This window comes from Tachypleus tridentatus, unplaced genomic scaffold (genome assembly GCF_004210375.1).
Source record: "Tachypleus tridentatus isolate NWPU-2018 unplaced genomic scaffold, ASM421037v1 Hic_cluster_1, whole genome shotgun sequence".
NCBI lineage: Eukaryota > Metazoa > Arthropoda > Merostomata > Xiphosura > Limulidae > Tachypleus > Tachypleus tridentatus.
Window position 1 is genome coordinate 16,208,777 of NW_027467777.1, and position 52,764 is coordinate 16,261,540.

The 52,764-nt window shown below is 33.3% G+C and overlaps 4 protein-coding genes across 7 annotated transcripts; 2 read left to right on the forward strand and 2 right to left on the reverse strand.

Annotated features, from left to right (window-relative positions):
* The first annotated feature begins 1,041 nt into the window (after nt 1–1,041).
* LOC143241806 (kinase suppressor of Ras 2-like) lies at nt 1,042–8,590 on the forward strand. The gene is made up of 4 exons (XM_076485065.1): nt 1,042–1,332; nt 1,644–1,781; nt 6,362–6,491; nt 6,884–8,590. The coding sequence occupies exons 1-4, from the start codon at nt 1,202–1,204 to the stop codon at nt 7,034–7,036; spliced, it is 552 nt and encodes a 183-aa protein (XP_076341180.1). The 5' UTR covers nt 1,042–1,201; the 3' UTR covers nt 7,037–8,590.
* A 41-nt stretch (nt 8,591–8,631) lies between these two features.
* Nucleotides 8,632–12,026, reverse strand: LOC143241805 (RUS family member 1-like). Its single transcript, XM_076485064.1, has 5 exons — nt 11,760–12,026; nt 10,479–10,561; nt 9,575–9,690; nt 9,108–9,159; nt 8,632–8,894 (listed from the first exon to the last, which is right to left on the reverse strand). The coding sequence occupies exons 1-5, from the start codon at nt 11,927–11,929 to the stop codon at nt 8,740–8,742; spliced, it is 576 nt and encodes a 191-aa protein (XP_076341179.1). The 5' UTR covers nt 11,930–12,026; the 3' UTR covers nt 8,632–8,739.
* A 9,382-nt stretch (nt 12,027–21,408) lies between these two features.
* On the forward strand, nt 21,409–48,723 carry LOC143241679 (kinase suppressor of Ras 2-like). Of its 3 annotated transcripts, none has more exons than XM_076484906.1 (15): nt 21,412–22,044; nt 22,982–23,042; nt 23,402–23,482; nt 25,885–25,982; nt 28,422–28,673; nt 29,185–29,312; nt 29,861–29,974; nt 30,509–30,594; nt 30,988–31,075; nt 33,847–33,935; nt 35,448–35,544; nt 41,324–41,457; nt 41,768–41,905; nt 46,498–46,627; nt 47,020–48,723. In XM_076484906.1, exons 1-15 carry the CDS (start codon nt 21,807–21,809, stop codon nt 47,170–47,172), a joined length of 1,887 nt encoding a protein of 628 aa, XP_076341021.1. In that variant the 5' UTR covers nt 21,412–21,806; the 3' UTR covers nt 47,173–48,723. The 3 variants fall into 3 exon arrangements, with proteins under 3 accessions (XP_076341023.1, XP_076341021.1, XP_076341022.1); XM_076484907.1 differs by having other exon boundaries at nt 21,530–22,044; nt 29,876–29,974; XM_076484908.1 differs by lacking the exon at nt 28,422–28,673 and having other exon boundaries at nt 21,409–22,044.
* Nucleotides 48,724–48,764: 41 nt separating this feature from the next.
* Nucleotides 48,765–50,627, reverse strand: LOC143241680 (uncharacterized). 2 transcript variants are annotated; one of them, XR_013022256.1, is made up of 4 exons: nt 50,613–50,627; nt 49,710–49,825; nt 49,241–49,292; nt 48,765–49,027 (listed from the first exon to the last, which is right to left on the reverse strand). XR_013022256.1 is itself a non-coding variant. In XM_076484909.1 (3 exons), exons 1-3 carry the CDS (start codon nt 49,929–49,931, stop codon nt 48,873–48,875), a joined length of 429 nt encoding a protein of 142 aa, XP_076341024.1. In that variant the 5' UTR covers nt 49,932–50,403; the 3' UTR covers nt 48,765–48,872. The 2 variants fall into 2 exon arrangements, 1 of the variants encoding a protein (XP_076341024.1); XM_076484909.1 differs by lacking the exon at nt 50,613–50,627 and having other exon boundaries at nt 49,710–50,403.
* Nucleotides 50,628–52,764: the final 2,137 nt, after the last annotated feature.

Below are 52,764 nucleotides of genomic sequence, written 5' to 3' on the forward strand. Positions count from 1 at the left end.
ACAGCAACAGGAGGGTTTTATAACCTCAAGACACTTGAGAAACATCCTGAACTCTCTCCACTAATACTCTGTAGGTTTGTTTTTTAATAACGAATTCTGTGAACACTTTAGTAGCATAGTAATGAGAACTAAAATGAGGCTCAATTTTGCAAACCTTTTTTTTGTTGGATGTGTCGAAGGACACATGTTTACACAGTATAATGGTCCCCTACTTCTATTTACTAAAACATATATGGATGACAATGTTATAATCTTCACAGGCACCTATTGCAAGCTAAAACATTAATTACATAATTTAATTCCATCCTTTGTTGTCTTACCGCATTATGATATTTCTGATTCATCACTACCATTCGTGGGTATTCTTTTTCTGTATCTTCTGATAAAATAACAATCGGTGATTATTTTAAACCTACAGACACCCAAAACTATTTGCACTTTAATTCTAAGCACCCATACATATAAGAAAGAATATCCCAAAATCCAAGCTCGTTAGGCTACGTAAACTGTGTAGCGAACCTTATGATTCTTTGTGCAATCAACAGAACACTAATAATTTTTTTCTTGATCATAACTACTCCAAAAGCTTGAGACACTGAATCGTGACCACAAATTCTTCACCTGTCACACAAATAACTCTTAAACTCTTCTATACCAGGCTACTTGTTACATTGTCATGCAACCTTTGATTTAGAACGTTTTCATTTACACACTTATTGTGCACTTTGTGATACCTGAAGAAGGCCATTCCCAAAACGTTTTATTAAAAATATATATACATATCCAGCTAATTTCTTGGCAGTTTGACCTACAACATTTTCCCATTTTATCTTTCAACAACCACTAGGCATAGTTTCCAACACATATTCCTTTGTCATTTTGATGTTAGTTGATGGGAAGATTGTTAATATGTTTTATAATAAGTAATGCAGATGTTAGTAGAAGGTATGATTAATATATTGTGTTATAGTGTATCATACTGATGTTACTTGAAAAAAAAGATTAATATATTACTTCATAAAAGTCATGCTGTTGTTATTTGAAAGGAAGATTGTTAATATATTGTTTTTGATAATAAGTCATGCTGCTATTGTTTCAAGGTCAGAGATGGATAGTTTTTATTTAAATTTTATGCTTTTTAAGCACATGTTATTTTAGAGGACAAAGATTTATTTTATCCATGGGCATTTTTACCTAGGGTATGGGATATCTTCATGCCAGAGAAATACTTCACAAGGATCTGAAGACCAAAAACATATTTTATGAAAATGGAAAGGTTGTTATTACAGACTTTGGTCTGTTCTCTGTTACCAAGTTGTGCCAAGGTAACCGGTAGGTGTTATTAACAGATTACCTTTTGTACTTATGTTGATTGGAACTTGCTAATTGGTTTAAAGCTTTTCACTTTAGTTCTGAAGTGCATAACCTACAAAATGTTAAATAAATCTATGAAAAAATTTATTACAAAAAATGAAGTTTTGAGAACTGTGTGTATGTTTTTGATGTATATAGATTTAATAAATATATCAAGTTGTTAAAAAAAATTTTGTAACTCACAGAAATCTTTATTAGTTGTAAGTAATAATTTTTTTATGTATGTGTTTTCTAACATTAAAGTAAGCAGCACTTATTAAAACTTTCAGGAAGGGTGATTGGTTGACAATTCCAAAAGGTTGGCTGTGTTATTTAGCTCCTGAAGTTATTCGTAGTCTAAAAGCAGGTAATCAACCAGATGATACTGACTTACCTTTTTCTACTGCTTCTGATGTCTATGCATTTGGGTGAGAAACCTTTCTTCAATTTTTTGATATCTTTTTATTTTTAAACTTGGACTGTGTCTGTATTTTATCATTAGAGATACATGTTATTTTACTTAACGGTTGGAGAGCTGGTATCATACCTTATTTCATATGTTTTGGAGATTTAAGCCACTTTTAAGTAAAGCTGTAACATAGGTAGGAAATGGAATGGCATATCTCTGTAGTTTAATAAATTGCTGAGATCTTTCTCAGCCTTTGATATTAGGATTTGGTTTTAAGACAAGAAGCTGTGATGTTCAAGATATCTCAAACTCTCAGGATGAAAGGCACATCTGTATATTGTCAGTGCTACCAGTAGATGTTGCAATGATAGCTATTCTTCAAAACTTTGAAGTGCAGAATTTATTGGGTGTCAAGGTAGCAAAAGAACAGCTCTGACTATTGCTAGTTTCTATTCTAGATTTGTGTGACTGACAGAAGATTGAAGAAATGTGATTCACAACCACACTGCCTTACGAGTTGTTACTTAACATTGGGATGTTTATAATATTAAACGTTTCTCCCATTAGTTTTCATTTTTCTCTCCAAATCCAGTTTAAACAAACAAAAATTTAATAAGGATCTCAGATTTTAGAAATTTGTAGTCATATTAAATGGTATTTATGATATAGGTAAACTTTTAACTCTTTGAACCCTGAATGGTGGAAAACCAGTCTAAGGAGAGGCTTATACATCTGAAAGGCAGGTTTTCTGGCTCAACTAGTATTATGTAGTGGGTCAGTAAAGCAACCAGTGCTAAATTATCTGATGGCAAGTTACCTGTTCAGCCTCATGTTCCTGATGATTTTCAGTTGACTTGATCAACTCACATTACTTCATTTTCAGCTACAGATGCTGAATTCTAACCACTGGTAAATGTAGATTCAAAATAACGTCCCAAATTCAATTTGAAGCAAGAGTTTGCTGCTTGATTTTTTTTATTGTTTTGGGATGAATCTGTATGAAACCTAATCTCACAGGAAACAAATCATCAAGCTGAACATGTAAAAGAAGAAAAACTTAACAACTACCATGCTAAATCTTTTGACCTGCTCCTGAACTAAAAGCTTTCTTCAGGTGTCAACTTGCCATAGAAATTCTGATTACAAAGACAGGTACAAGATGTACTGGAAGAAGAAGGATAGCTGGATTACATCTACACCTAAATTTGGTTAGGTTTTCTCTCAAGATCGATTGAGCTACCTGGTCAGTGTTGCACTGTGTAAAGAAAAGAGATCCAAATGTTTAGAAGTCAGACAAAATGTACAAGAGCAGATCAATTTTGATGTTATTGTGGATAACTTTCAATGATACTGTATGAAAGACTGTGAACTGTTACGGGATGAAGGAATGATACCCACAAAAAAAAAGAGCTGAACATAAAGCAATATATCAAAGAAAAACCAATCAAGTGGGGGGCCTAAAAACATTTTTTTTATGCAAGAGCAAAAGTGGATACATTGAATAAGGAAATTTGTACAGGGAAAGTTGATGTGGATTGGCCATTCAAGACAGCTTGGTGGCTTAGTTGTGCAAACCATTTGAAGGACAGCCAATGCATATTTACTGATCAACTTTACACTTCTGTAAATGTTGCAGATTACATGCTAGAGAAACAAAGTACACAATTGTGCAATACAGCTTTGACCAACAGGAAGAAATTTCCCACGGAACTTGTCAAAAGGAAAATGGACTGTGGTTCTCATTTATTGTTGTACAGTGGTAATACAGCTGCTGTTGTGTGATGTGACAAGAAAAGTTTATTTTTTGGCAACAAAGTATACCAGTGATGCTAATGTAACAGTATTGAGCTATGCTGGCAAGAAACATAAACAAATGCCAGTGCCATGCTCAGCTCTATATGGCTGGCACTGACAAAAATGACCAGATGATGAAGCTGTAAAGATGCAGACATCTTTACAAGTGGCCAAGATGACTTATTGGTGAAATTCTTTGTTTGATGTGCCTACAATTTTTATGTAATACAAAACTACTACAAACCACACAAAGAAACTGGAAAGCATGTTCATATCTTCTGCATGTTTGTCAACAAACTGTGTCACAAATTACTGGAAACACACCATCTTGCACAGGTCCATATGTCACATCTGGCTCAGATGATACACGATTGCTGAATGAATCAAATGTTCCAGTACACCTACCTCAGTGACTACAAGGAGCAACTTCAAACAACAGATGTGTATGATAGAACACCTAATTTTTATAGGCCTCCAAAGGCCTATAAAGTTTTACTTTATCCTAGTCCAGAAAGTAATGCATCAGATTTCTACTTGTCTTCAGTATCAAGTTACCTATAATTTGTGTGATAGGTGTTGTCGATTTCTTTTCATGGACAGAACCAGTAATCCACATTTAATGGAAAGTGTTTAATAGAGTTCCAAAGTGACAAGATCTGAACTTCTTTCATGTAGAAATAAAAACTTTGGCTAAAGCATGCATTTCACTGTTGATTCTCTGGCTCGTTTTCATTTTTCAGAGATATTTTATTATTTTTGTTGGATACAAGTCAGAAAAGGTCAAGGCCTTTGTTGGGTGTGTTCCAGGAAGATTTTTCCCAAGGTCATAAACTTATTATGATCTTTTGTGCTTAAGATTTTTTTTAATCAGAGTCTTGAACTCATCTTCACCAGTAGATTGTAATATTCCTTCCCATAATTACTTTTGATTTTTAACTTAAGCAAGCATTTAGAGAACTGTCTAGATGAGTAATTATGTACTTTTTTGTTATCTTACTTCCACCAAGGTAAATGAACAATATAAAATACTCATAAAGGCCTGAAGTTTGAATTTTTCTTAGTATTTGGGAACATTTCTTTGCTGTAAACCTGTAACTGCTTACTAAAACATACAAGAATTGTAAATTCCACTCTGCAAATGGAGGTAATTACTTCTGCAAACCTGTAAGTTGTCACTCCAAGAAATAATGTTGACTTTTTCTAGTGGTGAAACATAAATCTTGGAAGTTACTGTTCATGTATCATGATGTTATAGCAGTGGTTTGTGGTAATGTAAAATATTAATCAACAAATTTCAAGAGATGCATCTCAGAACAGCTGGTATCGGTATTAACACTTTTACTAATAAAGCAGAAAATAACATTTCGACTTTCTCAGGTCATGTTCAGGTTAACAAAGAGAGAGTTTGCAAATGACTGTTGCTGGACACGTCTTATGGGTGAGAGTATAAACGGGTATGGATGGGACTGTAGGGGCATTGCAATTAGATGTTAGGTTACTGATTAGTATAGTTATAAAGGTGCTGCTTTATATTGGTTTTAGTTGTTGTACAAGTAGGACTTCTTTGATTTTGTATTTTTTTTTTCTACTTAATATCTGTGTTTGGTGGTAGTGAATTCTATAAGGGTTGCTAATTGATTGCTGTGGATGTGTATCAATGGGTTGGGGTTTTGGATATAAAGTATAAAGGTGCGTTGATGATACAATTGCTGGATTCACGTCAACAAAACACACGTAGTTTTTCAACTGCATTAACTCTATATACCCCAACATTAAGTTCACCTGTGAATAGGAAAAAAACTATCCAACAGCATTTCTCAAGCTCACAAGAACCAATACACAATTCAAAACAGAAATCCAGAGAAAATCACTGATACTGGTTTGTACATTCCCTGGGACTTGGCACATGAAACAAAACAAAACTGAACATATCAATAAACCAAATACACAGTCACAAAACCATGCTTAACCGATGAAATTAACAAAATAAAACAACACTTCATCAACATCAACAAATTTCCTCCAAACACCATTCAATAAAATTATCGTGCACACCTAGTCTAATCAACAACAAACAAATGAAAATAAATCCCAAGATATAACAAACTACAAAACCTTAGACTGCTTCATACCATATGTACCCAACATCAGCAAAAAAATAACCATTTGGAAAAATACAACATTCCAGTAAATACCAAATTTATTCAAAAACCAAGTACAAAACTGAAATCCATGCTATGTAAAAACTAAACTGACAAATGCAACAAAACATTATTTACAAAATACAATGCAACAACTGTCAAGAGTTGTATATTGGAGAAACAAGCAGAAAAATGGAAACCAGATTCAAAGAACATGTTTTTGAACACTACAAATCAAATACACAACATATAACCATAGAAAACACCTGAATACTAAGTAGGGAAACAAATGCAAAATCAAAGAAGCCCTATTTATACGGCAACTAAAACCAAAATTAAACTAATATAAGGAACACCTTTATACCTATACTAATTAATAACCTAACATCTAACTGCAACGCCCCCTACAATCATGTACCCGTTTATATTCTCGTTCCTAAGACGTGCCTGGCAAAAATCAGTTGCAAACTCTCCCTTTGTTAACTTGAAGATGACCTAGGAAGGTTGAAATGTTGTTCTCTGCTGTATTAGTAAAAGTGTTAATACCCATAGCAGCCGTCAACTGAGATACAGTTTTACTTCAAGTGGGTTTCTTATCATTATGAAAGATTAAGAGAAATTATAATGTTAGATTCATATAGTTAATGACCTCATCTTTCCCTAGTACTGTATGGTATGAACTTCTATATGGAGAGTGGCCTTTTCATGGACAGCCACCAGAGGGCATTATCTGGCAAGTAGGAAAGGGAATGAAGCAGCCTCTTACCAACATTCAGGCCTCTCAAGATGTGAAGGTATGGAAACTGTCTTCAGACAAATAATTATAAATAATCATTAAACTTTGATTACTGTTTAATGATTTATCACTGTAATAAATGTTGCTGCTATGGTTGATTTGAATCTTCTTTGCAGAAAGTACAGAACATCAACTTTTTCTTATTTTATTGTGTGATTCATATGACCTGATGTTTTAAACACTTTCTGTATTATTTTACTAAAGATTGAGAGTATCTAGCTGCACATCACCTAAGATAAATTACAGTTTAGCTTCAACAGCTAACTCGGTGCACCATGGGTTCTCTATGTATATATCCATGGCCTTTAATTTTTTTTTCCCTTTGTAAAAAGCACAGTTAACAAAGATAAAGTTTGTTAAAGTAAAATAAAAAGTATATTTTTCTTTTAGGATATTTTAATGGCCTGCTGGGCATACAAACCAGTAGAGCGACCACACTTTGGAAACATCCAGTCAACACTCCTCAAGCTTCCAAAGAAACGATTAGCAAGGAGTCCCTCCCATCCTATTCACCTTTCACGTTCAGCAGAATCAGTCTTGTAGTGAAGAGAATTCCAAGCTGTTCTGTAAATATTGTTCGTCAGGATCTGTGCATTCATCAGTTTTAAACACCATATTAATTTCAAGAGAAGTTTCAGGAACAGTGGGGCATATGAAACTTATTTCCAGGCCTTTTGTTGGAATGTGGCTTAAGAGGAAATGCTCCTTTCACTTGGGACAGTTAGCTGCCTTTTTTAGTAGACTTACAATACCAAACTAATTTTCTTTATTTATTAAAATACAACAAAATGTATGTACAACACTGCTTAAGGAGAAACTCCAACAGTTTTTAGGTATTTTTCACGCTGATGATATTTTTTCTTGTAAGGTTGGTTTTAAGAAGGTGTAGCATTTCCTCTAAGCTTGTGCCCCTAGGTGTCCACTTCTTTTATAGAATAAAAGTGAATTTTTTTTTTTTCAAAGTCTTATGTAATACCCTACTGGTGCTACATCACAGAAATTACTTCTTATGACACAAGAAAAGGCGTTATACATTAAAAAAAACTGTTAGTATAAACATTACCTAATTGAATGTAACAATATATTACCACTGGAAAAGGTACCAGCTTTGTTATGTTGATTGTTTTATGTTATTACAGATTAATTTATTACTATTCATACATCTGTGTGGTGGAGTAGGTTGTTAGCTTTTCCCACTTTTGGTAGACTAGGACAGAGAGGGTGTTATATGGCCCTTGTCTCGTTACCAAGTTTAACATATGCCACCTAGTGCTTTATGATCCAAAGATGCTACAGTTAAAATCATCACATCTACCTTTGCTTGTTGTCTGTTTCAATGTATGCTTTTTTTACATTTAGGTGTTACACGTTTTTTGAAACATGCTCGAACATTAGAGATAACTTCTACTTCCTGCTTTAGCCTCTCCTCATATTTATGCCATACACAAAAGGTAGATTCTTTGTTATCAAGTGTACAAATTATATGTGTATTGTATATACATGTATAAAATCTAGACTTAATGTTTTGTATTAATTTCAATTTAATGTCTTCTGTCACATTATGTAAAATAAGGTCCAATAGGCCACAAGAAAAGTTAGGCTTAGACTGTACAGGCCCTAGGTATGGAAAACTTGTAGTATTCAGTTTATTTTCAAGCCAGTCACACATCACTGTAAATATAGAAGGGCAGTATTTATCTGCCTCAGAACATTCTCCAGCTGGTGCTTCACTGTAAGTGTGGGAGTAGAATCAGTTGTGATTTGGTAAAAGTCACGTCTAAGCTGGAAAGACGGCAGTTAATGAATCTTTCACTTTAAAAGGACAATCTTTTGCAGTAGGATAAAGAAAACTGAATGATGTTTTGTCTTACTTTCGATGTGATCTGTGAAAACATTTATGCATATTTCTACTAGTTAGTTGAATATCCTCAGCTAACACTTAGTTCTACTTAAAGGTTAGTGTATCATCCACCTCACTTTCTACTTCACTCTTGCTGTGTATAAAGGTTCACAGAACTGTGTATGTGATCCATCACCTGTATTTATGTGCAAACTTTAGCCTAAGAGTGTAAATACAAATAAATAATTATAATATGATGTTTGTTTTGTAATAATTTTCTGAAAGAAAGATACCAACATTGTTCATGAAATTAGACCTGGCAGAATTTATGATGTGCTGACATTTTAGTCTTGCCTAATAAAGCACTTATTTTACAGGCATATGGGGACATAGAAGTTCCACTTAGTTAATTGCTCCAAACAAATCTCCACTCATCAGTTCCTAGCTGAATTCTCTGAGTAATCCACCCAATGCCCACAAGTCCAGAAATAAATCTTCCAAAATGTAACTTGGTAAAGTCTCTGGAAAGTTTCAAGGTCTGTTCGAGATTCTTCTTTAAACCTATAGAAATAATGCATGATTATTGAGGATATCTGAAGTTTAGGTACACACTCCAGAACTTTATAAGTTTCACGTTTTTGCATTAGTGGTGTTATACGTGTAAAAGACGTCTTTACAAATACTAACTTAAACATGAAATAAATAATATTTTTAAATTTCCAAAAAATCTATGATAAGGACTTTCAGATGTATAACTAGTGGAAAATTACATACCCTGTTTCAACTGATTTTGAAGATATGCAAGATCGTGAATCCCACTAACGTTCTGTAAAAAAAATAGAAAACGTTGTAAGTGTCAAAATATTCTAGTGCAACCACATTATAGTCTTTTTACACCATCTTTCTTTATTCATTGATTAAAATCTCTCTTCCAAATACTAGTAGTAGATGTATGCAACCAATCCAATCTGTGTTTAAAATCCATCAGTTAACAACATAGGCTCTTGTAAGAAGAAAAGTTTCTTTTCACTCAGCCTGGACATGCTCGCCTTTGAGTTTTCTTATACTGTTTCATGCACTTGCCAGTTTTTTTCTCTTTAAATTACTCATTTCAATAAGATTAACTATTAGCATTTGAAATAACTTTCATAGCAGTAATTTAAGATTCACTTTCTTGGCATTCACCTAAAAATGTTATAGTAACAAAACCTACACCGAACGGTTAAAGGTACCAAACCCACCTCGCATACCAAGTTGTTGACATTCAACAGAAGCCACTGTAGTACACAGGCTTGGAAGAGAGCTTCCAGTTGATCCTGATTATTGGACAGTTCGTGCAGGAAAATGTGTATCTCAACTGAAAAATGAGGTAATTAAATCCTGAGTGAGAAAAGGTAGTTGAGAAATATGACTTTGTGAGTGTGTCTTTAACATAGTAATTTTATGGGCAACATAAATCATCACACAGTTACAAATCAGTGATAAGTACCCACAGACACTATACAGGGTGATTATATCTTAAAACCTGCTTGCACACATTTCATGACACTTTCATGTCTTAAATGCAACTTTTGTTTGTGAGGTACTATGTTAAAAAATTTCATGAATAAAAGGAAAAGATAATTACTACATTTTAGATTGAATTCATATAAGTGAAGGTCAGTTTGAATTTAGGATATGCATGACCTATTTTGCAGCTGCTGGAATATATACTTTAGCAATAAATCACTTAAAAATTGAGAAGTATGGTATGTCAAAACTTTGACCTACATACACTGTAAATTTGAAGGTGGACGACTTTTTTGATCTCTACAGGCACATAACTAGCTACAAAACATTGTGTTTTGTTCCTACATAAGAATATTTATAACTTTTATTTTAAATTTTAGTTCTTCCTACTCTTTCTTTTTTAAGGAAAAAGTTAAAATACGAAATGATTTAAAAGTACTGTTAATGCAAACTAATGGTTAAATATTTAAGTTGTTACAATACATACCAACAATAAATGTTTCAACCTGTAGTATAAAGCTTTTCTTGAGTTTACAGGTAGATAATGAAACACATACCAGATGTAAATTTGAAAAATTACAAGAGAAAGAACCCCACATTAGAACCTTCACTAAATATACTAGGATCTGATGTTACCTTTACCATACCTTCCTTCTTTCAAGGTCAACAAGTAAGAAGCAGTCTGATAAATTTTCTTTAATAGAATCAGTTCTTGAGGGCTTTATTCAAAGTATAAAAAAACAAGTTAATCACCAAAGTTATGGAGTAATTTAATAGTAATATACTTTTATATCAACATAGAAGTGGTGTTAAATTACAAGTTTTTTCTTATATTTCCTAATTAACAGTAAACAGCATGATAATTTCCTTTAAATCCTTAATGACATGCTTTTAAACATAAAATGAATAAAATTATTGTCCTCTGTTTAATATGCTACATATAACATATTATTCCAGTAAATTTTAAGGATAATACACCCAAACTACAGTGTCTATTGATGGTTCAGTTGAACCTTGATTAAGAGGCATAACAACATTAATGGCCAACATTTTCAGTGCCTTTCTTTTTTCCTATTATTTGTAACCAAAACAAGTCTTACAATAACAAGCACCTCGCTATTCTGCATTAAAGGAGGTGTCTTGGTTCACGTATAAACACTCACTTTATTGAGTAGTTAGTTATCTTTATATGAACTGTATGGTACACCAATAAAGTTCAAGCATCCCAGCAGGATGAACAATATTTAAATACTTGTGATGTTTATTGGTTGAGCTCTGAACCATCTACTGTAATAAACCTTGTCACTCTGGGGGATTCTCATTGTAAACACCACAGGAATACATAAGCTACTAAATTCTACGTCATGTTCACAGAGCAGGGGTCAATTCAGCTTATTTCTTTCCAAAGGCTTTGTTGCTCTTGAGAGTGTCGTATTATGTAAACAGTCTAATGGGTGGTATGTTGCTTTATTTTCAGCAGATTTCTATTTCAGTCATTGACAGTATAATAAACGTGAAATGTTTAGCACTTCAAACTCTGAAGTTCTTTGAAGCTTTGTGACCAATAATAAACAAAAAAGGTCATAGCTAATCCATTCCCTGAGACAACCTCTTGACAATGTTGAACTTGTACAACCGTATCGTGCATGCAGCAAACAGAATGGGGGGAAAGAGCTTAAAATTCGTAAATTTAGTATGGTCATTATAGTATCTAGCTTTGTATGGCCTACTTTTGATATTAAGAGCATTTGAATGTCAATGGAAAGGTGCCCTGTACTTTAGTATAGAAACTTCTGAAGGTAACATATCTTACTACTGTAACATTCTTAATATAATAACTTCCAAAGGTAATACACCTCACTACAATGACTTTTCAAAATATATATCTCACTACAGCAACATTTTAAGATAACGTACCTCAGTACAGCATCTTTCAGAGATGAACCAAGGAATATTTTGACTTTTTCTGGCCATACTTGGAGCCACACACTTTCACAGCTGTTAGCTCTTGGTACAGACAACAACAATCCTGTTTTCAAGTAATGTGATACAATGATCTGGTAACGAGCAACATTGAATGTTTCCATAACAACAGCAGTAACAGCAGCATAATTGGCATAGAGGTGGATAGTAGTAAAAAGTAGAAATAATGTCCAAATTAGGCTGTATTAAAATAAAAATAGATACCATAACCATGGAGTTCTTATGTTTTGTGTACCTTCTTCAAAAAACAAAAGTATTTCTTAATTCATTTCATGAGCTCTTCTTAAAGTATTAGGTTCTCTAAATTCCTCTAAAAATACTGGCATGCATATAAGGTTTGTACACAAATGTTGTAAATTCACTTCTCTCGCATACAAAAATATTTTAATTTTCAGGATAAACTTGCATTTGAAGTGAGAACTACATTAGATGGAGAATCTCTTCTAATGTTTCCTCCTTTAATGTGATTATAAAACATTTTCCATTTTATATTCTGTGTTCTTATTCCACAGTGTGGAAAAATTTACTTTCTTCAAATTAATTAAATTCCTTTAAGTTCCACAGTTTGTCAGAACACTTGTAAATTATAACATTCAATATTTATTGCACTATTTTCAATAACACTGAAATAAATTCATTACTTATCATAAATTAAAGTCATGTTCTATTCTTAGAGGAATAAAGTCTAAACAAGTTTATTCTATAAACTGTAGCATTATATCAAAACAATGTTTCAAACTCATAGTCATAAAGTAAGGGCTAAAATAGTGATCTTTTTAACAGAATACTGTTTTGAATAGTGCATTAAGAAACTTCAGCAAAAACTCTCTTTTTGCATTTGACTCCTTTCTCAATTCCAGATTACTTGGTTTGTTTTTGGTCTCTAGTACATTACTCTTCCACATACCTTGGATATCAATACATTCAGACAGGATTGGATCCTGTTTATAACTTTTAGTGTTTCACATTCTGTCAGTCATTTTCCCAAGGTAATTTTGATTATCCATGCTACTCTGTGTTAGGTCTTTTTTATTGTTCTGTCCTAGCTCCCCTTGGTGTGGATTCCTGTATGTGGTGAGGGTACCTCCTAGGGGAGGTTCTGTTCTTTCAGTTTGCCTCTTCTGGTATCTAAACATCCACCCTTATGTTTGCCATGTGTGGCAGCCCGTGAAGGGGAGGAGAGGATCCTGGTGGTTGAGGGGTTCAACTCTAACATACCACTTTGGTCTTGAATTCCTGTAGACTGACAGCCTTGGAGTGGGCCCCCTTGGGTCAATCAGCTAGTTCACTTGGGCTAGGGTCAACCATGTACCAGTGTTGAATGTTCTCAACAGGTGTTGTGGACATTGTATCTGATACTAGTGTTTGGGTATAGTGCTCACGAAACCCTGGCGTTGCTGTATTGTCTTTGTTTGACATTGTAGTGCATCCCCTTGTAGGTCTCCATGGTGGGTGGGGCCAGTGGGCACCAAAATATTCCTTTTTTTTATTATGAATCCTCCAAATAAAAACTTGAATAAAATAATGGAAAAACAATCTATAGGTAAACAACCTTGTCTTCAAGATTCAGAGCAGCAATCTTCAACATCTGTAACACTTGTTGTACCTCATTTTCTTATCATACATTCTCTTTCAGACAGACCTTTAGGGCAAATGTCTCCCTTTTTCATTCAGTAAAGAAGCTTTAATCTGGTGACATATTGGTGGAAACATCCACATCTCAACACAGGGAACTCCTCTTGTATTCAAAGGCGATTAGGGATATAACTATTGAGATTACACCTCATGCTACTTTGAATTTATCACAAGGAATTATTGTTGAGAGGGATGTGAAGAACATCCCCGAGTTGGAGAAATTTTTGCTGGTTTCTCCACCCAAGGAGTTTCTGCAGTAAGGCATATCTCCACTTGCAAATTATGATGCCAATCAAAATCCTCCTTCTGATCTTTACATCACCACGTTTATCTGCCACCATCAAGGCAGGTTATCTTAATTGCAGGGTACGGCCATACATTCCAAATTCTCTCAGATGTTTCCAGTGTCAGTAGTTTGGTCACTCAAAGATGTCATGTTGTGGTTCCTTGATGTGTGCTCGTTGAGGTGGCAAGGACCATGATGCCTATGAGTGTGAAACAGACCTTCATTGTGTCAACTGCTATGGTTCTCACCCATCCTACTTTCTTTCTTGCCCTAAATGATTGGAAGAAAAAGAGGTGCAGTGTTTGAAAACGATTCTTAACATTACTTATCCTGAGGCTTGAAAGTTGCTGTCTATCACTTCATCTCAAACTACTACAGTGGGAGTGCAGATGGATCTTTCTGTACCTCCAGAAGAATCATTCTCAAAACAAATGAAAAGTTTTTTGACCTCCATGGTTAAAAAAGTTGATGAATTAACTTCAATACCCATCTATGTTCCTTACATACATTCTAACAAATTCAAAGATCCACTTCCTGTGGTTCCAGGCACAGGCATTTCCTCGAATACATCTTCTCCCACCCCAAGATGCAAAACGATCATTTATTCATGTTCTCAGTCACTGGAATCCTCTTCCAGTAGCATAGACCTGTCCAATCGACGCAGAGCAGGATCCATGGAGGTTGATAGATCTCTCTCGAATAAAGACAGTAAAGAAAAAAGACGTGTTCATAAAAAGAAGGATTCTCCACCCAGTTCGCCTACATATAAATAAAAATGGCCATCTTTATACAATGGAATTGTGGAGATTTATGTTCTAATCTGGATAACATCAAAACACTAATTGCTTCCTACCATCCTGTATATCTTTCCTTACAGGCAACATTTCCGAAGCCTACCGATACAATCACCTTTCAGCAGTTTTCTTTGTTCAGAAATTACAGGCTGTGTGATGGACTAGTGCATGGGAGGGTAGCACTGTTGGTTGATTAGCATGTGCCGATCTTGTCTTTGCCACTCGACACACCCTTTGAGGCAATAGCCATACGTGTTTCTGTGGGTCGTACCATCACTCTTTGTTCTCTATACTTGGAGAGACCTATGACAAGTCAGACTTTGATGCTTTCATTGAACAGTTGTCATCTCCCATTTTGATCCTGGGGGACTTCAGTGGACATCATCTCCTCTGGGGGAATGGTGATATTGAGAGGAGGAGTTGCTCTGTAGAGCATGTGCTCTCTGATCACAACATTTCTGTTTTCAGTACTGGTTCTTCTACTTATTTTCATGTACCTAGTCAGTTCTTTACTACTATTGATCTCTCAATTTGCTCCCCTTCACTATTCTCCCATTTTTCATGGAGGGTTGACAATAATCCACGAAACAGTGATAATTTTCCTATAATTTTGAGAGAGACTGGCCATGGTTGATGCCACCTGACCCGCATTCCCTGGTGGAAGCTGGATCATGCAAACTGGCCCTCTTTCACTGCTCTTGCAGAACTTGATCCTGCCATTGTCTGTAAGCCATCAGTGGATGACTGTGTGGCAGCAGTGACTGACTCTATTATACAGGCACCTGCTCAGTGTATTCCTGAAACCATGACACATTTTCCATGTTGTCCCACACTCTCGCATTGCATTGCTTTTCAGCAGGCCTGTGCACATGCTCAGTGGGTAAGTTGTCAAAGCCAGAAGGAACCTTGGATTAAGTTCACAAACAGCATATCTTCTATCACCAGTTCCAAAGTCATATGGGACTAGAATTGAAAGGTCAGTGAGCAATATTATTTTGTCCCCCCTCTTGATCTTGCTCTCTGATAGCTGGGAAGTAGCTGATACCTGGAGCATTGCTGATACTGTAGGTGAAAGATTTTGCTGGGTATCTAGCATTTCTGCTTCTTCCTCCACTTTCTTAGCCATCAAGACTTGGGAAGAGCATTCACCTCTTTCCTTTTGAGCTGATTATTTCTATGACCATAATCGTCCCTTTACACTGGTGGAACTTAAACTGGTCCTTCTTGGTCTGGCAATACATTGGTCAGACCTGATGATGTACACTATGAAATGCTGTGCCATCTATCTCCTGCTTTTCTTGCTATTCTTTTGATTGTTTTTAATGTTTTTCCTGATGCCTAGCACCAGGCTATTATCCTACATTTCTCTAAGCCTGGGAAGGATCTCAAGATTCCTTGAAACTATTGTCCATTTGCTTAGACGAACTGTCTCTGTAAGACCTTAGAGAGGATGGTTAATGCTTGTCTTGTTTGGTTCCTCAAATGAAACAACTTTCTATAGCCCACCTAGTGTTGGTTCCAATGACAGAGCTTTACCATGGACTACCTAATTTGACTTGAAATGTCAATCAGAGAAGCCTTTTTCAAATGACATCTTGTATCAGTATTCTTTGATATTGAGAAGGCTTATGATACAACATGGAGGTATGCCATTTTGCAAGACCTCCATGTATACGAGTTTGCCCATTTTTATTAAAAAATTGTTTAATTGACAGGTGATTCCAAGCTTGTGTGTGTTTGACGCTTTCTCATTCTTTTCTACAGGAACTTGGAGTCCCTCTGGGCTGTGTTTTGAGTGTCACACTTTTCAGTATAAAGATTAATGCTGTCACTGAACATCTTCCTCTTACTGTTGCAAATGGGCTCTATTTTGACAACTTTTAGATCTCGTGTTCGTCATTGAACATGAGGTATGTTGAGCTGCAGCTACAGACTACCCTCAATTATTTACTGAAGTGGACCACAGCATACGGCTTTAACTACTCTCTCTGAAACAGTTTGCATGCACTTTTGCTGCGAACGGGGTATTCATCCTGATCATGAACTCTGTATTGGTGAAGTTCTGCTGCCTGTGGTCCCTGAGACAAAGTTTTTTGGGGCTTATCTTTGACCGTAAGCTGACGTTTATCCCACACATCAAGCAGCTATGGGTCAAATGTACAAGAGCATTGAACATCCTCCATGTCCTCTCTTCCACCACTTGGGGAGAGGATCGATGTTCTGTGCTAAAGATATATTCTGCTCTTGTTCAATCAAAATTCAACTATGAATTACTGGTCTGTGGCTCTGCCAGGACTTCGGCCTTAAAGATGCTGGACCCCATTCAACATCAAGGACTTTGGCTCTGCACTGTGGCTTTCTGCACTTCACCAGTTCAGAGCTTATACACAGAGTCTCATGAACCTTCTTTGCACCTCTGCCATTTCCAATTGTCTTTACTGTATGCTTCAAAACTTCGTTCCTTACCAAAGCATCCCACCTAGGGTTGTTTTTTCCTACTTCAGTGGGTTATACTTTTTCAGAATTTCAGAACAGATGATCTGCCATTGCTTCTTTTGGCCTTTGTATCCATGTGCAGTTGGATGAATTGGGTCTGTCCTTGGATAACATTGCTGTATCCACTGGTCAGCCCACCCACCATGGCTTTTTGCAGTCTCCAAATGTGACCTGTTTTTTAAGTTATCTGAGAAAAGCACACATTCCTGATTGGAAATACTGTCTGCTATTTGCTGAACATCTTTTGACTTATCCTTTCATTTATATTTATACAGATGTTTTGAAATCGGGTAACTATGTGGGCTCTGCCATGGCTTGTTGTGGTTCAGTGGTTGTGCACAAAATCCCCTCTCCAGCTTTTGTGCTTGCTACTGAATTGTATGCCATTTATCTTGCTCTGGATCACATAGAAGCTAAGCAGTACTCAAATTGCACTATTTGTACTGACTTGCTTAGTTCTCTACTGGCCTTGGAACCACTTCCGTGAGTTCGCAAGAGATATTCAAACCCAACTGGTCCATTTCTCTTTAACATCTACTTCTATCCAGTATTTCTGGATAGAGGACAACGTTGGTATTTATGGGAATGAGCTCGCAAACACTGCAGCTACATCTATCTGCTCTGGCACTATCACAGCTGTGCCTGTTCCATACATGGATTATGGTCCTGTATTCTAGGCTTGGACCTGTGCGGTTGGTAGTCAACTTGGTGTGTGAGCAACGTGAAAACAAGCTTTTCCAAATTAGACCCTCTATTGGACTTGCTTCCGTAAGGATTGGAAAGAGGAAGTTGTTTTAACTAGACTACGCATTGGTCACACTTTCTTAACTCATTGTTTTTTTTTTTGTGGGACTGATGCACTAATGTGTTGTCTATGTAACACTCAGATCACAATAAGCCACATTTTACTGTCTTGCTGTCATTGCCATTCTCAAAGATGGCACCATTTTAAACATGTTCTGTCCCAGTGTTTATCCGTAATGTTAGATAGTGTCATTGGCAATGGTGACACCTTCTACTTTTGAAGTGTTTTTAGTTTTTTAAATTAATCTTTTTAATGCTATTTAACTTTTTTAATTTATACATTTGACCTTTTTTAATGTGACTCCCTTTTAAGAATCAAAGTACATCTAGTTTTATTTGATATTAGAAAATGGTCATAACACCAAATAACTTGAAACCAGGACTGTAAAAGCCAACTTCATGTGACTGACAGTGGTTGTTAAATTTACCTGTTAGTCTTCCTGGCGAGTTATGATGATTACAATTATGCTAGAGAAAGTTCTTTACAATTTGTATTACTGTAGTTTTCACTCACTGCTGTAGACTAGATGAAAATTTGGTTTTAATGATATTTATATTTTTAATTCAAAAATTAAACTTTTTTTTGTTTTACCTTAATTTCCTTTTGTGAATTTTACTAATTTTAACTTTTTACCAGATGTTTGGCACAGATAGTCTAGGTTTGCTTTGTGTCAAAACACCAAACCAACCAACTTGTCCTAGCCAGCACAGATCTGGTTTTCATGGCTGTTTTGGCTTTGTTATTTTTGTTCTGGATTGATTTTACTAATCTATACTTTGGAGTCTCAAATTTAATATTTTTGTCATTTGGTTTCTTGCCATCTTACATCTTTATTCTTGATTGGATTTAGAAAACATTCTTTGTCATGTACATGCTCTGGGTTGCTTCAATGCTTTCAAGGGTACTTGCTATAGACCTTATTTTCTGCAGTTTTATTTCTTTGCATCATTCCTCTGTTCATGATTTGTTTTGCCCACCCTTAACTGTTGTGTTTTAATTTTGATTCAATTGGCATTTATTCCTTTGTTTTCTTCTTATAATAAATTCCTGGTATTTTCACTCCTCCTGCATCTCAACTAGGTTATCCATTGGAGGTATTTTGTTGAGCACTTGGACTACACCTAATATGTTCATCTCCCATTATCTGCTTTGGGTAGCTGTTTCTTCATTTTCAGGGTACTGTCTTTTATCTATCAACATCCTTCTCTCTTCAGGGAGACCATTTGACTTGGAATTTGAGGGTTGTGGGTTCAATCTACTTCACACCAAAAATGCTCACCCTTTCAGCTGTAGGAGCATTACAGTGTTATGGTCAACCTTACTGTTCATTGGTAAAAGAGTAGCCCACTGTGTAGCTTTGTGTGAAATTCAAAACAAACCGAAGCCAAACAAATATTGGGGGAAACTGTATCTGGGTAAGTTTTCTTTTTTTTGTTTATATATACTGTTTTTCATGAGCCTGTCACATAATTTGACCAGGATCCTGCTTTAGCAAGTGGTGGCTGTCCAGGTATGCTTTAAATCACTTAGAATTGTACTAAAATCCACATTGTTAATTTTTACTTTCATAATTTCATTGACTGCAGATGCACATTGTTCATTACAATTACATAAACTAGAGATGAGGTGTTCCATAAGATTACTCATGGGTTATTTCTCATAATATTTATGCCTTATAAATATGCCTGTTCCAGACTGTACTAACCCATGGTCTTCATGGATAAAGCAGACAATAATTTCTTCTTATCACTGCCATTCATTACATTAAATAAATTATCACTGCATTTTCCCTCCATGTTTCTTAAAGTGTAGTCAGAGATTCCTTACCACTCTCCAGTGTGAAGCTGCTGGGGTGTTGGACCATGAATGCATTCTCCTGAATGAGAGATGTACAATATAAACAATAAAGACTATTCAATGAGATTAGGGTGGTGGTGTTCTGTTGGTGTAGATGAAGAGATGTCCTCCAGATGAATGTTCCATCTTTTAATGGGTTTGTTCAAGGGGATGTTATAGACTTGGAGTGTACCATCATAATGATTGGGTTCTGTCATCCTACCCCAGCCTGGAAGTTGGTTACTAGCAGTTGCATTTTGGATTTAGAGCTGCATCAATCAACAAAATGTACTCACACATGTAGTGTGATGGTATGAATGCAGTCTACCCTTTCAGTTGAGACTCTATCCTATTTCACTATGGATGTCAGTTCCCAGCAGTTGAATTTTATATTTAGAGCTGAACCAATTAACATAAGTCTTCACATGTGTTTATGGTGTTTCTGATCTATCATTTAATTTGCCTCAGGTGCACTATTTTAGTGTTGTGGATCATGGTGGGTGCACTTGATGGTTACTCCACTTCTTGTGCTACCTCTCATTGTCTTTATGCTGATAATGTTACTGCATTTCAGGTGGTTCTGGCCTGTTTAATATGAATGGGATATGTATGTATGTACATTTCACTTTGCTAATGTGTTCTGTTCATAATTTACACTTTATTTAATACTTAAATAATCAGACAATTTGTAAGTTGTACTACCATCCTTCCCTCAAGTGAGCAGCTCAAAGTTAGTGAGAGAGAGCGTCAATAGCTTTGCAGTATCTATGATGGTATGAGCATATTTAATGGCAATGGAAATTTAAGCTGAAACTTAAATCACAAAGCATCCTCACACCTACCCTTATGTAGCTTTGTGCTTAACAACAAACAAATATAATGATAGTGTTTTGATTGCTTGGATAGTTGGAATAGTGAAAAAAAATGGTGAATTATCTGAGACTGATTTTAGTCAGTTCATTACTTTAATGATGGTTGATTTAATTGCTATTTCAACAAATCAGTTTTTAGACATTTTTAAAGTAGTAATGATTAGAACCAATAATATTGATTAGTTTATTATTTAAATGACATTAATTGATTAAGCATTTATAGTTTTTGATACACTAATCAATATCATTATGTTGCTCATCTCTACTCATATTTACAGTAATGGTGTTAGTGTTTTGTAGATTGTTATTACATTGTGTATGTGTGTTTGTCATCACAATTATTTTGATGGCTAGAAGTTGTAAAAATAACCTAGAAGTTAGTGTACTTGGATTGTGAATCTTAGGAAAATCTTAGAATTTTCAATCTGTTATTGCAAAAATGGTGCAGTATAAAAGTGACAGTGAAATCTCAGTATTTGATCAGACAGTAGTAAGCCAACAGTTATCTGTGAGTACTTCTGATTAGTTGTCTTCCCTCTGTCCTGTCAATTAAAAAATTACGGGTAGTTATAAATGGAATGCTCTTGTGTAGTTTAGCTGAAATGTTCTTAAAAACAAATTGAGAAAAAATAGGCTGGAATTAACCTGTTATCATTTTCACCCATACATTTATACTGTTTTCAATAATGAAAAAAAAACCCTTCCTTGAATGATAAAGAGTTAAAGGAATACTTCTTTGTTGTGTTGTGAAAGTAAAAGTCATTAAAATGTACATAGTCTACAAGTATCTGAAAAATAGTTTTATAATGTGTGCAGGTAAGGACCAGTTTATGGTTCAGGTTTAGAATTGTAAGCATTAAAATGTTTAGTTACTGTATAGTGTAATCTAGCTGCAGTAACAACACTCAATTATTTGTTTGTGATGTTATTGCTAATTCTTTATGTGTGATATTGTGTTGTAACAATATGATTCTTGTGTGTGTGTGCATTTGTTTGCTTTTATATCACAGAGAACATTTACATCCATACTAGGAGAGTCAAAAAATGAAGTAGTCTTTGTTAAGTGAATATGTATCTGAAAATTAGAAATTATTATTGACATTCACTTGACATAGAAAGCTGTTGTGGGTGTTTAAAGCATCAAAACTAGTAGTTTTCAAGCATGTATATATAGTCAGTTCACAGTAACTGCATGTTCTCTTCCTGTTATTACCTTTATGTGTATTCCACCCCACCTCACCTTGCTTGTTGGCGTGCATGATTGTCTACCCCAGTCGGTTATTAGCCGAGAAGAGACCTAACAATCACCTGTGGATTGGTCGTAGCTGTGAAAACCTCTCCCGGCGGCGGCTTCTAACAGAGCCTGGGCTGGAATCCTCCAGTCTGTTTGGGCATGGTTCTCCTCTGCTCTCCTCACCTAGTCGGTCTCCCCCATTTGTAAGTCCTGATCAACAAGGAGGAGACAGCTGTTTTGTGGATGAGGCTCCTCTTCAGAGTAAGTTTAGTTTTTACTGTTATATAGCTTTAAGCTGTACTATTCTTTATAATACTAACAAATTGAAAAATGAATTTATGCTTTGTGTAGTAAAGAATGTTCTAATAAACAATTATTTGTTGATAGTAAGGGCACCAAAATAATCTGTTGGCTAAATCCACCAGTCAGTAACCTGTCTTATTATAACCAACCCTCCACTGTTTTCAGTTTTATCTAAAAATGTCACATAGTGTAATTAACCTAATCCTTGAACCTACATCAGTGAGCCTACACTGTATATTTAAGAAACATATTTGAATTTGCACTATGTATTTAGCCTTTATCTTTTTGCCCACACAGCATATTTAGCCTAAGTCTTTAAACATATGTGGTATATTTACCCTACATCCTTGAGTCTACATGGTGTATTTAATTTATATCCTAACATCCACATGGTATATTTAGCCTGCATCCATAAGTGTACATAGTATATGCAGTTTATATCCTTGAGACTTCATGGTATATTTAATCTATAACCAGCATAAACATGATATTCAAGTGATGAACAGTTATTTTAAGTCATAACCAATATGAATATTAGAGTGGAAAATTGTTTTAATCTCATGGTGTAACTAGCACAAATATGGTATTAAAGTGAGGAACAGTTTCATCTCATAATATAACCATTATAAATATGGTATTACAGTGGAGAACAGTTTTTATATTCATGACACAACCAGTATAATTATAGTGTTAGTGATGAACAGTTTCATCTTAAGACACAACCAGTATAATTATGGTGTTACATTGAGGAACAGTTTCATTTTAAGTCATGACCAGTATAAATATGGTATTAGAGTGAATGACAGTTATCACCTCATGACATAATTGATTTTTGAAGGAGGTTTAACTTCTATCTCTCCATTGAAGCTGTTTATTGTAATCTTTTTGTTTATAGCTCCTGTTCCTACTCCAAGATCACCACTAAAACAAGGAATGATTCACCAGATTCATCATAGGTGTGTTACAGCTTTTGTTGAAAGAAAGTTTTTCAGTGAAGCTTTTTATATTTTCTGTATTTGGCATACTTTAGAATGTGAAATACAAATTTTGTATTAAAAAAAGAACAACCAACAAACAAAAAGCAACTTTTACCTTTAGAATGTTTTGTGAAATGTGTGTATATAGTTTCAGAAGCATAATGTGACTTATTTATAAATCCAATTTAAATGTTTCAAACTTGATTTCAAGGAGATAATTTTTTATAGTTATTTATCTGCAGCAGGGTTTTTAGAATTTCTTTTCATTTTTTTTTTTTTTTATCCACCATGAATATGATTTAGATCACACATGACTGATCGTGCTTGTGTATTTCTAGATTCATCCAAGGAATAAAGTTTACAACATGTGATTTCTGTGAGAAACCTATGATGTGGGGCTACAAGTGTTCAGATTGCAAGTAAGACACTTTTTCTGGTGCTACATTATTAGGTAGTGTTTTTTTTACCAAGAAATAGGCTCTGTACGTGGTGAAAGGAACTCATTTACTTGCAGCCTACGTTCACTTTTACAAAAATTAATAAGAGCCCCTACAAATTTTATGATAGTTTATGAAGAAAAGTTATGTTCATGTCATTCTTTAATGCTGTGGTTGGGTGTGGTTCAGTGAATAACCATGTTTAGACTGGAATTCAAGGGGTTTAGGTCCTGTTGCCTCAGAAAAGTGTTCTGCACTTTGGAAGTGATGGTGCATTGTCAAATCCCATTAGTCAGTTGGACTGTTATAACTTAGGAGTAGCTGTTGGGTGCTGTTGATTAATTGCTTTCCCTGTAGTAGTCCATCAGTTTAAAATCAGTAACATTTACAGTCATGTGAAAAAATTAGGACACCCTATGAAAGCCTGTGTATGTTTGTTACAATTATGGATAAATGGATATTTAATCACAATTGTAACAATACTGAGAAATTAAAGTAACATAACTAAACAATTAAAACTGAAGAAAAGACTTTTCAAGATCTTCTGTGAAATGTAATTCCACAAAAATGCATATTCTAACTGAGGAAAATGCTAGGACACCCCCCACATTTATACCCACTTAAAATGGCTCAACTCACACACAGGTGTATCACACCAGGTGCACATGATAAGAAGATCATTATTCAGCATTTTGAATGAGGCTTGCCCTATTTAAATCTCAGACATTTAGTTTGGTGTGCTTCTGACTATTGAAGTGAGAGTGAGCACCATGGTGAGAGCAAAAGAGCTGTCTGAGGTCTTCAGAAAGAAAATTGTAGCAGCTTATGAGTCTGGTAAGGGATTTAGAAAGATCCCAAAAGATTTTGAAATCAGCCATTCCACTGTCCGGAAAATAGTCAACTGCCAACATGCCCAGGTCTGGTCATCCAAGCAAGTTCACTCCGAGAGCAGACCGCAAGATGCTAAAAGAGGTCTCCAAAAAACCTTAAAATGTCATCATGGGACCTACAGCAGGCTCTGGCTACTGTTGATGTGAAAGTGCATGCCTCTACAATCAGAAAGAGACTGCACATGTGTAACTTGCATGGGAGGTTTGCAAGGAGGAAACCTTTGCTCTCTAAGAGAAACATCAAGGCCAAAGTTTGCCAGAGAGAATATAGACAAAGACCAGGACTTCTGGAATAATGTTCTTTGAACAGATGAGTCCAAAAATGAATTATCTGGACACCAGAACAGAGAACATGTTTGGCATAAATCAAATACAGCATTCCAGGAAAAGAACCTCATACCATCTGTGAAGCATGGAGGTGGAAGTGTCATGGTTTGGGGCTGCTTTGCAGCAGCAGGACCTGGACAGCTCACAATCATAGAATCCACCATGAATTCTACTGTGTATCAGAGGGTGCTTGAGGAACATGCGAGTCCATCTGTAAAAAAAAGTAAAGCAAGCGGAACTGGACCCTGCAACACGACAATGACCCAAAACATACCAGTAAATCCACCAAGGACTGGCTGAAAACTAAGAAATGGAGAGTCCTGGAATGGCAGAGTCAAAGCCCAGATCTTAATCCCATTGAGATGCTGTGGAGTGACTTGAAACAGGCTGTACATGCAAGAAACCCCTCAAACATCTCACAGCTGACAGAATTCTGCATTGAGTAGTGGGGTAAACTTTCTTCAGACTGATATCAGAGACTGGTAGATGGCTACAAGAAGAGTCTCACTGCAGTTATTTCAGCCAAAGGGGGTAATACTAGCTATTAGGGGGTAGGGTGTCCTAACGTTTTGCTCAGTTAGAATATGCATTTTTGTAGAATTACATTTACAGAAGATCTTGAAAAGTCTTTCCTTCAGTTTTAATTGTTTAGTTATATTCCTATAATCTCTCAGTATTGTTGAAATTGAGATTAAATATCTATATATCCAAAAATGTTACAAAAATACACAGGCTTTCATTAGGTGTCCTAATTTTTTCACATGACTGTATATGCATGTAGCCCTTTTGTAGCTTTTCTTGTATATTCTAAAACAAATTCTAAATGAACAATACCTCACATAATCTGATTATTAATATTAATTAAAATGTTTCTCATGTTTAACATACTTATTTTTATTATTTTTCATTTATTTATTATATGCATGTCTAGTTGTATTAGAGAAATATCTTGCAGCATTAGCTAAATATATAATGTAGAACTGACATTTTAAGCTGGATGAATCTTGTGAAATATTAATGTAGTTGGGTCAAATATATTTTGTTTTTATCAGTATCCCTTATCACATGCATTGTAGAAGAAAAGCTGTGTTATAATTTGGTTTATGTTCCAGATATTTTTGTCACAAGAACTGTATAGAAAGTCTTATGACTTGATTTATATTTCAGGTATTATTGTCACAAAGATTGTAAAGAAAAGGTGCCTCCTTCCTGTGGCTTACCAAATGAGTATGTTAGATATTTTGCTGAAACTTTTAAAAATGAAGGTGAGATTTTTCTTGCACAGTAATGTTAATATTTATGTTTAGGAGTATTCTTAAGGTGAGATTTACAGTTTGTGTAATGTTCTAAATAAAATAGAAAATCATCTAAGGTACTTACTGTTTAGGGTATTTAGTTCAACACACAGTATTTTTGTTAACTTTGCTAGACCTTCAGTATCTTCATTTTTCTTCAACAATGAAGAGTATGTTCCCTATTTTCTCCATTATTGCCATTCATTATTTAAAGTATAACATTGTAATTTTAATTTTCTTTTAAAAATAGATCATTTTATTTGATTTATAATATTTCTCTCATTTTCATTCCTAGTTTTACTGTACTAAATTACTGAACAGTTTTTGTTAGAGATTAAGAAGTTTTATAGTAAGGGCATGAAGTAACATAACTCTTATAAAAAAGAAAACATAATATCTTTGAGTATTAATGCTTTTTTAAGCTTTTCACAAAATTATTCACTTAAGAAACATTTCGCAAGTACATGGGTAACTTAGGACTCAAATTAGGTAATCTGTTGTTTAGCCAATGACCCTCATGGGTTAGTTGCACCTATTGTTGTTAAGTCACTTTATAATTTCAGAAATGATTATTGATATTCAGAAAAACTATAAACATTGATCTAATATATTTAAGGAAAAAAAAACAATTAATAAAAAGCATAAAACTTGAACATAAAAAGTACAAACAGTAAATGCTGAAACAGTAGTTCTCAACAGAGGTTTAAAATTCAATTTTTAGTAAAATAAGAAGACTGTTTTCTCAAAAATTCTTATTAGCCATGTAATTATATCTACTGATGGTATGCAACTCGTGAATTAATTGGTAAACATAATTATTATTAAACACTGATTATTTATATGTTCATGACCAATACATTTGTAAGTAATAATTCATTTGACCTCATCTATTACCATATTAAACAATGTTTGATGTATTAAACGTGACCTTTGTGAAGAAAGTAGTTAAACATATGCAAATACTGTATTTGCTGTGTGGCTGGTCAGATGTACTTTTCTTAATAGTTCCAAAAGTAACTTATGAACATTTGCTAGTGTTAAAAAATAATATTCAAGCACAGACATTGAATTTGATTGTAGCTGATGAGTTCAACATGGTTTACAAGGACCTTAAATTTGATGAGAACCTTCTGGAAATTCATTAAAAGGATATCAAACAATTCAAAAGTTATTAAATTTTCCACAAAAATTATTTTTGTTGTCTATTTGTTTATTTTTTACACCAAAATGTTTAATGAAAGCAAACCCTGCTGGGATAAATTAGTGTAATGACACCAATTGTTGTCCGTAATACTTTGGATTTTGTCATTGTATCAAGAATGTGAAATATGCATGAACTCTGCTATTAAAAGAGAATTAGTATATGATTTTATTTATCATATGAAGTTATAGATGGTAAACATACAAAAAAGTCATGGAACCATTCATTGAAAAATTGAAAGAAGTTCTTGAAAATATTTCAAGTAGTCTGTTTGAACTATGGCACATATAATAGAAAGATATCCTCTTGTTGAGTTTCTCTGTGCTTACATCTGACATGGTCTGAAACATATTTTAAACCTAAGTCATAACTAACTGTTAAATATTTACTGGAATACATAATTCATTAAAATTGAGGGAAGCTGGGTGAAACTTGACTTCTCTTAATGAGTTTTAAAAAACAGTTTGAAAGCTTTATAAACAAATCAGAATAGTATACAAGAAATGTGTGTTTAGATTTAGAAGAAAAGATTAAAACCTAGGACTAAATATTTATATCTTTTACATTACTTTACACTTAGGTTTTGATCTTCTGAAGTACCTATGCAACAAAAAACATTTGAAATTTTCTACCTTCACATAACCTTGTAATTTTTGAATAAAAATAGACAAGGATTGTTTTAAGTGGAATGAAGTTAAAAGAATGAATTTTTTAGTTGCTGCATTGGCAAACAAATAAAATACTTTTGCTAAACTTGCTGACTTCATAGAATAATTTTGCAAAGCTTGCTGACTTTATGCTGTTTCTACCCTGTGTTTTGTACATTGGTGATGATTTGTTCATGTTTCTATGAAGGTATTTAAATATATTGGGCTTCAGAATTAAAAATTATTCTTTATATCACAATACAATTTAAAGCACTTTCTTTCAGTTTAGATTAATGTTACATTAAATGTAAAATAAATTAATATTTAAAACCACAGAAGTTTCTTTTTCTTGAATCTGTACTTGTGTGAAACCTGTGTAAGTACCTTTAAGTTTTTGATGATATACTTGAAAAGTCATCAAATGAAGAAGAGGAATGACAATGAATCTTTAAGTATCCTTTCAAAATAAAAAAACTGGGTAGATGGAGTTTTTAAAAACATAAAAGAATCTCCTGGGCCTTGGGTGCTGTTTTACTCTATTCTGCCCATGGGTTTTTGCAGGGAATTATTCACCAATTCTAAACCAGGCCAATTTTCCTGGTGCACCTAATTTTACAAAGAGTGATAGCGGGCGGAAGAAGAAACGGTCTAGGCTGCACCCAAGTATCAACATTCCAGCATTTTCAGGCCCAGACTCCTCGTCAAACACATCATCCTGCAACTCGTCCACACCTTCTTCTCCTGCACTAATAATCACCTCAGCTCAGCAAACCCCACCTTCTGCATCAAGATTAGAGCAATTTCAGTTTCCAGGTACCTCAGCCCTGTCAAAGATTGTGTCTGCTTAATGTTTGTAGCTGTATATCTTTTGTTTCCCATGTGAATGTCACTTTCTTGCTTTGTGGCTCAAGTGGTATAAAAATCTAAAAGTATTACATATGTTCTTCTTAAGTAGGTACAATACTACTGGTAGACAATATATATGTAACATGTACCTCACTCACCATTAGATATACTATTCTCCATGTTAATACATGATGTAAATACTGGTAAACAACAGATGTCTAGTGTTTGTCTGACTCACCATCAGACATTTTATTTTCCATATTAGTACATGATGTGTATACTGGTAAAAAATAGATATATAGTATGTTAAATTTCATTGTGAATAGATAAATTAGCTGGAAGTTTTCTTTTATGATTCATGACATTCTGTGACTTTTTTTCCATCTGTCACCACTTTTTAGCATTTGTTTTGTGACATTATTTGACTTGTCTAAAGAATTATTTAACAATTATTTATTTTACACGTATTGATTTTCAGATCTAAATAATGTTCCACAATCTGAAAAGGATGTTACCATTGAACCCAAACCTATTGTGGAAGTTGTAGAAACACAGAAGTCAAATGACAGTGATAAAACAGTGTCGGGAACATCAGGCTCAGGAAGTGTAAGTCAGTAATAGTAGTAGAAACACACAAGTATAATGGATAATGATAAAACGGTGTCAGAAAAATTAGACTATTAAAGTGTAAGTCTGTTAATAGTAGTAGAAACACATAAGTATAATGGATAATAAGAGCACACTATGTCTAAGACATGAAGTGCAGAGGATTCAAGTTTGTATAAATACCAGAAAGGCAGGAGTTTAATGATATCATTGAAGTAGTTTTGGAACAAAAGAGTTAGCATGTTAATATTTATAGAAATTATAGCAACACAAGTGTAATAGCAGTTAGGAAACAGTGTGAGAAATTTCAACAGTAGGGAATAGAAGTGTACATGAAACAGTAACACAAGTTTGGTGATACTAATAAATCATTGTGAAGAATGGTGAGAAATAGAAGTTTGTATAAAAACATTAAGAGAAAACTGAATTACGAATGTTCATCTGAGATTAATAGTTCATATGAGAGGGTATTTATTGTTGGCTGTTATTATAGTGAATTGTAATTAAGCTTACTGCTTCCTGGAGTTGGGTGTTTGTGTCATTTGTAGTATCTACTCCACCAGACTGATTCTGAGAAGACACTAGCTGACCGAGTGGATTCCCAGGACAGCCAAGTTTCTGACATGGATCCTAGTGAAAGGTCGTGGCCTCGACAGAATAGTGTATGTATTATAAATTGGATAGTAAATTTTCTTTTTAGTTTTCACCATTGAATAACATATGTATAATTAATAAAATGGAACTTAGTTCTCTATTTCAAATAGAAGTTTGTGTACTACTGCTTTTTGAAAATATTTTTCTTTTTTAAACAAACATCATCTTTAAGGTTTCCAAGATTTTCTCTGTATATTTTTTACCATCAAAATGAAATATCTTTTAAAAGAAAAGCCTAGATTTTGTTGTAAAGAAGATATATATACATATATATATTAAAAACAAGAGAACTATATTCTAGATTTCAATTTAAACAACAGAAACTTATGAGTGTTCTTCTGTTTCTCATTTACAAAATGTGTAGCTGTGTATGACTTTATACCATGTACACACTTATTTAGAAAACAAATATGATCATTTTTTAAAATGTTCCTTGCAGTTTTAGTTTAGTCATTTTTTATTGTTGGTAAAAATTTATCCTAAAATATATTTTTTAAAAATATGTATAATTTTGTGTCCATTTTGTTTCATGTATTTTTCAGCTATCCTTAAGGGAATGGGATATCCCCTTTGATGAGCTTCAGATAGAAGAGACGATAGGTGTAGGGCGGTTTGGTGTAGTTTACAAGTATGTCTTCCTGGTTCAGGAGAAAAGATTAATTGTGATAGAATATTTTGGGTATTTTACAGTTTTTTCTGAGTATTGGTGGATAGAATTTGGTGTAAGGTATAATTACATTTTATGTTTCAGGTTATATATTTAATTCTTAAATTTTACAAAAATGTTTAAAGGAAATTTAAAAATATTAAATATGGAAATATATGAGGAAATGTATTTTCCAGAGAAAAACGTTTAAAAAAATTTTTTTTGATTAATCTCAGTATTATTCTGTATATTTCTTCACAAAGTGAATGAAACATTAACATTTTTTAAGTTTTCATTATTTTGTGAACTGTACAGTTCTAAAGATTTTTGCTGGTTAAAGTTTGTAAAATAAATCATTTTTGTTTGTTTTCACAGAGGAAATTGGCACGGTAGTGTGGCCATAAAAATGTTAAATATGGATGATACAGATGACAAGAAGACTCTGGAGACATTCAAACAAGAAGTAGGTACTTTAGAAATTAGTGTTTCACACACACACACACAAAATATTCACAGGAGAAAACAATGTTTCAACCTTCCTAGGCCATTTTCAGGTTAACTGTATAATACAATCTGGTTTACTGATATTGTTTGCTCCTTATCAGAAAAAGTGTTAATACCCATACCAGCTGTTCTGAGATACAGTGAAAATAACTCGGGAAGGATTATATAGCTGAACAATATCAGTAAACCAAATTGTATCATACAGTGAAAATAACTCGGGAAGGATTATATTACTAAACAATATCAATAAATCAGATTGTATTATAGAGTGAAAATAACTTGTAAGGATTATATTACTAAACAATATTAGTAAATCGGATTGTATTATAGAGTGAAAATAACTTGTAAGGATTATATTACTAAACAATATCAGTAAATCACATTGGTATTATACAGTAGTAATAACTTGGGAAGGATTGTGTTAGTAAATAATATCAGCAAATCAGATTGGTATTATACAGTGAAAATAACATGAAGGATTGTGTTAGAGGAAAGGCAGCTAGTCATCACTACCCACTGCAAACTTGTGGGCTATTGTTTACCAGTTTCCTACTGGTACAGCAGTAAGTCTACGGATTTACAACACTAAAATTAGGGTTCAATTCCCTCAGTGGACTCAGCAGATAGCCTGATTTGGCTTTGTTGTAAGAAAATACATATACTTTTTACCAACAAATAGTGTGACTGACTGTCACATTATAATGTCCCCACAGCTGAAAGGTTGAGCATGTTAGGTGCGACTGGAATTGGAACATGTGACCCTGAGATTGCCCTAACTACTTGGCCATGCTGGGCCTATCTTTATTAAATTACCAAACTTGTTTGCTTCATGATACCCTCATGTTTCTTTCCTCTTTCAATTTTTGCTTTGTTTTTTTAGCACAGTATGACCACAATACCCCATTCTATCAAAATTTAAGAAGATATGATGTTCTACCAATGTGCAACATAGAAGCTCAATATTTACCACTTTGTTGTAGCTAACGCTATAAGAAAATCGTGATTTACTAACATGTTATCAAAATACTGACCAAAAATGATTTAAGTATCGTGTAAAAATAAAATGTTACTATTCTGATGAGCTGTAGTGGACAGTTGTGACGGTGTTATAATGAGCCACCGTACAAGGGCTACAACAAGACCCACTCATCCCCTTGTCATCTACTACCCAGCTGGTTTCAATATCACAATTAGCCATCTTGCTGTGATTTTAAAGTGGTTCTATATGCTTTAATGTTTCAAATAAACATGACACATGGGTCTGTTGTTATACCCAAAAAAATGCACAAGAATTTTATCATCGGGTATATATTTTAAGTACATGAGAATAAAGTTTCTTTAACTTTGAGGGGAAGATCACTTGTTGTCTGCTTCATCACAAAGAGAATGTTGAGATGTGTGCACCTGTTAGTTGTTCATAATCCTGATTTTGGAAAACAGTGGGGTAGAATTTGTTGGGTTCTTTACAGTACAGTGGGACTTGCATTAGTATGTGTGTAACTCATTATGCTTACATAGTAACCAATAAATGTGTAGTTTCCAGTGATGTAAATATGGCTAGTTTTGACTGGGCTAGTGTTCTTTGTTTGGCCTTCTTGATTGTAACTTGAGAAATGAATTATTCATCAGCAAACAGCTCAACTGGGTGTTTACAAAGTATTACCCATAATTAAGTAAATTTGACTACTATACATGATATGTGTGTCTGTGTATCAATATCAATTTAAAATAAATACTTAGATGTCAGTTATTTTTCTATGATGTAAGAGCTTTTTACTTGTAAATAACTTTGGAAGAATGACAGAATTATATAGAATATATGTGTAGTTTTTAATTGGTTGTAAAGTTATCGGTATAAAAAAAATTGATGTAGTTTTGTTTAATGATGTGGAGCTGATGTAAACTTTATAAATATTATGGTATTTCAACACGCATAAAAGCTAGAAGGTTCTTATTTTATATAATAGCTTGCCAGTATTGGAAATTTGAGTTTATAATTCATACAAAAATAGAAACATTGTATTGTGGGCATCATAAAATGTAATTTGACCCAATAAAAAATAATGTACCAGTGTGACATATGAAAATCAATATTTAACAGTTTTTTTATATTTACTTTCAAATTAAAAATTACCTAATTTATAACACTAAAATTTGAATTAAATCTACAATTTGTTATCAAGTTTATTGACATATGTTCATAAAATAGTTATTCAATGAATTTTGAATGTAAGTTTACAAACCTGATCTCATTTTCTCAGAACCCTAGCTACCCATTACAGTGGGGTTAAAGGACATATTAGTAATTAATTTAGAAAGGTTGTATTATAAGAAACAAATTGAAAAGTAAAAATTCATATATTGATGCAGAAAACTTCTGTTTGACTGTTATTTGACAACAAAATAATTGTTGGCAAATTGTAAAAATTTTTCAGGTATATTGCAAAAGTTTAGTGTGCTTAACTTCTGGCTACTACACGTTACATATGAGAACAATTAATTTAAATGATTCAAGAAATATTATGTCACTTATGACGTACAAAGTTGGAGAAATTTTGAAAAACACAAACTAATTATTTCAAATTTAAACTTCACTGATATAAATTCCATTTAAATTCTTCAAATATTGTTTGTTAAGTGGATTGGTAATGCCATCGACTGATAATTTCTGTTTTGAATCAGTGGGTAATATTTAAATATTGAGTTATTTTTTGTGTCATGATTCTTTAGGTAGCAAATTTCCGAAAGACAAGACACGAAAACCTAGTCCTTTTTATGGGGGCCTGTATGAAGCCTCCACGTTTAGCTATAGTCACAAGGTTAGTGGTTAAAATCTGAAACTTACACTACTAGTTATAATTTGTGATCTCAAGCTAACATTTACGTCAGTACATGACAGCTGTAGTTAGTAGTGGAAATCTGACATTTACATGACTATCTATAGTTAGTGGTAAACGTCTCATATTTATATTATTACTGTAGTTAGTGGTAAAACTCTGATGTTTACATGACTAATTGTAGTTACTGGTAAAAATCTATTGTTTATGTTATTACTGTAGTTAGTGGTAACAAGCAGATGATTATGTTATTTGCTGTTGTTAGTGGTAACAAGCAGATGAGTATGTTATTTGCTGTTGTTAGTGGTAACAAGCAGATGAGTATGTTATTTGCTGTTGTTAGTGGTAACAAGCAGATGTTTATGTGACTAACTGTAGTTAGTGGTAAAAATCTGATGTTTATGTGACTGACTGTAGTTAGTGGTAAAAATCTGATGTTTCGTGACATTGTAGTTAGTGGTAGAAATCTGATGTTTATGTGATTGGCTGTAGTTAGTGGTAACAAGCAGATGTTTATGTTCTTGGCTGTAGTTAGTGGTAAAAATCTGATGTTTATATGATTTGGCTGTAGTTAGTGGCAAAATCTGATGTTTATGTGATTGGCTGTAGTTAGTGGTAAAAATCTGATGTTTATGTTATTAGCTGTAGTTAGTGGTAAAAATCTGATGTTTATGTTATTAGCTGTAGTTAGTGGTAAAAATCTGATGTTTATGTTATTAGCTGTAGTTAGTGGTAAAAATCTGATGTTTATGTTATTAGCTGTAGTTAGTGATAAAAATCTGATGTTTATGAGTTTGGCTGTAGTTTGTGGTAAGAACCTGATGTTTTTGTGATTGGCTGTAGTTAGTGGTAAAAATCTAATGCTTATGTGATTGGCTGTAGTTAGTGGTAAAAATCTAATGCTTATGTGATTTGGCTGTAGTTAGTGGTAAAAATTTGATTTTTATGTTATTAGCTGTAGGTAGTGGTAACAAGCTGATGTTTAAACAAATAGCTGTAATTTCAAGTTTAGTAGTGAAAAGCACAGTTCATTTCTGTTATTGGATGAAAGCTAACAGCATTTGTAGAACACTTTATTTTTGGAATTACTTAAAAAAAAAACATTTCATTTGTAACATTTGCAGCAATACTGATGATCTAGAAACAGTGCCCTTCAGCTTGTTTGATTGTTGTGAAACAACTGTACAGTTGACTATAAATTGTTGAAACTATCAGTGTCATATTTACACTCATTTCATGTACAAAATAAGTATTTTTGTGAATTCGTTTGATGTATCTCGTCAATTGATGTGGTTCATTGCAAACTCTGGAACGTTTAAGTTCTGCTACTGTTTTATTAAAGTGTTCCTTAACCTAAAAGTATAAGCCATTGTATGTACAGTGCCCATTCATGAATTTTTACTGGTACAACCCCAAAGGCCAGTTATTTCAGTTTTTTTTAATGGTACAATGAATTTAAAGGTAATTTTAAATCATTTTCATGAATCTTTTCAGTTTATGTAAAGGAATGACATTATATAAACATATACATGTCAGGAAGGAGAAGTTCAATCTCAGTAGGACAATCAGAATAGCTCAGCAAGTGTGTCAGGTAAGAACTGTTGTTTTAATAGCTCAGCAAGTGTGTCAGGTAAGAACTGTTGTTTTAATAGCTCAGCAAGTGTGTCAGGTAATAACTGTTGTTTTAATAGCTCAGCAAGTGTGTCAGGTAAGAACTGTTGTTTTAATAACTCAGCAAGTGTGTCAGGTAAGAACTGTTGTTTGAATAGCTCAACTTGTGTCAGGTAAGAACTGTTTAAATAGCTCAGCAAGTGTGACAAGTAGGAACTGTCATTTGAATAACTGTATGTAAGGTAAGAACAGTTCAGTAGCTCAGTGATTGTGTCAGGTAAGAACTGTTGTTTTAATAGCTCAGCAAGTGTGACAGGTAAGAACTGTGATTTGAATAACTGAGTATGTAAAGTAAGAACTGTTCAGTAGCTCAGTGAGTATGTAAGGTAAGAACTGTTGTTTTAATAACATAGCAAGTGTGTCAGGTAAGAACTATCATTTGAATAACTGAGAGTAAGTATGTCAGGTAAGAACTGTTGTTTAGTAACTCAGTGAATGTGTTGGGTAAAAACAGTTTAGTTATTTAGTGAGTACATAGGGTAGGAACTTATTTAGAATGGCATTCTGAACTGGTCAAATTAGTATTAGCTAGTATACCAAATGTAGTTACTTTTTGTTTTGCCTTCTTAGTGTATAATATCAATTTGAGACCTAAAATTTTCTGAATTGGCTGAAGATTACATATTAATGTTGGAATTATATATCAAAATATCGGTAACTTCAAAAATACCTATTTGATGAAACAGTTCATTCTAATCTTTGTAAAGAACTAGTTATATAAGAAAAATATATTTAATTAGCTTGTCTGATGTGCAGGGTTTTTTTAGTTTTTCACTAAGTATACAGCTTACTCTGATTAAATATTAGTGTCAGTGACAATTCTACTTCAAATATGACATTCTAAGCCTTTTCTCAATGTAATCTTGAAAACTGTATAGCAGTGGATATTTTATTTAAATATAAATGCATTATTACCAGATTCATATGACAGTTTTTAAGGGTCAAAAATAAATTAAGGAAATTTATCAAAATTTAAAGAAATTGCTGTTAATCATTGATTACAAGACAAATAAAACCATATGTCCTGGATGTTGTCAGTTCATTTGAAAAACAGGATTCATGGCAAGAATGGTAAGTACAATAATCTTCAAATTTCCCAAAGTGTTCTATTAAATTCACTGATGTGTGTTTATTGAAACAGAATGTTGTTAATGTTTTGTTTTACAATAAAATTTTGCTCTTTGTTGAAGGGAAGATTGTTAATATGTTTTACGATAAACCATGCTGTTGTTTTTAAAGGGAAGATTGTTAATATGTTTTACAATAAACCATGCTGTTGTTTGTTGAAGGGAAGATTGTTAATATGTTTTACAATAAACCATGCTGTTGTTTGTTGAAGGGAAGATTGTTAATATGTTTTACAATAAACCATGCTGTTGTTTGTTAAAGGGAAGATTGTTAATATGTTTTAAGATAAACCATGCTGTTGTTTGTTGAAGGGAAGATTGTTAATATTTTGTTCTGTAATAAGTTGTACTGATTTTAGTTGGAGCAAATATTGTTAATATGTTTTTATTAATGAATTATACTGATGTTAGTTGACTGAAAGATAGTAAACATTTTTTTTTTTACAATAAACCATGCTATTCTTAATGAAGGAGAGAGAAGGTAGTGAATATATTGTTTTACAATAAAACTATGCTGTTCTTTATTGAAGGAAATTTGTTAGTATATTGTTTTATAATGCATTATGTTGATGTTAGTTGAAGAACAGATTAATATATTGTTTTACAGTAAGTCATTCTGATGTTATTCTTGATGATGAGAAACCCACTTGAAATAAAAATGTATCTCAGAATAGCTGGTATGGGTATTAACACTTTTATTGATAAGGAGAGAACAATGTTTTGACCTTCCTCATTGTTCTCTTCTTATCAGTAAGTGTTAATACCCATACCAGCCGTTCTGAGATGCACATGCTGATGTTAGTTGAAGAAAAGATTGTTTATATTGTGTTTTACAATAAACCATGCTGTTCGATGAAGGGAAGTTTGTTAATATATTGTTTTATAATCAGAGCATGTTAATGTTAGTTGAAGGAAATATTAATATATTGTTTCATAACGAGTCAATGGCTATAGTATTAGGAAAGATTGTTAATGTTTAGTTTTGTAGTGAGCCATGCTGTTCGTTTTTTGAAGGGTAAATTGTTAATATTTTGGTTTATAATGACTCATACTAATTTTATTTAAGAGAAGTTTGTTAATATATTGTTTTATTAGTCTTATTGATGTTACTTAAAGGTAAGATTGTTAATACATTATTTTACAGTAAACCATACTGTTGTGTGTTGAAGGGAACGGTTATTGATATATTGTATCAGAATGAGTCATGCAGATGTTAGTTGAACAGAAAATAGTGAATACATTACTACATGTTGTTTGTTAAAGAGAAGAGTGTTAATATATTGTTTTACAATAATCCATGCTGCTGTTTGTTGAATGGAAGATTAATTTATTATTTATAAGGAGTCATGCTAATGTTTGTTTAAGAAGAGATTCTTAATACAGTAAAATCTAAGGTAGACTCACATGGAACTGAGTAAATTTTTCGGCTTAGACATAGTGAACATGCATAATTAATATATATAATTTTTAAGTGGAACATTATACTTGCTTAACTCAAGGGAAGTTAGACGTTTGTGAATAAAGTTATTACACTGTTTATGCTATATTTATTAGAATAAGAACATTAATAGACATTCAAAATATACATAAGTACACAAAATCTTAATCAAATTTATTTGAAGAAAGTGTCCAATTTCAACTGTTTTGTTTTTTTAATGGGCTTTCTCATGCAGTTAAAAGAGAACGCCAGTTCTACGGCATTTTCAAGAATTTCATTTTCCCTTTCATTTTTGCATACAATTTGATAACGTTATTATAACTTAACACTTGTGATGAAGTAGGAATTTCTATTTCTTCACTACCTTTTCCATTTTGTTGATCTTCTGAATCTCTCATGCTGTTACCATATTGTGATTCTATTATAGATTTTAAATCTGTTTCATCAGTTTCTATTAAAACATTCTTTTCAACGTTCACAGAATCATCTGCATCAATCTTCTCAGAGTTTGGATTTCACTAGAATCATCATAACAAATAACTTTAAAAAAAATGAGGGTATTTAATAGCTTTTTTTAAAAATGAGGGTATTAAGTAAGTTTTCCCTAAATTTTAAAATTATGGATGATAGGAATTTATTTTTTTCGTGAGAATTATGTAAAGAGTAGAATTTTGCACTTAAAAAACATGTAGTTCTACAAATTATGAATCTAATTTAACTGTGAAAACAGTGACAGCATAAAAAGAAAATATATTTAACCAACTATTTACTGTAATAAAATGTCTGCAAATGTATTAATATTTAAACAAATTATTAATTAAGAATTTATTAATATTTAAAGAAATTATTAATTAAATAAGAAATTAAAATTTAATCAAAAACATTTTTTCTGCCTTACTCAGGTTCTAATCCTACTTGTTGATAGATGAGACAGGTGAAATATAGTTTTCTTCCCCGTTACACAGGTTCCACCATATGGAGAGCCTTTTATAAGAGAAGTCTTAAGATAATGCTGCAAAATTTTGGTATTTCTGGATTGTACATGTTTCTGCCCTATGCAGTTTTCAGCTTAGACAGGTTTTACTGTATATTGTTTAATAATGAGACATGCTGACGTTAGTTAAAGGAAAGTGTTAATTTTAATTTCATTGCCAGTCATGCTGTTGTTTGTTGAAGGGTAGATTGTTAATATATTGTTTTATTAGACATTCTGATGTTAGTTGAAGGAAAGTTGTCAATTTTTTTTTGTAATACACCATTCTATTTGTTCAAGACAAGATTGTAAATTTATTACTTTACAATGAGTCATGCTGTTGTTAATTGAAGGGAAGATTAGTTATGTATAGTTTTTAATAAACCATTCTGCATTTTGAAGGGGAGATAGTTAATATATTTAGAATGCTTTATGCTGATCTATTTAAGGGGAAGATTGTTATTTTATTGATTTATGAGTCATACTGATCTTACTTGACAAAAGATTGTTGATATCTTGTTTTATATGCTCCTTTTGAAGTAAAGATTGTTAACATTAATTTATAATGTATCATACCTTTGCTAGTTAAGGGAAGATTGTTAGTATATTATTTTGTAATGACTCGTACTGATGTTTGTTGAAGGGAAGATTGTTAATATGTTATTTTATGGTGAATCATGTTGTTATAAGTTGAAGAAAGATTTTATTTTGTTATTTAATATGCCAAGCATATGTTACTAAAATTCTTAAACCCAACAACCCTGCTGCATACATTGTGTCTACATATTATGCTCCAACTGTTTAGATTCTATAATGGCTTCCCTAGTAACTCACTCCCATCTTATGTTAAGGACACTTATCATGCCCTTAGACTGTTCAACACAGTTACTTTTAACCTCTAATCGTACTCAGTTTTTTTTTTTTTTGTTTACTATGGACATTAAATCATTATACTTCATAATACAGCAACAGGAGGGTTTTATAACCTCAAGACACTTGAGAAACATCCTGAACTCTCTCCACTAATACTCTGTAGGTTTGTTTTTAATAACGAATTCTGTGAACACTTTAGTAGCATAGTAATGAGAACTAAAATGAGGCTCCAATTTTGCAAACCTTTTTTGTTGGATGTGTCGAAGGACACATGTTTACACAGTATAATGGTCCCCTACTTCTATTTACTAAAACATATATGGATGACAATGTTATAATCTTCACAGGCACCTATTGCAAGCTAAAAACATTAATTACATAATTTAATTCCATCCTTTGTTGTCTTACACGTATGATATTTCTGATTCATCACTACCATTCGTGGGTATTCTTTTTTCTGTATCTTCTGATAAAATAACAATCGGTGATTATTTTTAAACCTACAGACACCCAAAACTATTTGCACTTTAATTCTAAGCACCCATACATATAAGAAAGAATATCCCAAAATCCAAGCTCGTTAGGCTACGTGAACTGTGTAGCTTAACCTTATGATTCTTTGTGCAATCAACAGAACACTAATAATTTTTTTCTTGATCATAACTACTCCAAAAGCTTGAGACACTGAATCGTGACCACAAATTCTTCACCTGTCACACAAATAACTCTTAAACTCTTCTATACCAGGCTACTTGTTACATTGTCATGCAACCTTTGATTTAGAACGTTTTCATTTACACACTTATTGTGCACTTTGTGATACCTGAAGAAGGCCATTCCCCAAAACGTTTTATTAAAAAATATATATACATATCCAGCTAATTTCTTGGCAGTTTGACCTACAACATTTTCCCATTTTATCTTTCAACAACCACTAGGCATAGTTTCCAACACATATTCCTTTGTCATTTTGATGTTAGTTGATGGGAAGATTGTTAATATGTTTTATAATAAGTAATGCAGATGTTAGTAGAAGGTATGATTAATATATTGTGTTATAATGTATCATACTGATGTTACTTGAAAAAAAGATTAATATATTACTTCATAAAAGTCATGCTGTTGTTATTTGAAAGGAAGATTGTTAATATATTGTTTTTGATAATAAGTCATGCTGCTATTGTTTCAAGGTCAGAGATGGATAGTTTTTATTTAAATTTTATGCTTTTTAAGCACATGTTATTTTAGAGGACAAAGATTTATTTTATCCATGGGCATTTTTACCTAGGGTATGGGATATCTTCATGCCAGAGAAATACTTCACAAGGATCTGAAGACCAAAAACATATTTTATGAAAATGGAAAGGTTGTTATTACAGACTTTGGTCTGTTCTCTGTTACCAAGTTGTGCCAAGGTAACCGGTAGGTGTTATTAACAGATTACCTTTTGTACTTATGTTGATTGGAACTTGCTAATTGGTTTAAAGCTTTTCACTTTAGTTCTGAAGTGCATAACCTACAAAATGTTAAATAAATCTATGAAAAAATTTATTACAAAAATGAAGTTTTGAGAACTGTGTGTATGTTTTTGATGTATATAGATTTAATAAATATATCAAGTTGTTAAAAAAAATTTTGTAACTCACAGAAATCTTTATTAGTTGTAAGTAATAATTTTTTTATGTATGTGTTTTCTAACATTAAAGTAAGCAGCACTTATTAAAACTTTCAGGAAGGGTGATTGGTTGACAATTCCAAAAGGTTGGCTGTGTTATTTAGCTCCTGAAGTTATTCGTAGTCTAAAAGCAGGTAATCAACCAGATGATACTGACTTACCTTTTTCTACTGCTTCTGATGTCTATGCATTTGGGTGAGAAACCTTTCTTCAATTTTTTGATATCTTTTTATTTTTAAACTTGGACTGTGTCTGTATTTTATCATTAGAGATACATGTTATTTTTACTTAACGGTTGGAGAGCTGGTATCATACCTTATTTCATATGTTTTGGAGATTTAAGCCACTTTTAAGTAAAGCTGTAACATAGGTAGGAAATGGAATGGCATATCTCTGTAGTTTAATAAATTGCTGAGATCTTTCTCAGCCTTTGATATTAGGATTTGGTTTTAAGACAAGAAGCTGTGATGTTCAAGATATCTCAAACTCTCAGGATGAAAGGCACATCTGTATATTGTCAGTGCTACCAGTAGATGTTGCAATGATAGCTATTCTTCAAAACTTTGAAGTGCAGAATTTATTGGGTGTCAAGGTAGCAAAAGAACAGCTCTGACTATTGCTAGTTTCTATTCTAGATTTGTGTGACTGACAGAAGATTGAAGAAATGTGATTCACAACCACACTGCCTTACGAGTTGTTACTTAACATTGGGATGTTTATAATATTAAACGTTTCTCCCATTAGTTTTCATTTTTCTCTCCAAATCCAGTTTAAACAAACAAAAATTTAATAAGGATCTCAGATTTTAGAAATTTGTAGTCATATTAAATGGTATTTATGATATAGGTAAACTTTTAACTCTTTGAACCCTGAATGGTGGAAAACCAGTCTAAGGAGAGGCTTATACATCTGAAAGGCAGGTTTTCTGGCTCAACTAGTATTATGTAGTGGGTCAGTAAAGCAACCAGTGCTAAATTATCTGATGGCAAGTTACCTGTTCAGCCTCATGTTCCTGATGATTTTCAGTTGACTTGATCAACTCACATTACTTCATTTTCAGCTACAGATGCTGAATTCTAACCACTGGTAAATGTAGATTCAAAATAACGTCCCAAATTCAATTTGAAGCAAGAGTTTGCTGCTTGATTTTTTTTATTGTTTTGGGATGAATCTGTATGAAACCTAATCTCACAGGAAACAAATCATCAAGCTGAACATGTAAAAGAAGAAAAAAACTTAACAACTACCATGCTAAATCTTTTGACCTGCTCCTGAACTAAAAGCTTTCTTCAGGTGTCAACTTGCCATAGAAATTCTGATTACAAAGACAGGTACAAGATGTACTGGAAGAAGAAGGATAGCTGGATTACATCTACACCTAAATTTGGTTAGGTTTTCTCTCAAGATCGATTTCGAGCTACCTGGTCAGTGTTGCACTGTGTAAAGAAAAGAGATCCAAATGTTTAGAAGTCAGACAAAATGTACAAGAGCAGATCAATTTTTGATGTTATTGTGGATAACTTTCAATGATACTGTATGAAAGACTGTGAACTGTTACGGGATGAAGGAATGATACCCACAAAAAAAAAGAGCTGAACATAAAGCAATATATCAAAGAAAAACCAATCAAGTGGGGGGGGGGGCCTAAAAACATTTTTTTTATGCAAGAGCAAAAGTGGATACATTGAATAAGGAAATTTGTACAGGGAAAGTTGATGTGGATTGGCCATTCGAGACAGCTTGGTGGCTTAGTTGTGCAAACCATTTGAAGGGCAGCCAATGCATATTTACTGATCAACTTTACACTTCTGTAAATGTTGCAGATTACATGCTAGAGAAACAAAGTACACAATTGTGCAGTACAGCTTTGACCAACAGGAAGAAATTTCCCACGGAACTTGTCAAAAGGAAAATGGACTGTGGTTCTCATTTATTGTTGTACAGTGGTAATACAGCTGCTGTTGTGTGATGTGACAAGAAAAGTTTATTTTTTGGCAACAAAGTATACCAGTGATGCTAATGTAACAGTATTGAGCTATGCTGGCAAGAAACATAAACAAATGCCAGTGCCATGCTCAGCTCTATATGGCTGGCACTGACAAAATGACCAGATGATGAAGCTGTAAAGATGCAGACATCTTTACAAGTGGCCAAGATGACTTATTGGTGAAATTCTTTGTTTGATGTGCCTACAATTTTTATGTAATACAAAACTACTACAAACCACACAAAGAAACTGGAAAGCATGTTCATATCTTCTGCATGTTTGTCAACAAACTGTGTCACAAATTACTGGAAACACACCATCTTGCACAGGTCCATATGTCACATCTGGCTCAGATGATACACGATTGCTGAATGAATCAAATGTTCCAGTACACCTACCTCAGTGACTACAAGGAGCAACTTCAAACAACAGATGTGTATGATAGAACACCTAATTTTTATAGGCCTCCAAAGGCCTATAAAGTTTTACTTTATCCTAGTCCAGAAAGTAATGCATCAGATTTCTACTTGTCTTCAGTATCAAGTTACCTATAATTTGTGTGATAGGTGTTGTCGATTTCTTTTCATGGACAGAACCAGTAATCCACATTTAATGGAAAGTGTTTAATAGAGTTCCAAAGTGACAAGATCTGAACTTCTTTCATGTAGAAATAAAAACTTTGGCTAAAGCATGCATTTCACTGTTGATTCTCTGGCTCGTTTTCATTTTTCAGAGATATTTTATTATTTTTGTTGGATACAAGTCAGAAAAGGTCAAGGCCTTTGTTGGTGTGTTCCAGGAAGATTTTTCCCAAGGTCATAAACTTATTATGATCTTTTGTGCTTAAGATTTTTTTTAATCAGAGTCTTGAACTCATCTTCACCAGTAGATTGTAATATTCCTTCCCATAATTACTTTTGATTTTTAACTTAAGCAAGCATTTAGAGAACTGTCTAGATGAGTAATTATGTACTTTTTGTTATCTTACTTCCACCAAGGTAAATGAACAATATAAAATACTCATAAAGGCCTGAAGTTTGAATTTTCTTAGTATTTGGGAACATTTCTTTGCTGTAAACCTGTAACTGCTTACTAAAACATACAAGAATTGTAAATTCCACTCTGCAAATGGAGGTAATTACTTCTGCAAACCTGTAAGTTGTCACCCAAGAAATAATGTTGACTTTTCTAGTGGTGAAACATAAATCTTGGAAGTTACTGTTCATGTATCATGATGTTATAGCAGTGGTTTGTGGTAATGTAAAATATTAATCAACAAATTTCAAGAGATGCATCTCAGAACAGCTGGTATCGGTATTAACACTTTTACTAATAAAGCAGAAAATAACATTTCGACTTTCTCAGGTCATGTTCAGGTTAACAAAGAGAGAGTTTGCAAATGACTGTTGCTGGACACGTCTTATGGGTGAGAGTATAAACGGGTATGGATGGGACTGTAGGGGCATTGCAATTAGATGTTAGGTTACTGATTAGTATAGTTATAAAGGTGCTGCTTTATATTGGTTTTAGTTGTTGTACAAGTAGGACTTCTTTGATTTTGTATTTTTTTTTTCTACTTAATATCTGTGTTTGGTGGTAGTGAATTCTATAAGGGTTGCTAATTGATTGCTGTGGATGTGTATCAATGGGTTGGGGTTTGGATATAAAGTATAAAGGTACGCTGGATGATACAATTGCTGGATTCACGTCAACAAAACACACACGTAGTTTTTTTCAACTGCATTAACTCTATATACCCCAACATTAAGTTCACCTGTGAATAGGAAAAAAAACTATCCAACAGCATTTCTCAAGCTCACAAGAACCAATACACAATTCAAAACAGAAATCCAGAGAAAAATCACTGATACTGGTTTGTACATTCCCTGGGACTTGGCACATGAAACAAAACAAAAACTGAACATATCAATAAACCAAATACACAGTCACAAAACCATGCTTAACCGATGAAATTAACAAAATAAAACAACACTTCATCAACATCAACAAATTTCCTCCAAACACCATTCAATAAAATTATATGTGCACACCTAGTCTAATCAACAACAAACAAATGAAAATAAATCCCAAGATATAACAAACTACAAAACCTTAGACTGCTTCATACCATATGTACCCAACATCAGCAAAAAAATAACCATTTGGAAAAATACAACATTCCAGTAAATACCAAATTTATTCAAAAACCAAGTACAAAACTGAAATCCATGCTATGTAAAAACTAAACTGACAAATGCAACAAAAAACATTATTTACAAAATACAATGCAACAACTGTCAAGAGTTGTATATTGGAGAAACAAGCAGAAAAATGGAAACCAGATTCAAAGAACATGTTTTTGAACACTACAAATCAAATACACAACATATAACCATAGAAAACACCTGAATACTAAGTAGGGAAACAAATGCAAAATCAAAGAAGCCCTATTTATACGGCAACTAAAACCAAAATTAAACTAATATAAGGAACACCTTTATACCTATACTAATTAATAACCTAACATCTAACTGCAACGCCCTACAATCATGTACCCGCTTATATTCTCGTTCTAAGACGCGCCTGGCAAAATCAGTTGCAAACTCTCCCTTTGTTAACTTGAAGATGACCTAGGAAGGTTGAAATGTTGTTCTCTGCTGTATTAGTAAAAGTGTTAATACCCATAGCAGCCGCCCAACTGAGATACAGTTTTACTTCAAGTGGGTTTCTTATCATTATGAAAGATTAAGAGAAATTATAATGTTAGATTCATATAGTTAATGACCTCATCTTTCCCTAGTACTGTATGGTATGAACTTCTATATGGAGAGTGGCCTTTTCATGGACAGCCACCAGAGGGCATTATCTGGCAAGTAGGAAAGGGAATGAAGCAGCCTCTTACCAACATTCAGGCCTCTCAAGATGTGAAGGTATGGAAACTGTCTTCAGACAAATAATTATAAATAATCATTAAACTTTGATTACTGTTTAATGATTTATCACTGTAATAAATGTTGCTGCTATGGTTGATTTGAATCTTCTTTGCAGAAAGTACAGAACATCAACTTTTTCTTATTTTATTGTGTGATTCATATGACCTGATGTTTTAAACACTTTCTGTATTATTTTACTAAAGATTGAGAGTATCTAGCTGCACATCACCTAAGATAAATTACAGTTTCGCTTCAACAGCTAACTTCGTGCACCATGGGTTCTCTATGTATATATCCATGGCCTTTAATTTTTTTTTCCCTTTGTAAAAAGCACAGTTAACAAAGATAAAGTTTGTTAAAGTAAAATAAAAAGTATATTTTTCTTTTAGGATATTTTAATGGCCTGCTGGGCATACAAACCAGTAGAGCGACCACACTTTGGAAACATCCAGTCAACACTCCTCAAGCTTCCAAAGAAACGATTAGCAAGGAGTCCCTCCCATCCTATTCACCTTTCACGCTCAGCAGAATCAGTCTTGTAGTGAAGAGAATTCCAAGCTGTTCTGTAAATATTGTCGTCAGGATCTGTGCATTCATCAGTTTTAAACACCATATTAATTTCAAGAGAAGTTTCAGGAACAGTGGGGCATATGAAACTTATTTCCAGGCCTTTTGTTGGAATGTGGCTTAAGAGGAAATGCTCCTTTCACTTGGGACAGTTAGCTGCCTTTTTTAGTAGACTTACAATACCAAACTAATTTTCTTTATTTATTAAAATACAACAAAATGTATGTACAACACTGCTTAAGGAGAAACTCCAACAGTTTTTAGGTATTTTTCACGCTGATGATATTTTTTCTTGTAAGGTTGGTTTTAAGAAGGTGTAGCATTTCCTCTAAGCTTGTGCCCCTAGGTGTCCACTTCTTTTATAGAATAAAGTGAATTTTTTTTTTCAAAGTCTTATGTAATACCCTACTGGTGCTACATCACAGAAATTACTTCTTATGACACAAGAAAAGACGTTATACATTAAAAAAAAACTGTTAGTATAAACATTACCTAATTGAATGTAACAATATATTACCACTGGAAAAGGTACCAGCTTTGTTATGTTGATTGTTTTATGTTATTACAGATTAATTTATTACTATTCATACATCTGTGTGGTGGAGTAGGTTGTTAGCTTTTTCCCACTTTTGGTAGACTAGGACAGAGAGGGTGTTATATGGCCCTTGTCTCGTTACCAAGTTTAACATATGCCACCTAGTGCTTTATGATCCAAAGATGCTACAGTTAAAATCATCACATCTACCTTTGCTTGTTGTCTGTTTCAATGTATGTTTTTTTACATTTAGGTGTTACACGTTTTTGAAACATGCTCGAACATTAGAGATAACTTCTACTTCCTGCTTTAGCCTCTCCTCATATTTATGCCATACACAAAAGGTAGATTCTTTGTTATCAAGTGTACAAATTATATGTGTATTGTATATACATGTATAAAATCTAGACTTAATGTTTTGTATTAATTTCAATTTAATGTCTTCTGTCACATTATGTAAAATAAGGTCCAATAGGCCACAAGAAAAGTTAGGCTTAGACTGTACAGGCCCTAGGTATGGAAAACTTGTAGTATTCAGTTTATTTTCAAGCCAGTCACACATCACTGTAAATATAGAAGGGCAGTATTTATCTGCCTCAGAACATTCTCCAGCTGGTGCTTCACTGTAAGTGTGGGAGTAGAATCAGTTGTGATTTGGTAAAAGTCACGTCTAAGCTGGAAAGACGGCAGTTAATGAATCTTTCACTTTAAAAGGACAATCTTTTTGCAGTAGGATAAAGAAAACTGAATGATGTTTTGTCTTACTTTCGATGTGATCTGTGAAAACATTTATGCATATTTCTACTAGTTAGTTGAATATCCTCAGCTAACACTTAGTTCTACTTAAAGGTTAGTGTATCATCCACCTCACTTTCTACTTCACTCTTGCTGTGTATAAAGGTTCACAGAACTGTGTATGTGATCCATCACCTGTATTTATGTGCAAACTTTAGCCTAAGAGTGTAAATACAAATAAATAATTATAATATGATGTTTGTTTTGTAATAATTTTCTGAAAGAAAGATACCAACATTGTTCATGAAATTAGACCTGGCAGAATTTATGATGTGCTGACATTTTAGTCTTGCCTAATAAAGCACTTATTTTACAGGCATATGGGGACATAGAAGTTCCACTTAGTTAATTGCTCCAAACAAATCTCCACTCATCAGTTCCTAGCTGAATTCTCTGAGTAATCCACCCAATGCCCACAAGTCCAGAAATAAATCTTCCAAAATGTAACTTGGTAAAGTCTCTGGAAAGTTTCAAGGTCTGTTCGAGATTCTTCTTTAAACCTATAGAAATAATGCATGATTATTGAGGATATCTGAAGTTTAGGTACACACTCAAGAACTTTATAAGTTTCACGTTTTTGCATTAGTGGTGTTATAACTGTAAAAGACGCCTTTACAAATACTAACTTAAACATGAAATAAATAATATTTTTAAATTTCCAAAAAATCTATGATAAGGACTTTCAGATGTATAACTAGTGGAAAATTACATACCCTGTTTCAACTGATTTTGAAGATATGCAAGATCGTGAATCCCACTAACGTTCTGTAAAAAAAAAATAGAAAACGTTGTAAGTGTCAAAATATTCTAGTGCAACCACATTATAGTCTTTTTACACCATCTTTCTTTATTCATTGATTAAAATCTCTCTTCCAAATACTAGTAGTAGATGTATGCAACCAATCCAATCTGTGTTTAAAATCCATCAGTTAACAACATAGGCTCTTGTAAGAAGAAAAGTTTCTTTCACTCAGCCTGGACATGCTCGCCTTTGAGTTTTCTTATACTGTTTCATGCACTTGCCAGTTTTTTCCTCTTTAAATTACTCATTTCAATAAGATTAACTATTAGCATTTGAAATAACTTTCTATAGCAGTAATTTAAGATTCACTTTCTTGGCATTCACCTAAAAATGTTATAGTAACAAAACCTACACCGAACGGTTAAAGGTACCAAACCCACCTCGCATACCAAGTTGTTGACATTCAACAGAAGCCACTGTAGTACACAGGCTTGGAAGAGAGCTTCCAGTTGATCCTGATTATTGGACAGTTCGTGCAGGAAAATGTGTATCTCAACTGAAAAAATGAGGTAATTAAATCCTGAGTGAGAAAAGGTAGTTGAGAAATATGACTTTGACGAGTGTGTCTTTAACATAGTAATTTTATGGGCAACATAAATCATCACACAGTTACAAATCAGTGATAAGTACCCACAGACACTATACAGGGTGATTATATCTTAAAACCTGCTTGCACACATTTCATGACACTTTCATGTCTTAAATGCAACTTTTGTTTGTGAGGTACTATGTTAAAAATTTCATGAATAAAAGGAAAAGATAATTACTACATTTTAGATTGAATTCATATAAGTGAAGGTCAGTTTGAATTTAGGATATGCATGACCTATTTTGCAGCTGCTGGAATATATACTTTAGCAATAAATCACTTAAAAATTGAGAAGTATGGTATGTCAAAACTTTGACCTACATACACTGTAAATTTGAAGGTGGACGACTTTTTGATCTCTACAGGCACATAACTAGCTACAAAACATTGTGTTTTGTTCCTACATAAGAATATTTATAACTTTTATTTTAAATTTTAGTTCTTCCTACTCTTTCTTTTTTAAGGAAAAAGTTAAAATACGAAATGATTTAAAGTACTGTTAATGCAAACTAATGGTTAAATATTTAAGTTGTTACAATACATACCAACAATAAATGTTTCAACCTGTAGTATAAAGCTTTTCTTGAGTTTACAGGTAGATAATGAAACACATACCAGATGTAAATTTGAAAAATTACAAGAGAAAGAACCCCACATTAGAACCTTCACTAAATATACTAGGATCTGATGTTACCTTTACCATACCTTCTTTCAAGGTCAACAAGTAAGAAGCAGTCTGATAAATTTTCTTTAATAGAATCAGTTCTTGAGGGCTTTATTCAAAGTATAAAAAACAAGTTAATCACCAAAGTTATGGAGTAATTTAATAGTAATATACTTTTATATCAACATAGAAGTGGTGTTAAATTACAAGTTTTTTCTTATATTTCCTAATTAACAGTAAACAGCATGATAATTTCCTTTAAATCCTTAATGACATGCTTTTAAACATAAAATGAATAAAATTATTGTCCTCTGTTTAATATGCTACATATAACATATTATTCCAGTAAATTTTAAGGATAATACACCCAAACTACAGTGTCTATTGATGGTTCAGTTGAACCTTGATTAAGAGGCATAACAACATTAATGGCCAACATTTTCAGTGCCTTTCTTTTTCCTATTATTTGTAACCAAAACAAGTCTTACAATAACAAGCACCTCGCTATTCTGCATTAAAGGAGGTGTCTTGGTTCACGTATAAACACTCACTTTATTGAGTAGTTAGTTATCTTTATATGAACTGTATGGTACACCAATAAAGTTCAAGCATCCCAGCAGGATGAACAATATTTAAATACTTGTGATGTTTATTGGTTGAGCTCTGAACCATCTACTGTAATAAACCTTGTCACTCTGGGGGATTCTCATTGTAAACACCACAGGAATACATAAGCTACTAAATTCTACGTCATGTTCACAGAGCAGGGGTCAATTCAGCTTATTTCTTTCCAAAGGCTTTGTTGCTCTTGAGAGTGTCGTGATATGTAAACAGTCTAATGGGTGGTATGTTGCTTTATTTTCAGCAGATTTCTATTTCAGTCATTGACAGTATAATAAACGTGAAATGTTTAGCACTTCAAACTCTGAAGTTCTTTGAAGCTTTGTGACCAATAATAAACAAAAAAGGTCATAGCTAATCCATTCCCTGAGACAACCTCTTGACAATGTTGAACTTGTACAACCGTATCGTGCATGCAGCAAACAGAATGGGGGAAAGAGCTTAAAATTCGTAAATTTAGTATGGTCATTATAGTATCTAGCTTTGTATGGCCTACTTTTGATATTAAGAGCATTTGAATGTCAATGGAAAGGTGCCCTGTACTTTAGTATAGAAACTTCTGAAGGTAACATATCTTACTACTGTAACATTCTTAATATAATAACTTCCAAAGGTAATACACCTCACTACAATGACTTTTCAAAATATATATCTCACTACAGCAACATTTTAAGATAACGTACCTCAGTACAGCATCTTTCAGAGATGAACCAAGGAATATTTTGACTTTTTCTGGCCATACTTGGAGCCACACACTTTCACAGCTGTTAGCTCTTGGTACAGACAACAACAATCCTGTTTTCAAGTAATGTGATACAATGATCTGGTAACGAGCAACATTGAATGTTTCCATAACAACAGCAGTAACAGCAGCATAATTGGCATAGAGGTGGATAGTAGTAAAAAGTAGAAATAATGTCCAAATTAGGCTGTATTAAAATAAAAATAGATACCATAACCATGGAGTTCTTATGTTTTGTGTACCTTCTTCAAAAAACAAAAGTATTTCTTAATTCATTTCATGAGCTCTTCTTAAAGTATTAGGTTCTCTAAATTCCTCTAAAAATACTGGCATGCATATAAGGTTTGTACACAAATGTTGTAAATTCACTTCTCTCAGTGATACAAAAATATTTTAATTTTCAGGATAAACTTGCATTTGAAGTGAGAACTACATTAGATGGAGAATCTCTTCTAATGTTTCCTCCTTTAATGTGATTATAAAACATTTTCCATTTTATATTCTGTGTTCTTATTCCACAGTGTGGAAAAATTTACTTTCTTCAAATTAATTAAATTCCTTTAAGTTCCACAGTTTGTCAGAACACTTGTAAATTATAACATTCAATATTTATTGCACTATTTTCAATAACACTGAAATAAATTCATTACTTATCATAAATTAAAGTCATGTTCTATTCTTAGAGGAATAAAGTCTAAACAAGTTTATTCTATAAACTGTAGCATTATATCAAAACAATGTTTCAAACTCATAGTCATAAAGTAAGGGCTAAAATAGTGATCTTTTAACAGAATACTGTTTTGAATAGTGCATTAAGAA

Bases quoted from the DNA above. Each gene is read 5' to 3' on its own strand.
- LOC143241806 (XM_076485065.1), top strand. From the start codon at position 1,202: ATGGGATATCTTCATGCCAGAGAAATACTTCACAAGGATCTGAAGACC. The intron at 1,333-1,643 runs GTAGGTGTTATT...TAAAACTTTCAG, and splicing joins AAGTTGTGCCAAGGTAACCG to GAAGGGTGATTGGTTGACAA. The intron at 6,492-6,883 runs GTATGGAAACTG...TTTTTCTTTTAG, and splicing joins AGGCCTCTCAAGATGTGAAG to GATATTTTAATGGCCTGCTG.
- LOC143241805 (XM_076485064.1), bottom strand. From the start codon at position 11,929: ATGGAAACATTCAATGTTGCTCGTTACCAGATCATTGTATCACATTAC. The intron at 10,562-11,759 runs GTACGTTATCTT...CTTTGAATAAAG, and splicing joins CTGAAAGATGCTGTACTGAG to CCCTCAAGAACTGATTCTAT. The intron at 9,691-10,478 runs GTAACATCAGAT...CTCATTTTTCAG, and splicing joins AGAAGGAAGGTATGGTAAAG to TTGAGATACACATTTTCCTG.
- LOC143241679 (XM_076484906.1), top strand. From the start codon at position 21,807: ATGATTGTCTACCCCAGTCGGTTATTAGCCGAGAAGAGACCTAACAAT. The intron at 25,983-28,421 runs GTGAGATTTTTC...GGGTTTTTGCAG, and splicing joins TGAAACTTTTAAAAATGAAG to GGAATTATTCACCAATTCTA. The intron at 33,936-35,447 runs GTTAGTGGTTAA...GAATCTTTTCAG, and splicing joins CGTTTAGCTATAGTCACAAG to TTTATGTAAAGGAATGACAT.
- LOC143241680 (XM_076484909.1), bottom strand. From the start codon at position 49,931: ATGATTTATGTTGCCCATAAAATTACTATGTTAAAGACACACTCGTCA. The intron at 49,293-49,709 runs GTGGGTTTGGTA...TTTTTTTTACAG, and splicing joins TCAACAACTTGGTATGCGAG to AACGTTAGTGGGATTCACGA. The intron at 49,028-49,240 runs GTATGTAATTTT...TTATTTCTATAG, and splicing joins TCAAAATCAGTTGAAACAGG to GTTTAAAGAAGAATCTCGAA.